At 46.7% G+C, this 71,448-nt stretch overlaps 3 protein-coding genes across 7 annotated transcripts; all 3 read right to left on the reverse strand.

The window, feature by feature from the left end:
• Positions 1–4,332: 4,332 nt before the first annotated feature.
• On the reverse strand, positions 4,333–12,694 carry LOC133904963 (protein MODIFIER OF SNC1 1-like). Of its 3 annotated transcripts, XM_062346629.1 has the most exons (9): positions 12,239–12,694; positions 11,068–11,145; positions 10,934–10,978; positions 10,605–10,825; positions 10,462–10,511; positions 10,299–10,380; positions 9,363–9,443; positions 7,700–9,261; positions 4,333–7,070 (listed from the first exon to the last, which is right to left on the reverse strand). In XM_062346629.1, the coding sequence occupies exons 1-9, from the start codon at positions 12,268–12,270 to the stop codon at positions 4,725–4,727; spliced, it is 4,497 nt and encodes a 1,498-aa protein (XP_062202613.1). In that variant the 5' UTR covers positions 12,271–12,694; the 3' UTR covers positions 4,333–4,724. The 3 variants fall into 3 exon arrangements, with proteins under 3 accessions (XP_062202613.1, XP_062202611.1, XP_062202612.1); XM_062346627.1 differs by having other exon boundaries at positions 10,462–10,825; XM_062346628.1 differs by lacking the exon at positions 12,239–12,694 and adding an exon at positions 11,758–12,141 and having other exon boundaries at positions 10,462–10,825.
• A 1,325-nt stretch (positions 12,695–14,019) lies between these two features.
• Positions 14,020–25,143, reverse strand: LOC133904379 (uncharacterized). 3 transcript variants are annotated; one of them, XR_009907477.1, is made up of 2 exons: positions 24,821–25,143; positions 14,020–14,311 (listed from the first exon to the last, which is right to left on the reverse strand). XR_009907477.1 is itself a non-coding variant. In XM_062345845.1 (2 exons), the coding sequence occupies exons 1-2, from the start codon at positions 25,047–25,049 to the stop codon at positions 19,376–19,378; spliced, it is 360 nt and encodes a 119-aa protein (XP_062201829.1). In that variant the 5' UTR covers positions 25,050–25,143; the 3' UTR covers positions 19,308–19,375. The 3 variants fall into 3 exon arrangements, 1 of the variants encoding a protein (XP_062201829.1); XM_062345845.1 differs by lacking the exon at positions 14,020–14,311 and adding an exon at positions 19,308–19,506; XR_009907476.1 differs by lacking the exon at positions 14,020–14,311 and adding an exon at positions 22,730–23,541.
• Positions 25,144–63,565: 38,422 nt separating this feature from the next.
• Positions 63,566–67,651, reverse strand: LOC133905316 (probable boron transporter 2). The gene is made up of 12 exons (XM_062347079.1): positions 67,270–67,651; positions 67,039–67,121; positions 66,747–66,939; positions 66,520–66,658; positions 65,880–66,045; positions 65,578–65,744; positions 65,305–65,478; positions 65,126–65,221; positions 64,904–65,041; positions 64,482–64,801; positions 64,015–64,282; positions 63,566–63,887 (listed from the first exon to the last, which is right to left on the reverse strand). The coding sequence occupies exons 1-12, from the start codon at positions 67,371–67,373 to the stop codon at positions 63,645–63,647; spliced, it is 2,091 nt and encodes a 696-aa protein (XP_062203063.1). The 5' UTR covers positions 67,374–67,651; the 3' UTR covers positions 63,566–63,644.
• Between the last annotated feature and the right edge of the window lie 3,797 nt (positions 67,652–71,448).

The raw sequence follows: 71,448 nt of genomic DNA on the forward strand, positions 1-71,448 counted from the left end.
ACTATATATAGAAGCTATAATTTTTACTGTAGAGAGGAGTAAATGTATCAATTTCTATAATCCAATCTTGAAGACAAATAAGAGCCTATATTGTCTTGCTGGCCAACCTGCTTCTATAGTCATTGATTACCGTCTCTCCGATAAAAAGGTAGATTCCTAAGCCACTGTTGATACTAAGGACTGCTAACAAATCTTATGTCATATGTGTAAGTATAAGATACTTAGTTGAGTACATCTTCCAAAACTGTAGAATATCAAAATCAACTCCTATGTGCACATTTTATTCTTCCAAATACTTGTCTAGCTCACTAACTTTTTTCATTTGCTCATGCTGGCTCCAATCTGCCTAAGGGCCACTTTCATCAACATTTAACTCACCATTATTGTTTGTTTGTGCATTCTCAGTGATTGAGTTACCCATTTGTGAGGAATATTCATCAAAGAGCTTTTTAGTTGTCTTCTCAATTATAAAAAACAACTAGATTTTATATCCTCAGAGCCTTGCCTCAAGCGAAACTCAAGAAACTTCAACTTAAACCGAGGGTCAACAACAACATGAATGCAAATTTTCAACAATGACATATTCTAATATTTCTTAAGTCTTTACTTCATCTCATGTAGCATAGTTGCAATAATCAAGTCTAGATTTGATGACTCTCTTTCTAGTATATTCTTCGCCTCCAAAACCTGATGGAAGTAGCAGCTCATAGTGGGATATTTTGAGCCCAAGACTATTTTAGTGGCATCATAGAATACTTCCAACAAGTCACAAAGCTTATTGGCCATATTCCATTTCTCATCGAAGGCTCATATACGTACTGAGCATCCTCTCGATTCAAAGCTTCAAATGCCCTTCTTTACAATAAAAAAGTTTGGTGCATGTCATATGTTAAATTCCAGTGGGTGGCTACATCAAGAGAGGGGCGCTTCTCAAATATGCCCACTTACTCAACCATTTTCTCAAATCTTTTCTTACGATCTCTCAACCTATTTTACTCTTTCTTTGATGTTGTAGGTATCACCACTGACGATCTTTAAACCCTCTTGAGCGATGGTATTAAAGACATTGTCGAGGGTAAATCTCTGACAGTGATTCCGTGGTATGTCAGACGGTGGGTGCGTGAACGGCGTTTTCAGGGAGTGAGTGTGTCTATGTGTGTAGATGAAGGATTCAGGGACACCGGGGGTTATACAGGTTCGGGTCTCCCGGAGAATAACAGCCCTACATCTTGTGTTTTGTGTTATAGTAGATCTCACTTGGTTACAATGGTGTTCTAGCAGTTTGCCAGAATTGATCTATCTTGGTTACAACGGGATCCTCATCCCTTTATATAGTAGGGAGATGGAGAACTAATATGCAAGCTCTATATAGATGGCCTCTGCTTATTATAATATCTAATTCAAATCATCATTACGGAGTACCAGACATGCAACTTGCTCTGATAGCATTGTATATCGTGCTGCTGCGCGTCGTCTTTGCTTAGCCCGTAGAGCCTTATCCTGTTGCATTTAATGCAATGGGACGGAATGGTGCCCTTCTGCACCGTCCTCGTCTGCTTGCCTCTCTGTGCCGTCCCCGTCCACTTACCCCTGCGCGTCGTCCCCGTCCACTTGCCTCTGCGCCGTTCCCGTCCACTTGCCTCTTTACGTCATCTCCGTCCACTTGCCCTGCCGGATGGCTGACAACATCCTATCTGTCGTGCGGCGCTGCGCTGGCCTGTAGAGTCTCACTCCGTAGTCTTTAATGCTACGGGATGGGACAACACCCCCTGCACCACCCACGACCTTATCCGTCAGGGCCAGTGCCTATGAAGAGAAACGTTCGGGCAAGTGTCCAATCTAGTCCCCCGACCAGGGGGCTGGTCGTGGGTTTGTGTGAAGGTGTAGAGAGATTGGTCGTTGGAGGCTTTGCACATTCGGGGTAGCTTATCGACCAATTAGATTATTTAGGAGATGTTCCCTTGGTTGTTTGCACCTTTCGTGGGGCCTGTTAGCTGGGGTACCCCTTTACTTGATACACCGACAGACATGTACATCACACCGATAATGAAATAATTCTCCTTTCCAAACTAGCAATTGCTTAGCTACATAATTTTCTTGCAAAGACCCCACAAAGATTCATTTAATGTTACATTGTCTAATGTTATTGCAAAGACTTTATCTTCTATATTCCAATCCTGGAGACTCCTAAACATTCATTGAACATGATTCTACCATTATGAGGTGTCTCTGCGAGGGTAAATTTTATGATTCTTTTATGAATTCTCCAGTTATCATCTATATAGTGACATGTGACATATAAATAGCCTAAAGTTTGATTTAAAGTCCACATGTCAGCCGTGAGAGGAACTTTAGATGTTGATTTCTTTAATATCTCTTGTAGGGTTGCCTTCTCTCGTCATATGTGCTAATACAATCAGCCTTGATGGTAGTTTAAAAACTAGTGTGAACTAATGATTTAGACTAGCAACAAAAGCTTCTAAATTTTAGGTAATTAACTAAGCTAAAAGACAATTTATGTATAACAACCACCTTAACCAATTCTTGTAAAGATACTTCTTGGCCAAATTTCTAATATTTCAAAGAAGCATAATTATTAAAGTTCATTTGGGCAAGCATGTGATCCGGTGCAAATTTTCCATCACAACTTTCTAAGTGCCTACGACAAGCACCTGTGCCAACTGCCAACGTCTCGACTTGTTTTGAATAATCTCTTGCAATGCTTGCACTAAGCTTGCACAAGAGTATGACTGTCATATATAAGCTCAAAATCGATCCGTATATTCAATGTAAGTTTGCGCCTTCTATTTTTACGTGAAGATCCTAACCACATGCATGAAAAGTATATTTCAAGACAATGGCACGGAATGATATTGTACAAAAGATATACCTTTCATTACAATACTTACCCCCAATAAACTCCTTTGATTCGGGGTGGCGGCGGAGGAGGAGCCGATATGGGCTTGCGACGCCGCTGGGACCTGCGGGCTACCCACTTACACCTCCTCCAGCGAAGCAGGTAGAAATGCGATATTTTGTGGGCTTGTGGTGCAGGTCACCCCAGCGAGTTAGCGGCCCGACCAGCACCACTTGCAAGCCGATCTGTTGCAACTTCCAGCGTCTCTGCTTCCTGCCATGCGTGGTGCTCCTGCAATTCCTACATGAGATCAAGGGGAGAAGAGGACGAAAAGAAGAGGGCAATAGAAGATAATCTAATCTTGTTACTGCTCTACATGGGCAAGGAGAAGGATTGGGTTGCAGCTTCATGTTCCAAGGAAGAAGGACGCGGAGAAGCGATGAAAATAACCCGTACGTTGCCCCAAATTTCTTTCACATCTTTCCAATCAATAGGTACAACACATAAATTCTAAAGCAAATTAAATCCTCACCTGATCTAGCATGGCCTCAGCAACCATATCCTTAAACCCCAATAAACTCCTTTGATTCGGGGTGACGACGAAACAAGGAGCCCAACGTTTTGTTTTCACTGCTCTCTCTGTCTTCCATATCGATCAAAATCCAACGTCGCCTAGGTACAGGTACCTGACCTGCCACTGTTGGAGCTGCCTCCCTACCGCTGCCACTTGCAAATATCGCTGGACAACAAGGGTCACTGGATCTGGCATGTTGATGCAAATGTCGCTGGACATGCATACTCATGGGGCATTTAACTTTTTATCACACTTACGGAGTGAGTAGTTATAAATTTATCACCCTGATCCATATTCAGTAACTGAAGTAGTCTTATATGTTAATGAGAGATCAAATTAACACACGGTAAAAATGATAAATAATTAATAATCACATACTTGTCGGTTGAATCATGACTGCTCGATGGGCTACAGGAAGGGATTGGGATTGGCACATTTGACTCGTGACAGTCGGCCCCGTGTCCCAGGCATGGCACGTCCACACTCAACACCGGTCGCCTCGCTGTCGTCTTCGTAAGCGGATGGTCGCATTTCCTTTGCAGGAGTGGACCACCAGGTGCTGGTGACCGATGGGCGTTGGGAATGATGTGATGTAATGCGATGTCGGATGGATGGAAATCAGTTGCTCGCTGGGCCTTTCGTTCTTTTCCGCATAAGCAAGCAAAGATCTCTTCGCCCCTTTTACCGGCCGGTGTCCTCTTCCTGTACGACTTGACACGGCACCTCTCTTTTCTCAACCTCTGCTCGCTACACTGTCACCTTCACGTGTAAATGCAAGTTGCTAGCTGCATTTGTATTCAAATCCTGGTCCTACCATCTTACATGGGATAAAAACAGGTGTTACTGGTCTAGACCTTAATGGAGTGTTTGTCAGCAGAATCCACTCATTCAGCCAAGTATGGGCAAAAACGAACACTTCCCGTTCCCATTAGCACATACTAACAACATTGAAACCTAGATATTAAAAACAACTCTGTCAGCACACATTCCAACATCGCATCTCACCGAAGCAAGGGATGTTCTTCATAACAATTAACATACACACGTGAGGGCCCAACGGCCCTGGGGAACAAAGATCATTATCGCTACATCCCACTACTCACCACCATAGACGACGGGTACCCGCCGCCCGAGCGCGTCCAACGTGCTAACCCCAGAACATGTCAGCCATGAGGGGGCTGAGATCGAGCATGCTCCATGTACATGCCAGAAAGACGCATTCACCTACCTGTTGTGAAATATCGGACAAAAGCCGAGTTTTTGTAGCTCAGCAGTCGTGGGGGCCATGGAAAATTATTCGTCTTGGTAAGAATTAGTAGTTGACGCCGAGGCAGGGTTTCGCCTGACAAAGTGACCTGCTGGGCGTGGCCCCCTGTTGTGGCCGTGCTCCCTGAACGCGGGTCCTGAAGCGGGAGGCCCCTCGGTCCGTTCATCAACGCTTGGATTCTGCTGGAAGTCTGCGGGTTTGTAGGATCCAACTGGCTGGTACTCAAGATGACTGCCACCCTTCTGCCTTTCTGCATTTGTGCCATGGCCTGACCTCCCAGCATCATAACCCCTTCCCCTGTGCATACCACCTCTGTTGTACCTCCCGTTGTGGTGGCCCTGCCGACGTAGTGGAGGATTAACCTGCTGCTGTTCTGCATGGTTACCATCTTCCCGTGTCAAGTTCTCCTGTTCGTTGTGCGCATCCTTTTCGTCAATGCCATCACTCCTTTTAATTGGTTTACCACTGCTGTCTTGACGGGTAGTATTATCAGATCCTTTGGAGCTGTTCATCTCAAACCTACCTCCATGGGAATCCACTTGCCCTTCAACACCACTATTGCCATCTGAGCTGTTCTGAGGATGGGAGTTGGATTTAGGTTTCCAGTGCCCTCTAGAATGTGAAACTACCCCGCTGCTTTTCACATCAGTTCTTGAAATGTTCCTATGATCGGATGAGTTTGAATCCATGGCCGTTGTTGCTGATTGATGGACAAAGTCATTCCTGCCCTCTCTATCTTTGCTCTCATTTGAGTAGTTACTTGCCTTAACATGCTGTCGCCTTTGCCTGTTAGCTGCATTATGTTCTTTTGCAGCACTAACAGGTAATGAAACTGTTTGCGCTGAAGCTGAACTGTTCTCAGCAGAAGTATCAACCTTGGATTTTAACTGCTTATCTTCTTGCTTGTTGGGTTCAATTGGCTGGTTCTGATCAGCAGACTTCTGAACTTCCTTTGATTCATGAGAGTTGTCTGCTTGCTCAATAGGATTCGGTACCACCGAAGCTGATTCATCTGTATTCCTTCTGCGCCAAGATGGATGAGATTTTCCATGTCCCTTACTAGTTTTCTTGTCCTCCCATTTCCTGGGTTCGGTTGTGGCATCGAATTTAGCAGCACTGGACTTCTCAATTGCTTCCTTATCATGACTCTTGTTGTCCCCGCATGTTTTTTCTGACTGTAAAGTTGGCCCCAGATTCTGCTGTTGCAGCTCTTTGGACAGAAGCTTAGGTACATATCTTTCCATTTCAGCCCTCTTTGTTCTTGTAACATTCTCCCCATCATTGGAGAGCTTCCCAGCTGGTTGAGTGGAATCAGCTACTGCTGTGTTCAGCATGGCTCCGTCAGATTGTTCATTCTGTCCTGATGGCTTAACTGGTGCCCACAAGACACCTTCATTCCCACGTGGCTTCTCAACAGGACGAACAGCATGCTGATGTTTTCCTGATCTTGTTGCTTGCTCAGATCTTGATCGGCTGTTTTCTGTATTCTGTGCTCCATCTGGTGATTTAACACGCTCTTGATTCAAAGATGCAAGCGAAATTCCACCCACAGTTATACTTCCCACAGTGACAATAGTACCTTCAGTGGAAACTATAGAGCTATTGATGATAACACCACCAGTATGTGTCTTTGGCTCACTAGAGACTTTCACTGTATTCTGCTCATTAAACACCACAGGTGGATGTTTAGAAGTAACTGAAGCATCATCCACCTTTTTCTTACTTCTCAAATGTCGGGCACCCTTCTTGTTCTGGACTGGGGGATCATGTGATGTAACAACAGCCGTTGTTGTGTCAAAAGAAACCTCAATATTTTTCTTAGCATTTCCAGTGCTTACTGGAACGCTTGGCTTCTTGCCAGGAATTTCCTCCTCTGAAACATGTCTTCTTCTGTAGCCTTGCCTAGGCTTTGTAACACTGATGTCATGTGATTGTGAGATATTTTTCTGCACAACATGCTCCGTGTTGCTCTGTGTGTTCCTAGCTGAGGATGAAGTGGCATGAGCAACAGGGTCTTCGCCATCACCTGCAGAATGTGATAGTGTAGTAGACGGAGAGTGTACAAGAACCACACTATACATGGGATCGGTAGGAGGCTGAAGAGCAGTAAGACTAGCAGGTGGAGTAATATCAGGTAGTTCAGCAGTTGAAGTGGCAAGTTTAGCAGTCACATCAAGTACAGCCTTTTCCTTAATATGCGCATCATCAGTTTCTACTTTCGCATCATTTGATTTCTTCTGAAGTACTGATGACCGTCTGTTCAGTTCTTCCAATTTCGCAAGAGCTTTTGCTTTTTGGTTCTTTATTCGCTCCTCCTCCTCGGCTTGCAACTTTTTTGCACGTTGTGCAGCCAACTCTCTCATTTTTGCACGCTGAAATTGGAAAAAAAAAATAGTAATCAGTCATCAACATTGTTCGAGTCCCTAAGCAGCATGTTAACCTCACACTACTTGACTGCTGAGCATTTGATGCCGTATGCTACTTTCTTGTTCTATATATTGTACAAATCCCACAGACAATTAAAGCAGATCAATACAATAAGGGAAATCTGAACCAAATTAGTGGCTAGTAAAACTTGCCATCGAAACTAAAACAACCAATTATGGGCATGGGCAAGGACCTCGTTGCAAAGATGAGCTAGTCTGCCTAGACAATTAAGAACTCAGCTAAGCAAGGATCCAACCATCCCTATGTCTTAATTTAGCAAAAACTGGTCATTATTTGATGATGATGCAACTACTGTACCGTGAAATGAATTCCAACAGAATCTCAGATAAGAGAATCTATCATAACTTCAAACAATGGCAACGCTGCAACAGATAATATACTTTTCTAATTGGCTGTTTTTGATGGACGCATAATGATTGAGGTTTCAGAGTATTAAAATGTTCAGAGATTACTGGTCAATGCCCCCTAAAGATAATTATAATAAGGAACTTTCAAAATATTAGAATGGTAGCCAGACAATTAGTAAAAATATCATAAATCTACAACTATATACCTGAGACTCATAGTCGAGTGAAGCTGGTATATCATCAGTTACTGTCACAGGTTGCAGCTGTGAAGCAGTGTCAGGTGGTTGGCCATGCTGACTATTATTCCTCAAATCAACTACCGGTAAAGAATCAGTTGTGGAACTTTCACCCCGTCCATGACCAGCAAACTTATTAGGTGACCTGTCTTTAGCAGGACCATGGTGATTGTTTCTTGACGAATCGTCTCTCCTATGCGCATGATCATTAATTGAATTGCCAAGCTTTCCAGTTTTGCTGAATTCAGCTAACTGTGAGTGTGACGGTCCAACAATTGTACCATCAGTAGGCACATTTGGTAGTCTCTGCAGCACAGGAGAAATATGAGAAACAGAAGCCACCTGATCAGAAGCAGAAACAATACCAGCAATGACAGTGGACGAAACATCTTTAATCACTTGATCTGCCTTTGAATCAGTGCTTTTTTGCTGCCTCTTGAACTCCTTGGATGAAGATGGTTCTGGGACATTAGGTGCATCAACATTTCTAGCCTTATTGTTCAAACTCTCAATTTTCTCTATTAAAGCTGCATTCTTCTTAATGACAGGTTGCTGATCACGTGTAACTGAGTTATCCTCCTTGAATTTCTTGCACAGAGTGACATCACCAGTTTCCCTGGGCTGGGAATGTGCATTTTCAAAAACAGATGAATGGTCTGCACCGTCTGGACCTCTCTGGTCAGGCACCGACTTTGTAAGTACCCTGTTTCTTTCAAAGGTATCCCTTATATCTGTCCTCATGTTCACATCAGTCCGGTCTCCATCAGGATGTGGAAGAAGTGGTGGTGTTGGTTGCACATTCCTTTCAACTTCATGGGTACCTCCTAGGCGATCAGGGTTATCATGCAAAATCCTAGGCTGTCCTCGACGATACACATGTACTTTATCAGATTCTAGCTGCTCCCTAGGAACTGTTTCATGTTTGGCTGGTCTGCTCTGAGAATGTCCAGGGTGGAACCTGTCATTCTGATTTGGGAATTGATTCAATATTCCTGGTTGATGAGGACCTCCAACGAAATGTGGATCTCTCACATTGGCATTATTGAAATTTGCTCGAGGAGCATAATATCCATCATAAGCCTCTGGACCCTGATAAATTGGTCTCACTGGAATAACAGGTTGATTCATAATATAGGAATTAGGAGGCATAGGATGATAAGTGTCTCCATTTTTAGAGTGATATCCACCACGCCCCGAGCCCTGCCTTGCTGCTGCTTCAGAATTGGGTGGGAACTGACCATAATAACCAAATGCTTCAACAGGGAAACTGCCAGGGGAGCCTACAGGTCTGTATGGGCCACCTGGTGCTGCTCCTCTATGCCACATTCCCTCAGGTGGGTGACCAGGAGGTGCATGCCATGAATCAAACTGTGGAGGAGGCATACGGAAATTAGGAGGGTATGGCTGTGGTTGCAGGCCTTCATTTGGCAGACTTGTGGCGGGGGCAGGAGCACCTCCAGTTTGTGCATGATGCTCTGTCTTCATGATATCAACAGGATGATTATTGGATGGCGAAATTACCTCATCAGATCCTAGCACACAAGATATATCCGGTTACAAAGTAAGGCAATTATATGTATCCAACAGCAATGGATATTATCAACCTATGACATAATGGTGAAATTAATCATACCAGCTGTTAGGCTCTTCCCTTGTTCAGTTTGCGATGCCTCTTTACCCGAACTAGAAGTTGGGCGCCCTTTCGAACTATGACCTAGAACAAAAAGGCGTGTAAGGAGAACTCTTCTTTATACATAAGCTAAGTAGATGAAACTGCATTTGTAGCCTAAAAGAAGTCTGAACAAAAAAACATTTTTTTCCCCAAATAGTTGAACAATGACAGCATTTATCTAGTACATATGTACATGTTCAATACAGTTAAGAATTTGACACGATAAGTTACTGGGCAGGAGCAGGAAACTCAGCCTCAAACATAAAGGGTGCGTTTGGTTGGAGGGCAAGGATGGATGGGATATGTCCGTCCCTATTTTTTGGGATATGTCCATCCAAATTGTATGTTTGGTTGGGTGGATGGGATGAGCCAGTTTTCTGTTTGGTTAGAGGGATGAGGGCGGATAGGATGAGAGTAATTAACTAAATTATATGTCTTAATTTTAAATAATAATAGTTAACCATACACTAATCAACACACACTAACACTTATCAATGCTAATCTTATCGTGGTAATTACTAATTAACAGAAAAATATGCTAATTATCACTAACCATAATCTAATCGACACACCAATAGTGCACTAATAAACACACTAACACTTAACAACCATAATCTCATAGTAATAAATACTAGTTAGCAATACAACATGCTAATTATCACTAATTATTTTACTACGATCGTGATTAGCCAAGGTGGATGGCCTCATCCAGGCAAAATGAATGGATCACTCCATCCAGCATATTTGAGGAATATTCCCAAAAGTCGGATGGTCTCATCCACCCACCCTCCAACCAAACGCCTCAACAATATGGATGGTCATCCCCCATCCAACCTCATCCTACCAACCGAACACACCAAAAATTCATAGAGCATATATTATGTTGCACATAGTTACCTCGTTGACTGTTTACTTCAGAGCCAAGTGTTGGGAAATCAACGGTACTTAGAGTGAACCCATGCCCATGTGATGAAGATCCCTACATAGTTAAAACCAAAAATATGAATTGAAAGATGTATTGAATCCCAATCCGGATTGAGTTCTAGGTCTGAAGCATTACCGATCTGTCAATAGTCCTTATCAATGCTTTCACATTCTCAAAAGCGTTATCTGCGAAACGAGAAAGCTGTGAACTTCCTGGTCTTGTTTCCGCGCTTCGAGGACGATTTGTGGCCATTGGTAAATGAGGTGATGGAAATGTGCCTGATGCTGAAGATGGACGAGAATTCGGACCCCATGCATTGGTTGAACCAAGCGATTCACTTCCAGCTGTTGATGGCCTTGAGCCTCCCCCAGAAGAGGGCCGACCATTGAAGTGGCTGGATGAACTGGAGCTTCCATCATTCTTGGTTGACAGAATTGACGAGGAACCCCATGCATTTGGTGTTGTAGGTGTTGGTTTGCTGCCCCAAGTGAGGGTGCCCCTAACATCAAAGACATTGTAATTATGGGAAAACATCAAGATCATCCTAATAATAAAAAACCATTGAATCTGAAGAACAATTAGGAAGCATAACACAAGGGTTACTTACTTTGGAACAATTTCCAGATTGGGATCAAGACCATTGTTTTCCAATCTTCATAAACAATAACCAAATCAATCCACAGATAAAGAAGTCTATAGAATTAAGCATTTGCTTCCAATAGCCAATAGGAAAACTGTTACCTCTGACTTGGTAAATTAATCGGTTTTGGGACTTTTCCTAGAACAGTCATACCAGATTTCCTTGTAGGAGCAGCCCATCTGAAGGAAGCCACACGGAAGAGTGAAATTAGCAGATAATACATTATCTGCAGAAATGCTAATGTAACTCATGTAATCATGTTACAATTCAGGCCAGTTAATTGATTATGCAAGTACAAAGACAAAGTGTTGACAGTCAAACGAATAAAAAAAATCTAGCCACACAAATTACAAATATCCCAACAAATGACATTACAAGGCAAGGCAGTTCATAATGTGGACACAACATTTAATTCGCAGGTGCAAAGGGAGAATTTTACATGGGACACAACATTTTTTTATAAAATGCTTATGTACAGAAACCTTTGAGACACCTCGCACATGGCTAGCTATGGATGGGCCAAAATGTAATGTCTTATCACCTCAATTGTGACCATTGTACATGGATTTGTGCAACAAGCTTATATCTGCATCGTACAATCATTAATTAGGAACCCTCAACTGAATAGATATAAACTAGAGCACCATAGCCTTCGATAATAGTTAATCCCTGTTATTACTTTAAAATTTCAATAACTCCACTCATAAAATCACAAATAGGTTACATGAAACAGTTAAGCAAAAAAAAAAAAGAAGAGGTGATTCAAATATGGAAAAAGGCAAGCACACTACCGAGAGAGGCGGTTCAACTGCGCAAAATGTTAAGCAGAACACCAGATTATCCAGGACGGCAGCTCTTCATTCACAAGACAGGGTATATAATCACCAATCCTTTGACAACCTGTGGTGTTCTCCACACAAACCAGAAAGTCCAACGTCCAAAAAAAACTGACAAAACCTCCAAACAATCCGAACCATCCAAAAGCTAACCACACCCGATGAACTTTGCAACTCCATTGGCCCAAACGACGGTTCCATACCAAACCGAACCATCCAAAAGCTACCATCGACAGCCCCAACATCAATTGAAACAGAAGCTGCATACTGCTTCAACACACCACACCAAACCGATGCTAGATGATCCAATTTTTTTCAGAAACTGACACACGTAACAATGCACAGGCTCCCTACGCATACAACCAGAATTGCAATAGGACAATTTGAGGGGGGAAAGAGTTGTATCGTGCGCGAGTGTGGGATAGAGATCGCGAACCTCTTGTCCGTGGAGAGCAGGCTCGAGGCCATGGCCCCTCCTCTCTGCGAGCTAGCTCCTGCGCCGGGACACGCCACTAATTCCTCGAGCCAAATCGAGTGGAAACAACCAACGGAGCGGGAGCGAGGGCCTGAGACCGGGGAGATCGAGATCTCTGGGGCCGCCTCCTTGGAGCCGCGAGGAGCGAGGAGAGGGGCGAAACCCTAGGAGGAGGAGGCGGAGGCGGAGTAGGCGATCGGCGCGGGGAGGCGGAGCGGGAGCAGCCGGCTCGGATCAACGGTGGACGACGCGGAGGCGGATGCCGGAGCGGGAGGAGGTAACGGGGCCGTCGACGCCCTGCCGTCCGGCGAGCGGCGGCAGGCAGAGGAGAGGGAGAGGATGACAGGTGGGGCCCGCTTGTCAGAGGCGAGGTAGGGACTAGGGACACAGGGAGGCGACGGAGGGGGTTGGGGAAGGCGTTCGTGAGAGCGATATAAAGGGGCGAAGGGAGGGACGCGTGGCGGGACGGGAATGGCTGGGGGAAGGTGAGCCCGTGAGCGCTGGGGACCCACATGTCAGGGTGTGTACGGACGCGTGGAGGGAAGCGAGTGGAGGGACGTGGTCGCGCGTGTGGCTGCACGGCGCAGAGGATCCGGTGGGGGCCTTGAGAAAGGCGAAGCGCTGTTGCGTGCTTGGATTTGGCTCGCCACGTCGGACGCCGCGATTTGGAGGTTTCGTGCGATGCAGGCAGCAACCGCAAACGTTTCATCTCGAGCTTCTGTTAATGACGTCACCTTTCACCGATTCTCCCATTTTTAAGAGAATGCACCATCGCAAACGAAATTTTAATATGAATACGAATACAAATCTAAATATCCTCGAATGCGAATACAAATTGGATTGTTCGAATCCGAATCCGCATTCGGATATTTACAGTCGAATTCAAATTTGACTAAAACTTTTTTCCAATTTGATTGGACTAGAATATATAAATTTCGTTCACCTCTGAAATTTCTAAAACTTTAGCAAAATTTAATTCCCTAATTGACAAATACGGATATTATCCATTTTCACAGTCGAATTCAAATCAATTCGGATATCCACATTTGAATCTAAATTTTAAAAACAAATTCATATACATCTATTTTAGTATCCATTTCAGAAATAAATACGGATATGAATATCCATATCCATATTTTAATATATACGAATATTAGATAATTCGAATACCTGCTATCTATTTTTCATGCCTACCCTCTTTTGCGTAGGAGCTAAAGTGTCAAAAAAAATCTACACATGTAAGCATTCATATGCTCTGGAGTCCGAAAAGTAGACAAAACAGAAGGTTCCCTGGTTTATGCGACGAAAAGTTCGCAGTAATCCACGAGCTACCAAGAGGGGCAGAGTGGTAAAAAAACATCTGAGTGATGTGTCAAGCCGCAACTCTCTTCCCTTCCTCATCAACAAACAAGCATCGTTTGATCCGACCCCTAATCTTGGGATTTCATCCTAACTCATACAGAACAAAACTGGTTCTAGCAAGATTCCTACGAATTTCATTAAAATGCTTTTATTCGAGCTATGTCTAACTCATTTCATATAGGCTAACTTGGCTTCACCTCTGATCATCTTTATGAAATAGGTCAAACCATTTTTCTTTTAGGACCTGTTTGGAGCACATGAATAAAAAACATAGGAATATAGAAAAAAACACAAGAACATGATTGCGCGTAGAGTGAAAACCTACGAAAATTCAGAACGGAGTAACAAGAAAATGGTGATGTTTGGATCACAAGAAAGCTTTGAATCTTCACAATCTCCCATGGAAGAAAAAAAAAAAGGCATTCCATTCTCATGTATCATTGCATTCTGATGTAGCCCGTCGCATTCTAATTTACATGCTAGACTGCTAGTGCGAGATGCTAAAATCTAGCCTTTTCTAGTAGATGAGAGCAAAATTTCACAACTTCCTGGATTGTCTTCGAAGATGTCCACTGCTTTTAGCACATCTCCGTTACTGTTGTAATGCACTACGGATCCTCCGTTTTCTTCTCCTATCTCTCCCATTTGAGCACCATTGCTACTCTGAGGTGCCTAACATGGTCAAGAACTACAGACATTAGTATCAGAAATAACATAGAGGAAATGACGAATCCGGAAATAGAGTTTTTTTTTTCGAACTACTTTACCAGCCTTGCCCATTAACGATCTGGCAATGAAATCTTGAGAAGGGGAACATTGGATAAAAGCACACTTTTTTAGATTTAATTTAATTCTTAGATAAATCATGAACATGAATTGATATATCATCACTATTATGAATCCAGAGTATAATCTAGACATGTATTTAACATATTGACACATATATAATATACTATGTAACATAAACGACAGATTACCGCCTAGCATGATTAAAAGAAGACTAATCATAGCGAATATACCAATTAGCAGTGACCGACACCAAAGACAATGACAGACCCAGAACAAAAATGACCGAGTGTCTCATATATATCACTATACACAACAAAATATCTAAATACTCTAATTAGCAGGTAATATTGTATTTGAAAATAATATGTAGCGATAAAAGTGTTTACGTGAACAAAAATTTTCCGCAAGTAATAATTGTAGTAAAGTGAACGGAATGATAGATAAAGTTCGAAAATACATACAATAGATGATCTCTATTAGCATAAAAATAACATCCAGCCATAACATCCTAAAAAAATGAATAAATTAGTTAGTAAACATTCCATGTCTATAACAAGTAATTCCAGTTAGTAAAACATTACATTTTAGTTTTCGATTCTAGGCTTTTGTAATTTTGGAAGCGTATGATTAGAATATCATTGATAATTTTCTCTAATTTTTGTTTCTCCACATAGCAAATAAGGCTTTCACTCAAGTATTTGCCACCAATGCGATAGCGCAAATTTGGTTTCACAATTTTCATAGCTGAAAAACATATCTCTACTATAGCAGTTACCACAGGTAAAACTAATGCAAGCTTCAATAGCCAATAAACCAATTGATAGCAAATATATTTCCTTGTTTCCACTATTTTTTGAGAAAGCACACCAATAGACTCTATGCGAGAGAATCTTGCATTGGCTCGCACATCAGCAATGTAGAGGTGAAGATGATGCTGAAGGCCCCTCAATTCTCCATTATTAAAATCATTGGGATAAAGTTTAACAAGACTCATAAAATATTCCAAATTAAATTCACTAAATGATGCTCTTGGACTCAAAGCAGCAACGTAGACAATAATTTAGATGTTTTCTCATTAAAGCAAGTATCGAGCTCTTGTAGTAGCCAATCAAGGACATTATTGAAACAATTCACTTCATAATGATATTGGTTAGTAATTCCAGTTTTTTAACGTGGCTTATTGGGATTCACATAATCATATCTCATTTCCAATTTGGAAAGGTCAAGCTTGTCACAGAAGGCATAAGCTTCACCTAACATAGATTCCCAACCATCCCTCCTAAGCTCACCCAAAAGACTTTTGGTTGAGTTGACACATGCAATGACATTTGCAATATCTTGATATTTCCATTGTAGAATTCAACAAGGAGTTTGTGATTGTTAAAACTATCAATATAAGATGCAAATAGAAGATAAAATCAAATGACCGGAAATAAACTAGCAAACCAAATGCTTGCCTTTTATTTTTGTCATTCATTCTTCTTTTTCCACATATTCTAGCACCTTGATAATTGATGAGAACAAATGAATCAAGCTCTTAAGAGTCTTGTAGTGCAAACTCTAACGATAGAGTCCAAAAATAGAGTCCAATATTTCCATTGCAAAACAATGAACTATGTCTTTTTGAATCTTTGGAGAAAACATCATATTATTACCTAGAGCATTGTGAGCCACAACCTTGTCTAGCGCTGGATTTTATTGTGTTGTATATGCAACACATTCCTTGAAATTTCCTTTATTTAAGGAATCCTCAGACTCATCATGACCCATAAAAGCCAACCTTTCCTTCAATAACACTCTGGCAGTATCAACTGATCCATTTAGACGAGTACAATAAGTAATCTTTTTAGCATCACTTTGTCTATTAAGTGCAATATAAATGTGTTGTTCTCGATTCAACAAGGCATCAAAATCTCTCTTTACTTGGTTATGAACACACTATTGACATCCCCTATATGCTCCTTTAATATGAAGTTTTTGTTCCAACTAGACTAACCTATTTATAACAAATGTGTCATACCCAACTCCCTTGTTGTTTGGATCCCTAAACATGAAACAACAAAACAATATACTTTGTCTTTGGACTTACTATACTCGAGCCAGCTACCAAACTCATCAAACCATTTAACATTAAACTTTCTACCTTTACCACTAATAACTGTAATTGGAAAATAAGAAGTGCAAGGTTGGCTAGACCCTTTGTCTAAATACTTTATTCTTACCAATTCTTTTTCATTAGGAGGATACTCCTCTATTCTTCTCCTTTTCCCAGGATCAAACTCAATCTCCTCTTCTTGAGGGCGTCTCTCGGCGAGGGTGCGCGCAACCGTCTGTGGCCTGTCGACTCGTCGAGGGCACCGTCTACGTTCGCCGATGGTCCGTTGAGGTGCCGAGGGTGGCGCTACGCCAATTTTCCAATACACCGCCGAGAGCACTGCAACGTTGAGTCACTGACGTGGGCATTCATTCGGTCACCACTTGCCAGGGCCAAGAGAATTGATGTATTGGCTATTAAGCAAGGTAGAGAGATAGAGGGCGGCTGGGACCATTGGGCTAGAGGTTTTGTGGGCTGCTGCGGCCTGGTACATATGATGGGTCCGGGTGTCCTATTTGTTGAGGTATGTGGTGTCATATGGACCTCATATACATAATGGATCCTTGAAAAATGAAAGCTATCCAATGTATTGTGTATCCTCTACCACATGTGGGTTCGTCCCTGACCTACGCCCCTATGATGACAATGCAAAAGGCGACATCAGACCGGAAGCAGATCGCATGCAGTTGATGGCGAAGATGAAGCACATCATTAGCAGTTGTGCGGAGCGCTTACTAAAAATCTTATTCAACCTCTCCCGGTGTAGGATTGAAATGACAATGGGTTACGGAGAACTGCTCTCCTGATCACCAGTGCACGCAGACAGAGAATATGTGTGGCGGTGCAGCAGAGAGAGAGAGAGAGAGAGAGAGAGAGAGAGAGAGAGAGAGAGAGAGAGAATCCAAGTTTGTTATATTCTTTTTGGTGGTGCTTCGTGTGTGTGTATATATATATTTTATATATATATATATAGACAATCAGACTCGGTTACGTGCCACGATCAGACTCTTAACCGACACGATTTTCGTATACAGCTGCGTTGGCTATTTTTCCATGCAGCAAAGGATTAAAACTGCAAGCAACTAAACCTGATTTCAATGGACCATTCACGCGAGTGTCGTGCACCCACACCCTTCGCCCCGGCCATGGCCCGAAGAGGCGAGCGCGCACGCGTGTGTTCTTCTATAACTCTCATCCACATGTGCTAGTTAGTATTGTGTAGATACTGTAGCATATCCGATAATATGCCAATATTCGGTAGTATGCCGTGATTGATTATGATTGATTCTACCTTCTTGTAAAACCGATTTCTTAATATATACTTATGCCAATATCCGGTAGTATGCCGTGATTGATTGTGATTGATTCTACCTTCTTGTAAAACCGATTTATTGATATATACTTATCTGGTCATCAATATATATAAAGCACCAATGCTGGTGACTGCCGAGTTAGTTGGAGATCATCGAGCAATCGAGCTTGACTTCTCTGCCAACTCTACAAGGCGACAGAGCTTTAGTTGTTGTCCAAGTAAGTCTTTCCTACTCGGAAAATGTTTTCCAAAAACTCTTTCTTTAGCCTAACATACTATCTTTGTTTCGTAGGCTACACTTGGCTACACAACATCTTTGAAAATGTTGTATGGTCAGTGTGTTGAACTTGATACTAATGCCTCACTTTCTTCTACCAGCGAAATGCAAAGACTTCAACTTGAGCTGGTGGAGGAAAAAGCCAAAACCGTGCACCTCGAGAAGGAACACACGAAGATCATCACCGAAAGGGATGTTGTCCACTCAGTCGAGGTGGCTGCATTGAAGAGAGACCGATCACGACGTCGGTGTAGGTGTTCACTACCGGATAGTCGTCATGCTGAGGACGACGGCCACGATCGCAACACACTATGTCGTCTCAATCATCATGACACCCATCACGCCAAGCGTCCTCTGTCGCTCTATCTGCGACGCTCCAGTCATTGCGTGGTGGAGTAGTATGCTAGGGTGCCCTAGCTGTAAGTACAAAAATGTTCCTTATCATTGGAGAGGAGCAAAAGAGCCCCTACATGAAACTATATGAAACCTATTTGTGCGTAATTCTAACCCTGTAAAAACAAATAGAGAATTACTTGTGTCGGAGGTTAATCTCTGACAATGATTCTGAGGTATACCTGACAACTGACGCGTGATTTGCGGCATGTGGTCGTATGTCCTAACCGCGTGCGTGTGATGAACTTAAGAACACCGAGGGTTATCCAAGTTCAAGCTTGCCTAAAGATAATAGTCCTACATCCTATATATAGGTCTGAATAAATTGGATACACTTACTTTCTTCTCCGTATCTCCCTCCCTTTATATATCCGAGGAAGAGAGGACTTACATAGGGACCCAAGATAGATCCATACTTAGCTAATCCTTCTAATGTATGCCCATCATTACGATGAGAGGTCGTATTTCACTTGCCCTATCGCTCTGTAGGATCTATGCCATCGCTCTCACACCCACATCATCCTTACCGCCTGGTCTGCTAGGTCCTATCCCCACGCGCCGTCTGCGCTCCTGCAAAACCTACTACCATGTCTTGTCAGACCGTCTTGTAGTGTTTAATGCTACGGGATGGGACACGATAAGCCTGTGCCGGTCCTGCGACTAGAGAAAATTGGTTACGAGGTTTCCTTCTGAGACCTGACGACTGATCGGAGAAACTAGTCACGTGGTGATTGGCTAAACGTGCCGTGGGACCATGCTGCTGCCTAATCATAACGTGTAGAAAAAACAGATATTTAACCGCTGTAGATCCCCATGTCAGAGGATACTATTATTCTTTACACCGACTTGTCCCTCAAAATATGACAGTCTTTATATGAGCGTTTTATCCCTTACTGTTACACATCTCTGCTGCATGCAGGCAGTGGAAAGAGCACCTTGCTGAAGGTACTTGCTGGAAGGGCCGATCCAGGAAAAGATTCTGAACTGACATGCATGGTCATCTACAATGAAAAAACAGCATCTGAGGTTCAAAAGAGTCGACTAATTACCTATGTTTCAGCAAAACTAAGGTAGATTCCATGGTCGTAAAACCCGAGGTTTCAGCAAAACCTGCCGTATGTAAATGATACGAAAATTTTAAGTTAGCACTAGAGCAAATAATACATGGACTGAAATCCAACTATCTAGTGGCACACTGTTCCTTCCATTTGGGCAAAAATCAGAGAAGATGTGCAAAACGAAAGCTTATAACAATATTTAGTGATGAAAGTGCACAAAGAAAGCACTCATCAAATAGTACTTGAGGGCTTGTGATGAAAGTACACAAAGAAAGCTTATGACAGCAACACCTAGACCAAGTTTTTTCCACTATACGTCATGCCCGTGGCCATATCCGCCTTCAACTTGAACGATCTTTGACAATAAGGCAGGTTTCTTTTCAGAAATTGTAATTCTTATCAATGGTAAAATGTAAATTTAATGGCTCTGAAATTTTGTCATAAGACTCGAGGGCTTGTTCAAACAATCTAATTCTGAACTGTTTGCATTGATAACCAATAAATATGGCACAGAAAAATGAGAATGAACTGCAATGGGAGCACATCGACATGAACCCTAATCCAAAGGCACTTTATAATCTTGAAACAGCTTCATGTATTGAGCACACTTGGACTCATCCAGGTTTGCCAATTATTAAAAACATGACAGTTGTAAAAGAATCAATTGCTCGCTTTGTCATGATAGGAAAAGGTGTATTAAAATGCCCTTTGCAGGTATGCATTTTTAGTATCTTTGCTGGGGCACTGTTCTACAAACTTGGTGGGTAGTATAGTCTTCAAGATATGATCTCTGTGAGAGCTCTTGGCTTTGTAACGATAATGAGCATTTTGCTCATAAACACGCCTCAGCTCCCACTATAAATGCTTCAGAGACCAATATTTTACAAACATAGGGACCAAAGAATTTTCAGGACATCCTCCTATGTTGTTGCTCATTGTGTCACTAATCTACCTCAGGCTTTTGCTGAGGTAATTTCATTCTTTGATCGTTTGTCATCAATAGTTAACATCTGCACATACTCTAGAATTCTTGCTGGTTATTAATTTAGTGCTATGTGGTACTTGATCCTAAACAAAACCTCCACGGTACTTGCTAGCTTCATCATCATGGCAACACTTACAGTTATCTAAACAGTGTCATGTATAATGCAGGCATTCCTTTATTCACTCTGCGTATATTTCCTAGCTGGGCTCACAATGGAAAACAACGGAGTTGTGTTCTTCGACACCTAATTCTGATGTTTCTCGTAGCCTACTTGGATCATCAATGTTCTTTTTTCTGAGTAAAGTATCATCCATTCCTGAAGTAGCAAATGCTTTGGCAGGTAATTAGTGTTTTCCCAACTTTATTAACTCTTAACTATGAGAATTTGATCTTAAAAGAATTTGGTTAGCCTTGTTTTAATCTAGTCAAACCTACTATCAAAGTTAACATTTATGACCCCATCACTGCTATTCAGAGAGATCTATGGCGATTTAATATGACATACTACTGTTTTGGATTGCTACCTACCTGCAGGTCTTGCAGTCTCCATTTTCATTCTCTTCAGTGGGTTTGTGATTTTTTTAACAGTGTGACCCCAGCACGGTCTTCATTAGAGACCTGATGCAAAGGCGAAACGGGGATCGAACCCCCACTCGGCTCGGCTCCACCGTGAAGCGTTGCCCCCACGTTCTATGCGTGACCGTGTGGGAGCCCCGAAATTCATTCGCCCAGGGATCGAATCCGGAGCTCCCGAGTGCTACTTTAGCCAGCTGACCACTCAGGCCGTTGCTCGTTCGCGGGTTTGTGATTTACCCATCTAATACCCCTCAATACTGGAAGTGGCTAATGCACATCAATCCAATCCGTTGGGCCAATCTCTCTTTCTGTGATCAACAGTTCTTAGGTGGCTACAAAGACCCCTGCGATAAATATCTAAATCAACTTACTTTCTGCAAAGGGAATCCAGAGATGACTTCTGGAAAGGCCTACTTAATCTATGCTCAACTGCTGACAAGTGTTTCAGGAAAGCCTTGGGTGACTTTACATTATTCTTATTGGATGGACAATACTTGTTCAGTTAATGGCACTCATGTCCCTAAATAAGATAGAGTTTTCACAAACGAGCCAATCTGCGCCACAGATTAATGAAAGGAAGCCGTGAAAAAACTATTTGTAGGGATGAAAACGGGACGGATATTTTCTGCCCGCCTGACCGACCGAAGGCTTGCGAAGCAAATATGTGATGCAACAATGGATATCCGACGTTATCCACGTCCGACTCCAGATCCGAGAAAAAAAGATATGTGATGCAACAATGGATATCCGACGCTATCCGCGTCCGACTCCGGATCCGAGAAAAAAAGATAGGATACATGATAACTGGTATCATCTAAAATATCCGAATATCAGGTGTTACGAGAAAGACTATTATGATTTGACTTTAAAACATGATAATATATAGGTAGATTGTCACGCATTCGTAGACATATAATATTGAATGCTCTTGTTTTCACATCTCAACGATTACTCTCTCTGTGCTCATTTCGATTACATTCATATACTGTTTAATATGTTGTGTGAGGATGTAAATGAAGTAATTTTTTTTCATCTATCTGACTAACCGAAAGCTTCCGACTCCGTCTCCGACTCCGAGAAAGAAAAAAAGACATGATACATGATGAAGAAATAACTATCTGGCACTATTCGTGTCCGACTTTGACTCCGAGAAAAAAATATAGGATAGGATACATGATGAGCTATATCCGTATCTGATCCAATTACACCTCTAACTATTTGTATGATGTGGAGTGTTATTCAGACTCACTTGATGGCAGCATGGAAGGTTCTATGGAGTCAGGCAGATATAAGTATCTGGAGATACCAAAATTAGTACCCAATTCAACCAAAGGAATTTCTGAGGATGAGAATGGGAGTGTTGGGAGCTAGATGGAAGAATCCAGAGTTGAAATCGAATCAGAACACTTGACAATACCAGCCATGCCAATTACTTTAACATTCTTGGATCTATCATTTGTCAGGTAATTCTCCTATTCATTGGATTCAGAATTCTATGCTAGTGTATTTTTCATAAAATATTCTTTCGAAAATTGACATTCAAAGTAGAATCTTTTATGAAATTGACACACATGGTAACAATACATTATAAAAATTATACCTAGATAAATGCAACTTCACGAAGGTAGATATAACATCAATAAAGTTTCGAAGAAGAAAATACACTTCAATTGGTTGATTCCATATCACATGACGTATAAAACAAAGCTTTCTTATAACAGGTGCGGGAAAGCTAAACAGGAAGAAGCCTTATATTTTAAGGATATCATTGGATATGCAAAACCAGGAACTATGCTAGCTCTTGTAGGGGGTGCTAATGGAAGCGCAACCACTCTTCTCAAGTGCCTTGCAGGAAGGATGCCTCCCGGTGGCAGTCTTACTGGATATCTCCGAGTCAATAGCACCAAACCCTCTGCTGATTTCTCAAAAAGTGTAGGCTACGCAGAGCGGCTTGATGCTCATCAGCCATACCTCACCATACGTGAGTCACTTCAATTTAGTGCCATCTCTCAGGGACCCAACCAATTGGTTGACATAGTGCTGCAAGCCAAGCTGGTCAAGAACTAACTCAACATGTATGTGCCTTCTTGTTTTGCGGTTTCCCGGGAAATCGGTCATTGCAACAGTTAGCCACCCCAACACCCGGGCACTTTCATACTTCCATCAAGTCATCATCCTAACTCAAGAAGGTTGTCAAGCATACTTCGGCCCAGTAGGACTCAACTTCCATGAAATACTTGGATACTTCACTGCAATCCCAAGGGGGCCTCAGTACATCCAGACACAAAATCCTATCAGTTTCATCATGGGTATTATTGGACTTGGAATCCGAAGAAGAAGGGTTGCAGTGACAGACTTTGCACAAGAGTTTCAGAACAGCCATTTGTGTGAGGTGGCCAAGAAGTCTGTCAACCCTACTGTCAAGAGCAACAAATTTGGAAAAGAAAATGTCAGTAACATGATAACCGGAAATTACAGGTACCCAGTGTCACCAATTAGGCAAGTAGGGTTGGTATTGTTGAGCACACAGAGGTTCTTATGGAGGAATGTGCACTACATCTACAGCAGATTTACTGGTTGTGTGATGATTGGATTACTGATGGGCTCACACTATTTCAAGATCAAGTATGAAGACGCATATGGGGTGACCTCGAGGTCACTGTACATCTACATGCAAACTATACTCATCGAGGTTATATCTGCTAACGATGTGATTCCTCAGATTGGCACAGACAGGCTTGCCTACTTCAGAGAAATGAGGTCCAAGATGTAGCTCCCCATGTTTTACCCAGTGTCATGGGTGATAAGTGAAATCCCTTACTTCCTCATCGCAACACTCGCGTTTGTCAGCATTGGCAATGGCATGGCAGGGATCGCCACCCAAACGGCCACCAATTTCCTGGCCTACTGACCAGTTATCTTCCTCTTCACCCTCTGCATGACCTACTTTGGCATGATGGTCACATTCCTTGCTCCGAGCCTGGTCCTTGCCGCGTTCTTGGTCTTGGTCATAACATCGGTGTGGGTCTCTGCTTCCGGGGTGGTGGTTGTCTTCTCGGACATCAGGTTCTGCAAGTGGATGTACTGGACAAATCAGTTCCAGTATGCGATGAGCATGCTTACGACGATAAGCTTCTACTGTGACACACACCAATGCCAGAGACAGTGCACATGCCCACGGCTCCCTGATGGCTCGTATGTGTGGGAAAGGATAGAGAGCGTTTGGTCCTTAAGTCAAGCGAGGATATGCGGGATGTGGGGACCTTAGCTGGATTGTGCACTGCATTTGCTGTGTTCACTTTCCTCTTCTTCACCGTTCTGAAGCACAACTCAGCACATGCCCATTGAGAGGCACACAAATCGGCTTTGTATTTCGCTATTGCAAGTATTCTGGTTCATCGCGTTGTGTAGAATATTGTAATTTATAAGTGGTATTGAATTGTTAATATTTGAAACGTGCTATTTTTGTTGTTAACATATATACGCCGAGATGTTACTGAATGTTATACTCTACATGGCAAGAACTCAATGATGTGTAGAAGATTACTCCCATCCTTTCCTGAGCACAAGTCATGCCATATTATTCTACAGCAGTGTCAAGCTATTCTACCCTATACATGCAAGCGCATACAGCACGCTGCTGAAATCATACAGCAAATCACTACGCGACGATGGAAGGATAAGAGATGAACTTACATGCTGCAGTTGCAGTTGCAGGCTGCGGCGTGCCGGCGTTCCCTTCGCTCGGTTCTCCTGTCGGTGGCATTCCCTCGAACACGTGGTGAGAAAGCGCCGCCAGCCCACATAGCCACATAGGTAGGTAGCCAGGGCAAACGCGCGGCGGACCAGGCACGACGAACAAGGCACCGGACGCCGTGGCGCCGGAGCCGGCGTGCCTTCCCGAGATCGGCGCTCGATCGCGCATGCTCTCCCACCAGCACGCGTGTGGGTCGGTTTCGCCCTTCGCTTCCCGACCCGAGACGGCGAATGAGACACGGGAGTACAAAGTACGCCAACCGGCGACCAAGGCGGTGTTTTGGTCACTCTTCCAATCATACCCTCCATTTTTTTTTTCTTAAACCTAACATACCCCTTGAACGCGCCCATCGCCATCTCCACCCGCCGTCGCGAGATCGCCAGGTACCCGTACGTCGAATCCTCTCCCTCCGGCACCTAACAGGCATTAATGGTTCGATTCTGCTTCTGCTTCCCTCTTCTTGTTTGTTTGGGCTCCGTTGGCGTTAGCGAGGTTCTTGGCAGTTCGCGTTCGGGCGAGCTCTGTTATCTTGTGGCGCGGTATGATCTAGGGTGCCGTTTGTGCCTGCTGCAGCAGTGGTTCGTCGCTTCTTGCTTTGGGTTCGGGAGTGGAGGGGAGGGATGTGGCGCTGCCCGCGAGGTGTTCGTGGAAATGTCACAGCCAGCCAGGGTCGGCCCTGAGGGGGTCGAGCAGGGCGGCCGCCCTGGGCCCCAAAATCGAGAGGCCTCTCTTCATGTATTTGTGTATAATATACATACCTAATAATCCGTACGACAACAGATAAAACTAGGTCTAAAGTAGCAGTTAGACTTAGTAGTCCGTACGGTAGGACGCAAGTAGCCTAGTTCCTCCGGTCCATAAAAATTCAAATAACCTGTCTGTCTAGCCTATTTGGCTGTTTAACTGTTTCATGTTTTCTTGCGTACAAACAGTCTAATTTCTTACTGGTTTTTCTGCTCTATAGTTTCTACTTCATCTCAAATGGATCCGACCCTTGTTGAGATCGCACGTTTAAAATATGGAAAGGTTCCCACTTGCTCTGGCGATTAATGGGTCCAGCGTTTGTACTGCGGTGCTGGCACCTACGAGCAGATAGCTCCAAAGCTACTATGGTTACAAACTAACTGCTGCATGTATCGATGAGTAACTAGAGCTGCACGCAACAAGTTGTATATAGGCATATGAGTATTTTTACCTAGCTAGCATGCATTAATGCAAGCATATGTGCATATACTCTGATCCCTCATAATTTTGTTCAGCATTTACGATAATTTTGTTTCAGCTTACCGTAACGGATGCATTCTAAGTTGTTCAAATTTATCGTAAATGCTTGTAAACTTTACCTATAATATTATCTTTGTAATTAATATATAAATATTTTGAGACCTGTCCTGCAGCCAGCTAGTGCCAGGATGGATTGCAGTCCTGACTCTAGGACCGCGGGTCACTTGCAATGGAACTGTTCGTGTTGATCTCAGATTCTCTTGGGATGAGTTGCAATAGAATAATACTAGTGATGATCTTTTACCTGTACAAATGGAGAGAAAATTAGAAATAGCCAATGTGCCATGGTATTGTCTCTGGTCCTAGACTGGTTATTTTGAAGAGTGTGCATCAAACCAGTAATGGCCGCCACTGGTTGCTTATCCAGTCCCGGTCTCGAAACACTGTTAAAGTGTTAAATGGCCTGCTCTCCCTCTCTTTCCCTTTTCTCTTGAAATTTTGGTTCAGTAGTAAAGATGGCCAAATGGGCCAATCGGGCCGGCCTGGCACGGGCCCATCTCGGCACGGCCCGATTGGCCCATTTACTGTTACGGGCCGTGCCGTGCCGGCCCGCGTGCCGAGCCGTTGGCCCACGGCACGGCCCAACTGTCACCGTGCCGTGCCGGGCCGGCCCACGGCACGGTCGGCACGATGGGTCCGGCCGGCACGATGGGCCCGTTCGGCACGATGGGCCCGTTCGGCACGGTGGAGGCACGATAGGCCTGTTTGGCACGACGGGCCCGACCGGCACGGTGGAGGCACGACGGGCCAGGTCGGCACGGGAAGGCACGACGGGCCCGGCCGGCACGGTGGAGGCACGTTGGGCCCGTCAGCACTCAAAAAAATAGGAAAAAATAAAAAATAATAGCTAAAAAAATCCAAAAAACAATAAAAAAATATGGAAAATAAATACATAACATCTTTATTGATTGGTTGCCTCGTTAAAAACCTTTCTACTAGAAGGAAAAAAGAGTACAACCAATGATTATGCTCCGAAAATTACATGGTTTCATTAGAAACCCCAGAATTTTGCTTGCAATTTTTAATATGCTTCCTCAAGTGTCCCGTTCCATGTGAAGATCTGGCACCTATTTCTATACTGCATATATTACACTTAGCAAATCTTACCTGTTCCCCGTTAATTTCTTTGAAAACCTTTTCAAAATGTTGCCACACTTGGGACCATGCACCTGAGTTCTCGGCGTCTTGATCCATGAATTGAAATATGGAATTAGTTTCTTGATGTGAAGTGAATACTGGCTACTTGGCTAGCAAATAGGAAAAGAGAGATGGGTGGGCAGGGTGGGCAATGAGAATACATGGAGTTTGAGATGGAGTAGATGGTATTTATAGGCCACGATGAGAGGAGAGGTAGGTGGGGGTGGGGCCGCGGGGGTATTTTAAAAAAATAAACAAAAAACATGAATAAAAAAACTTAGAAATAATAGGGGCACATGATTAATTCTAAAAATGAGCTTTATTGATAGGTTGCCTCATTAAAAACCTTTCTAGCAAAGGAAAAAAGAGTACAACCTAGCTCAGAAAATTTAAAATTACACGTTCTCATCAGCATCTAGATACAAATTTTGGAATGATTCTTCAAGCTCAGTATTTTCTGCAGTGTGTTGCATTCGTGCTTCAGCTTGTTCCCAATCCTTTAACATGGTGAGTATTTCAACCATCTCACTTGACAGATTTGTTCTTCTCTCTTCGATTATCCTTCCTGTAAGACTGAAGGCAGCCTCAGAAGAAACTGTAGATACAGGAACCGTTAACAAATCTCGCGCTAACAGTGAAAGGACTGGATAATTCGTCTTGTGCTCATGCCACCATTGCAGTATGTTGAAGTTTTCTTGTTCGTGGCTGATAACGTCACTGTCGATGAAGGTAGTTAGCTCCCCTCCGGATGTTGGAATTCCGGTGCCCGTAGACGATCGTGACGAAGAGTCTGAACTTCTTGATGAAGAACCTGCACCAAATATTTTCCCCCACGTTGTCGTCTTCTTACTTGTTGTGGGTGCTAGTGGAGGTCGTTGCAAGCGAACTCCGCCATACTTTGTTTCATATTTACTATAAACTTCGAATAACTTAGAACGAACATTAGTATAATAATTAGAATAATCATGGCCAAGAGCATCACCTAGAATTGCGAGAACTCTACAGAAAGCTGCAATTTTAGCTCTAGGATCTAAAATAAAGGCAAAAGCGTATAACAAAGGAATTTCTTTCCAATACTTTAAGAATTTAGATTTCATAGGAACTACACAATCTCTTAAAAGATTGTCATTTTCATAGTTGTTTAAATGAGTAGCAATTTTAACAATATTATGCACTACTAAACAAGATGTTGGATAATAAACTCCTGATAAACTCATAGTTGAATCATAAAAAAATTCAAGAAACTCCAGTATCCTTTCAGCAACATACCAATGCGCTTCCGTGAGTAAAGTTTGACCCCCATGCTGATGGTAATGTGTATGAATAAACACACCAAATGTGCTCTTATATGGTATAATATTTTTAAGCATCAAGAAAGTAGAGTTCCATCTCACCGGCATGTCCAGAGCAAACTTACGTGGACGCACACCCATTGCAACACAATACTGTTTATATGCTGCAATTCGTTGGTTAGAGGAGTTCATAAAAGATATTGCAGTACGAAAATCTTCTAAGTATCGCGATAACCTCTTCAAACCGGATTTTACTATAAGATTGATAATATGACAAGCACAACGTTGATGTAACAAGAAAGATTCAGCATAAGTACTAAACAACGGAGTAAGAATATCCATTGCTCTAGAATTTACACCGGCATTATCTAAAGTGATAGAAAATATTTTATTCGTGAGGCCAAAGTCTGCAACTACTTGAGATATTTTTTCAGCAATATTTTCACCGGTATGCGCGTTGTCAATCAAGCTAAAACCTATTATTCTCTTTTCTAATTCCCAATCATTATTAACAAAATGAGCAACCACACTAAGATAATCCTCTCTAGCCCTACCTGCCCATATGTCCGAGGTCAAAGCAACTGAAAATGTACATGTTTACAACATTTCTTTAAGTTTGCTACGACACGTATTGTAGTATTTTACCATATCCCTACTAGTTGTCTGTCTAGAAACATGCGTGAACCTAGGATTATGAGCTTGCTTAATGTAATCTTCAAATGCAGCAGACTCACCGATATTGAGTGGTAGATTCGCTCTTGCAATGAAGCGACATAGCTCTTTTCAAGCATTGGCAGAGTCGTACTCCCAATGATGAACAGAGCCGTCGGGGTTGTACTGCAACACCGTCTGCTTCATGGCTGCTCCACTCTTTCGCTTGCAACTTATGGCGTGCCTCTTCAAGTGCCCCGTTCCACCCGAGGGCTTTGCAGATAATTCATTTTTACAAATATAACACTTAGCATACCTGACACTTACCCCATCTTCCTCTTTGTAGATCCTTTCAAAGTCTTGCCAAACTTCGGAAGTACCGGCTCTTGATCTTTTAGACCCGCTGCTTGCTAATGTGTGCGCACTTGTAGAGCCTGACGATGGCACTCCTGCTGCATCACCTGGATCTGGATGTGAACCAACCGGAGGTTCACCGTCGGGTCCATCATCACCTGCAGCACTAGTATCAAAGGGGCCGTAGTCCCCTGTGAGTCCTTGGAGAAAAAAAATCATGATCTATGGATGTATCATGATCACCGGCATCCATGATCAATGTCAAATGACACTACAAAAATTGCAAATATTCAGAGTTAGAAATAATCAAATAATAAAACTAATAATAAAATAAGACTCAACAACGATGCAAAAAAATCACCAAGATTTCTTCAACTTCAAGATAGCAAATCAGCAGGATGACGATTTTGGAATTGCTCGGATTTTTTTGCAACAATTCAAACTAATTTTGCCAAATTATCGCTAATTCTCACAAACTTTGAGACAAGAATGAGAGGAGGAAACAAGAGAGAAAATGGTGTTGCTGGTGTGGAATGGAAGGGCAAGGTGCTCCTCTATTTATAGGTGAAAAATGGTGATTTTTGTAATTTTTTTCGAATTTTTTGAAGCTCAAACGGTCACAAAACGGCTATAAAATTCAAAAATATCGGGTTAACGGGTTAAACGGGCCGGGCCCCCGCCGGCCCATCGTGCCCCACGTGCCGGCCGGGCCGTGCCCCCCGCGGTGGGCCGTGCCGTGCCGTGCCGGCCCGGCCGTGCCGTGATGGGCCGGCCGTGCCGTGATGGGCCGCCGCGTGCCGTGCCGGCCCGACCCGGCCGTGCCTCCTGGGCCACCCGTGCCTGAGCCGGGCCGTGCCGTGCCGGCCCGCCGTGCCGCGCGCTCGGCCCAGGCACGGCCCGTGGCCTCGTGCTGTGCCGGCCCGGCCCATCTCGGCTCGGGCCGGACCGTGCCTGGGCCGTGCCTACAGTTCCGTGCCTCGGGCCGGCCCAGTAAGCACGGCCTATTTGGCCATCTTTATTCAGTAGTCATGTTTGCTGCGCATTTTCAGTGTTAACAGTTCGACACATTAAACAAGGAAGAGAGGCATCTTCTCGAATAAGTGAAATGATGCTTTCTATTGGGCTGCCTATTTTTCTTTCAGTAGTTGCCTGACCCGAATCCTAGGTGACTTTATGGATGCTGAGATATGGCAGTCTATAATACTTGCATCGATCAATAGAGGGGCACTGAAGGCCCATTTATTGGTTGGATGGATCCTTAACTATCTCTTGGAACGATCATAATTTGACACAATCCATTACTTGATTCTATGGGCCTTTGATGCAACTTTGTATAGCATTTAGGGCAAGTTTTCTTCACTTGTTTTTTCATGATCTTAATAACTAGGTGCTGTGTGCTCATCAACAAGTTGAGTTTTATATTCTTTCCTGTCATCCTGTGGTAATATGTTTTAGTGTTTTACTGGTGTGCTTTAATCATTCTTGCGCAGAGAAAAAAATCAACTACTTTTTTTTTATTGTTTTAGGCCACAGACACATATGAGTTAGAACTTTTGATGTTGATCTGTTTTCTTGTTCTAATCTATCCTCCAAGTGAGTATTGGTGATGACAGCAATTTCTAATACTTTTTCAGTGACTACCCCAGCATAAAAGAAGATGCCTTCACTTCAGAAAGCCTTGCCTCCTGAACTTGCTGATAATGTGCTCAGAGTAAGGCTCCGTTAGCACCTTTTATTGTGTTCTCCTTGGTGCTATGGGCAATGACCAACCCTCAAATCAACTTGTACTGTTGTATGGTAATGAGTAGTCAGTCATCGGACCTCGTTTATTTGGAACAGTTAGCTTAAGTTCTAGCGTCAGCTTATTCAGAAAAAACACATCTAGCATGCCTCTCGCAGCCATACTTTAAATTTGAGGATGCTCCAATCTTTCCTAAAACAGGTATATGGCTGACTGATAGCCTTTTTTGGGTGGTGATTTATGAGATTACACACAGCTTTGAATTTGAGGATTGATAAAAACTGTACCTACTGGGGCATTTTCATCATGCTTCTTGGTTCCGTCACTGTGGAACCGAACCACAGCCACAAATTTACAAAAGTGCAAACTGCAAAAATTTGTGGCAATGGCCTTCTCCCTCGTTATGTTAGAATAATGGAAAGTTTGGACTTCTCCATTACCAGAAGCATTTGAGGCCTTTTGGGTATCCCCTTTGATGGTCTGCAGTATGGAAACAGTTTACACAGAAAAAGCTTGCAGCTATGAAAACCCCCTATTTGTCAGAAATATGGTATGCTTGCTTGCATTGTGCTTAACACTGAAGGGAGCTACTGCCTTTCGTTCTTTCACAGAATTGCTGTCCAGTTCTGCAGTTCTCATAAGTGTTTCAGTCGTTCTTTTTCGCCATATAAACCGGGAAAGTCCGTCCAAGGTTCAGTGGAGTAACACATTGCATTCCAATTATTCATGGTCACATCTGTAGGTGCTGGATGATCTATGTGCATGGATCTTATGTCTCTACTTTTAACTGACACAATCTACGTCCCTATAAAATTGTCACATTGCTCTTTAGAATCTGGGAAAGCGAGACGAAACAAATGGCATTGCATCAAAGGGGTGTAGGATTGGAACAGGTGAGGTTGATGGATTCAGAGACCCTTGAGTGGAGAGAATGAGACGTGGCCTGGGAGCTGGGGCCATTTCAGGAATTGTGTGCAGAGCATGACATGCTACTTGCTGTCTGCACGTCAAATGATGGGGAAAGAATACCCCTTCTTCGAGGACAAAAAATTAAAAATAGTATGTAAATATATTCGGCATTTTAAACATCAAAAAATTGATTTTGATATTTGAGGTATCGAAAACTCCAGTATTCGACACTTGAGGTATCAAATACGGCACTGTTCATCGTATTCGGCACCTTAAGTGCCGAAAATACTAAATATAATGAACAATACCGTATTTGATACCTTAGGTACCGAATACATGCCAACCCAAAGTGATGGTCGCGTCGTTTCGCTTTTGTCCTTCTTTTAACCCAAGTGCTGCCATGTTTCGCTATAAAATGCGAGCAAGTTGGTTTTACAGTATAATTTAGTTTTATTAGGGCACGAGTAAATAAATAAAGAAAGGAACCGAATGAGTGAGTGTTTCATAATTTTGTTGATATTTTATTATTCATTTAATGTATTTGTGTAGGTAATTTTTTAGGAAAGTAACGTTGGAAGAATACAAAATCTAATTTACCGAACAATACTAGTTGTGAAGTATGATTATTATATAATCCGGTATAGATGTTACATACGCTAATAAATATTACATGTGATATGAGATTTTTCATCGCTGCGTGAATGGATCTTAACCATAAAGAGATAATGATAATAAATATTAGTATGTATGGTACGTCTAAAGACTAACTTAATAGCGTATCGCAGCTAAACCAAACATATCTTAGGGAATGAAAATAGATTGGGTTATAATATATGCTCTCTATCGAGTGCACTTAGAATATTTGCCCTTTCGTATAGCATCGGGACCCTCCACTTTAGCGCGATGGGTTCTCTCCCGCTTCCTTTCCCTCTCTACTTCGCGTGCCTCAGCTGCGGCATGCTCCTTGAATGACTTCCTCATACGCTTCTTCTTCTGACGCTTGAGCTATAGTTTTTCATGCTATTGCTTGTACTCCCGGTGTTCATTGACTCACTAACCATACAATATGGGGGATGACATAATCGTCTATCGTGTTGCAGAACATGATGCCTCCCAACAGGACGTACAAGTACACCTCATAGTGTTATAAAACTGTAGCCTCGTCTGCATCCGGTGGGTATGGACTGAACTGTGGCAGCCTATGAATCTAGGACATGGAGAAACCTATATCTTTCTTGTCATATTACACATCAAACCTATAAGATGCAGATGGTCAATGAAGCTTGAATAACACTATAATATTTAAAGTGCATTACATAACAAATAATTATCTGCCTCAACGTAACCCTTTCACCTTGTCAGCATGGTCGCGAAACTACTAATGAGGCACTCCTGATTGGCAGCCTGGTCAGCATGGCCACATCACTCAATGTACGACCATCTCGTCAAAAGGAAAGTAGAACGTGTGCGTCTCAGAACGCCACCGATCGATGAGACCTATGAGCAGTGGCTCCTCAATTGACAGGAGAGATGTCCTACCATTACCCGCCATGGGAGCTCCGGCCATCATAAGAGCGAAAGGTAATAGTCCTGCCCGTACGAGTGGCTCATAGAATCGAGGGTCTAACTCCTTAATCGTGTGAACACTCTAGGCTCGCAACGGAAACAACTGAAAAATGTATCCAATACATGTACTAAGTTAGTAGCAACTTATCGTGACAATTACAAATCACATATAATTATGGTACCTGCTGCCCTATGAAAATCATCTATTCCCTATGGTTCTCGGCGTACCGCTGCTGAAGAAGCTCGGGAAGACTAACATAAGCCATGACAATTATTTCAATAAGTAGGTGAATAACAAATTAGAATATATTATAAGTTTCATGGTTCAATAAGTACGTGAATAACAAATAAGAATATATTACAAGCTTCATGATTCAATAAAATAGGTGAATAACAAGCTTTATGATTCAATAAAAAAACATTGCATGTGATGCTAATACCAAACGATATATTACAAAATAAATAGTACAATTGATAGGTGAATAATAATTTAGAATGCAAACCATGATTGCGAATAACTTCAAACAACAAACTAAAATGCAACAACTCTAATACACTATAGTTCGATAGTGGTCTGATAGTTTACTGTCGGGTTGGACATATCCTCCTATCATAGCCAGGTTGTTTATAAAGTTTACACTTACGTAGGCCGTCAACAACATCTGCTTCATCCATGTCACCTTGCAGCCTAATGACTCTAGGTCTTCTAGGATCTATACTTCGTGCTCAAGGATAAGGTACCAATTTAGGCCTCCAGATCGCTTTGTAGGTTCTTTCAATATTGAAGGACCACATCTTTGGAAGCCATGTGTTCCTTAATGCATCGATCGTGAAGTACAGTGATATGTACTGTGATACATCATTACCACCTATGTCCCTACAAGCGGCTAAGACATGCGAGCATGTGATATAATACAATTTTGGCTTATTGCATATGCACTTCACCTCGTGAGGCCCAAGTTGACATTACTGCACGATGTCCCTTGAGTTATACCCTGAGGCATACCTATGGAGGTATATGACCTTGAATTCATTGTTGGCCAGGTCATAGATCCTCGTCCGATGAAAACGTGTCTTGTTCCTTCTTTTGGATATGATTTCCTCCACCTTAGGTGCAAACCGCGTGCTGCAATTCATAGCAGCATTACCATGGTCTCTTCTTTTGGATATAATTTCCTCCACCTTAGGTGCAAACCGCGTGCTGCAATTCATAGCAGCATTACCACGGTCTCGAAAGTAGTCCTCTATTCTATAGAATGTGAGCTCAATGATGGCACACAATGTGAGGCCCCGTACTCCCTTTAGAACATTGTTGAATGTCTCCGCTATGTTAGTTGTCATGATGATGTACCTAACCGTACTCCCTTTAGAACATTATTGAATGTCTCCGCTATGTTCGTTGTCATGATGATGTATCTAACATGAGATATAATAATTTCAGAAGGCATATTTGCATAAGAAAGGGTATAGTATGATCATTTAAATTCTATATGCTAACCTAGCACTATGAGTGTCATGGATTAGGGCCCAATGCTCCATCGACTTCCCCACTATCCACTAGCTGAACGTAGCAAATGAACGGCTAACGATAGTTTGTCCCCTAATTATTTGCATTCGTATATAGTCCTCCTGTGTTTGTTGATCTGCCATCATCTTGCAAGTGATCTACCTCAGAAGGGTCCACTCTAGCTCCATCTCTACCAGAACTACTCTCCCCGACATACCCTCTATCCTCTTCATGCATCACCTGCTGGCCGGATCCTTTCACGATAGTCACTGCATCACCTTGCGCCAGTCGTGGTATTATATTTACGTACACCCCCATATCAAAGTTCTCCTCCAATACTTTGCATGAGTACAAAACTCATGTGTTATTCCTTCTCATCTCGAACAACGTATGGACAACGACCGAGCTGTTTGGAACAAGTCGTGGTTACACACCCTCCAAGACAACAGTATAGAATTGCTAGTTTACACGTAAAAGTCTCATAACATGTGATTTCAGGCTATCCAGGTCATTAGGTACTTCAACCGAACTCTCTATGTGCTGGCAGTTCTGAATTGTTATGAGCATTCTATATAAAACTGTGGGACGTTCTTCGTAATAAGTATGGAAAGACATACCATATCTGCTAAACAAAATACATCTAATAAAATAACTACTTAAATGCATGTACGATACACAACTAAATAATAAATAAATTAACAATGCAAATTAAATAGTACTATAATTAACAATGCTAAATACTTAAGTAATTAACAATGCTAATTAAATCATCAATATTGAATTCAAATAAAACAATTAATATTTAATATTGAATTAAAATATTAATTAAACTAACATGAAATTTATATTGACTAAATATTCAATCTCATTATAATTTGACTTCAAAACTATTTTGAAAGCTACTTTTGCTAGCTTTCTTTACACTACATTTACACCTCCATAAGTAAGAAGCATCAGCATGCCGCTCTCAACCCGAATGATCTCCTTTTTGCGGTGAATACTACTATGTCTATAGTTTCTAGAAAAATTTCAGTGCTCATATTTAACAATACACTATTAACCTATTCATAGATTTCTTTATGCTGAGTTAGCTAAAGGGAGAAAATGACTGGTCTACGGTGAGTAAAAGACACTGTAAATATTGCTCTATTTAACTTCACAGCTACTTCTTTTCTTAACTAAGAGCAGAAGTTCTTATACACACAACTATTTTAATATATTAAATTAAAATACTAATTAAACAGGCGCACACCACTATTAATTAAAAAAATTAATTTGATAATTTTTTGGTGCATTGTAATTTTTATCAAATCTTTCTATCCAACACAAGTTTTTTGAATCTTCCTGAAAATTATTTTTATTCTTTAGCATTTCTTTTTCCCTCTTTCCTCTCATTGCACTGACACTCTATTTCCACCTATAGAGAGCATATATGCACTAGGCTACCACCTTACGCCACCACTAACACAAAGTGCCACCACTAGTTCATCATATTATCAATCTAATTAAATAATTTAATTACACTGACTAATCAAATTCACACTAATTACTATTGTACAATCTACTTACTCTAACTTAGCAAATAATTATTATTATACAAATTCACGTTAATTATTATTATACAAATTCACACTAATTACTATTACATTGACTAAGCAAATAATCAAATTAAGCAAATAATTATACAAATGTAATTGAACGAATTAAACAATCTACTTACTCTAATTATTATTATTGTTGTAAGTATAATTAAATACGTAATTTAAGTATTTACTGTAACTCGCGCTACTGCTCCTCCCCGTCTCCAGCTGATTCTCCTCACCTCGCGCTGCTTCTCGTCTCCACGCGCTGCGCTGCTGCTTCTCCTCTCCTCTCCTTCCTTGCTCGCGTTGCTTGACAGCTCTCTGGTCGCGCTGCGGCTCCTTATAGCAAAACACAGCAGCACACTCGCATTTGTAGCGAAACAAGATAGCACGTGTGTTAAAAAAGGTGGCAAAAATGAAACAACACGACACGACATGACCTACCGTGCTTGTCGGTGTATCAGGAACCAGGGGTCCCTGAGTCCCGAGACCGGGCCGGCCGTCCGCCACGCGTCACCATCCCGCGAGGTCCACCCTGCGAGATAAGAAAAAGCTAAGTCCCGGGAGAAGGTGCTCGGGGCCGCCGCCTCTGGTTCCCGAGCACCCCAATTCCCCGATGATCCCCAGAGTCCAAGTGCCGGGAACGACGTGCAGCCCCCGAGGACTCGGTTCCCCGAAGGTCTCCCCCAAGTACTCGGGAGAGAGTGCTCGGGGCTGCACGTGGCGGCCCCCGAGGACTCGGTTCCCCGAAGGTCTCCCCCAAGTGCTCGGGAGAGAGTGCTCGGGGCTGCACGTGGCAGCCCCCGAGGACTCGGTTCCCCGAAGGTCTCCCCGAAGTGCTCGGGAGAGAGTGCTCGGGGCTGCACGTGGCAGCCCCCGAGGACTCGGTTCCCCGAAGGTCTCCCCGAAGTGCTCGGGAGAGAGTGCTCGGGGCTGCACGTGGCAGCCCCCGAGGACTCGGTTCCCCGAAGGTCTCCCCCAAGTGCTCGGGAGAGAGTGCTCGGGGCTGCACGTGGCAGCCCCCGAGGACTCGGTTCCCCGAAGGTCTCCCCGAAGTGCTCGGGAGAGAGTGCTCGGGGCTGCACGTGGCGGCCCCCGAGGACTCGGTTCCCCGAAGGTCTCCCCCAAGTGCTCGGGAGAGAGTGCTCGGGGCTGCACGTGGCGGCCCCCGAGGACTCGGTTCCCCGAAGGTCTCCCCGAAGTGCTCGGGAGAGAGTGCTCGGGGCTGCACGTGGCGGCCCCCGAGGACTCGGTTCCCCGAAGGTCTCCCCCAAGTGCTCGGGAGAGAGTGCTCGGGGCTGGCTGCACGTGGCAGCCCCCGAGGACTCGGTTCCCCGAAGGTTCGCGCAAGATCGTCCGACGACCCAAGGGATCCCATCGTCGAGGTGTCAGCCAGTCAAAGGCCCAATACCGCATTTAATAGGCACGCGCGGCCTGACATCCTGATATCCTGACATTCTCAGCTGCCCACGCCCTAGTGTCAGATCCTGCCATGCTCTGGCAGGGGGGCGTGGGTCCATTAAATGCACAGGTCCCGTCCGGTTTCACCTGGGTGCCTCGGGATAGCGCTGCCAAAATCGAAGCGCTCCGCCTGCCACCCCGCCCTGACAGAAGAACAAGACAGGGTGGGCGCACCGAGCACCTCTGTGGCTACCCGGTGAGCCCTCTTAATGACGCCGGAGGACATCCGCAGTGGCGGATGGACAGATGCAAGCCGTATTTTTCCACCGCCCCTGTCACTTCGCCAAAACGGAATGATGACGCCTTTCTCTGCGGCGCCTTGGCGTTCGTGCCCCCTCTTTCCCATTCTGGATAAGTCGAGGTCGGCGCGCCTATAAAAGGAAAGAGAGCGAAGCCAAGAGACAGACGAAGCTAGACAGAACGAGATCAAGAGAAGAGACCGAAAAATCAAGGTGAACAAGGCAAGAAAGCCCCGACAACCCTCAAGAAGCATACGAGAGCCTCAAGCTCTCTGTAGACGGCTCACCCCTGTAACCAGATACATCCTTGGAGAATTCCCTTCAAGGAGAGATATAACACTTACACAGGAGTAGGGTGTTACGCCCCCGCGCGGCCCGAACCTGTCTAAATCCCAGTGCACCCATTTTTCTTGCACTAGGTCGATCATCTCCCACCACCAGCCATTGCATTTTATTTCCGTTCCCATTTATTTCCCAGACAAGCTCGTTCAGGATCATCCCCCCGGCCGAATCTTTAAAAAGGGGTCTCTCGGGATCCCTGCGACAGGAGTTCATCCTCCGACAGCTGGCGCGCCAGGTAGGGGGGAATATCCCTGGATTTGTTCGTTTGCTTTTTTCCACAGGAAAAGATGACTGGTGGGCACCGTCTCCAGCGTTCCGGCTCCACTTCCAGTGACGAAGTGCTGCCCGACGCTCGGGAGAGCCCAGTCGCTGCTGCGTTCCATCAGCAGCCGCTATCCACGTGCGCGGTTTTTCCCGCTCCAGGGAATCAAGGCGCTGGGCCCAGTAGGGCCGCCGCCGCCGCTGCTGATGCACTTTCCGACCCCCAGCAAGAGGTCGGGACCCCGGCCGCCAGGTTCGCCTCTGGACCACGTCGGGTGCCATCCCGACGCAGGCTCGCTTTCAGCGAGGCCGGCCCGGGGAGCGCGCTGCTTGCAGCGCATGCTCTCCTCAGGCACCCGCCCGTTCAAGCCATGCCGAATACTCCGGAAGGCCGGTGGATACAAGATGTCGTCGCTTTGGTTGGCACTGCTCGCCGACCGGCGAGTGTGCTGCACTCGCCGAATGTTCTCAAGATGCCTCGTGGATGTCTGACATCCGAGGGTACTTGAAAGAAAAGTTCCTACCCGGGGATGAGGCGTCTGCCGAAAGAGTTGCTCGGCAGTCCAGACGCTATGCCATAGTAGATGGGGATCTCTACCGGCGTGGCGCAGGAGGTGTCCTCCTAAAATGCATCTCCCGGGCAGAAGGCGGCGATCTTCTCGCTGAGGTCCACGAGGGCGAGTGCGGTGGCCATTCATCGTTCCGCACGCTGGTCGGGAAGGCCTTCCGGCAAGGTTTCTACTGGCCTACAGCTCTCCAGGATGCTTCCGAGCTGGTTCGGTGCTGCAGGGCGTGCCAGTTCCACGCAAAGCAAATTCACCAGCCAGCTCAGGCTCTTCATACCATTCCCCTGTCATGGCCTTTCGCGGTCTGGGGTTTGGACATTCTGGGTCCATTCCCCCGAGCAATCGGGGGCTATGCATACCTATATGTCGCCATCGACAAGTTCACCAAGTGGCCGGAGGCGGCCCCAGTCATCAAGGTGACCAAAAACACGGCGCTCCAGTTTATCCGCGGTATCACCAGCCGCTTTGGCGTCCCGAACCGGATCATCACCGACAACGGCACCCAATTCACAAGTGCCCTGTTCGGGGACTATTGTGAAGACCTTGGCATCAAGCTCTGCTTCGCCTCCGTCGCTCATCCTCAGAGTAATGGGCAGGTCGAGCGCGCCAACGCGGAGATACTGAAGGGCCTCAAAACCCGGACCTATAACGTGCTCGCCAAGCACGGGAAGGGATGGGTGGACGAGCTGCCAACCGTGCTATGGGCTAACCGGACTACGCCAAGCCGCGCCACCGGGGAGACTCCGTTCTTCCTCGTTTATGGCGCCGAGGCAGTCCTCCCCTCCGAGCTCACTCTGGGCTCCCCTCGAGTGCATGCATACTCTGAGGGTGAGCAGGAGCAGCAAAGGCGCGACGACGTGGACTACCTGGAAGAGCGCCGGTGGCGTGCCGCCGTCCGGGCGGCTCGATACCAGCAGAATCTGCAGCGTTATCATCTGCGCCATGTCCGGGCCCGGTCTCTCGAGGTGGGGGACCTAGTTCTCCGACGCGTCCAGTCGCGCGAAGGAATGAATAAGCTGTCCCCTGTGTGGGAAGGTCCCTTCACCGTGATCGCGGTCCCGCGGGCAGGTTCTTTCAGGTTGGCGACGGAGGAAGGACAGCCACTCCCGAATCCGTGGAACATCGAGCATCTCCGACGCTTCTACCCATAGATGGTTGTGCTCGCGGATCAGGTCAGCAAGGCCGGGGGCTTCTCCCCGCCCAGAACAGTCCGAGGGCTCCGTCCCTTGGGTAAGCCGCTGTCACCCAACTTTGTAATATTACACATTCAATAAGCAATCTCTATGTCGAAATATTTTCCTGGATTCCGTATGTTTAATCTGTCTGGTGAGGTGCTCGGTTGTGCGAGGAAAAGTTCGCTCTCTCATTTTCCCCGCTGATAAAAGAGTCCCAATCGGTATGCGTGCGAGCAGTCGCCGCTGACTTACGTCCGGCATGGTAGGCTGTGGTGTTCGGTGTCGTGGCAGGCTCCCGGGCACTACCGAGCCTCGGGGTGCTCTGGGTAATCCCATCGCTTGAGCTGCTCGAGTAGTCTGGAGCTCAGGCCCCCCGGAGCGGGCTGTCGGTGCTCGGTCTGGTCTGTCATACCCGGGCGCCATCGAACCATAGGACCTCTGGGTTATGCCTCTGACCGCTCTTGTCCACCGGTTTGGGTGTTCAAGAGGTCTCGGGTCGAAAACGAGAGCAGTCTATAGCAAGTACCGCACTAACAGAGCGCACCAGACAAAGAAATTCTATATTTTCTCTTAAGTCACAGGCTAGCAATCGCGGGCAGTTCGGCCGCGAGGGCTTCAATGCCCCGGTCTCTGGTCGGCCCCAAGGGTCCTCGGGTGGTCCTACCACTTAGGCATGGGTGGTCGAGATCACCCGACCCCGGGAGCCTCGTATGCCTCTGGGCACTCGGGTGCTCCGTTGAAAGAACCAAGTCCCCGGGCACCCGAGCTCGGAAGCACACCCCTCCTGGATCGGTTGGCCAGAAGGCCGACAGCTGTCCGGTGAGTGGTTATGTTCAGACAAGTCTGTTTTCAGTAAGTTTATGTTCCCGAGTCATTCTCGGGGGCTCTCGCGTTTTAATCTGTTCGGCGAGGTGGTCTCCTCGCACGCAAAACCCTGCCGCGTGTCTACTCTTTCCCAGAACGATAGAGCGGTTTGTAGAAGGGAGTACCGCGTGTGCGGTAATGTCTGATCGAAGCCCTTCGTGGTGGTCGTGGTGTTCGGTCCGCTTTTAAGGACCCCGAGCACTACCGAGTCCTCGGGTGCCCTGGGTAATCCTATCGCTCGAGCTGCTCGAGTAGTCCGGAGCCCAGGCCTCGGGGGCGGGCTGTCAGTGCTCGGTCCGGCCCGTTTTAAGCCCGGGCACCACCGGACCACGAGGACTCTTGGTCACATTCTCGCCCGCACGCGTCTCCCGTCTACTAACTGAGTGGTCGCAAAGTGAAAAAATGTTCACCGGGCACGGCGTGTTCCGTGTTGGATCGATCTATCTCCCAAGCAAGGAAGTCTATGTTTTTGTTTCTTGACTTAGACAGTACGGACTCGCGAGAGCTCGAGGGCCGACTACGCCAGCAACAGCGATCGGGACAATTTCGTTCTCGGGGATGGGAAGGTTGGGGCCGGCCCGACTGAGTACTCCCCGGAGCCTCCAGGCAAAATATTAGAAGAAACATCAAACACACAGAGGAATTGGAGTTGCGAGCCCAAGGAAAAGCTGCCATTATATTCACAAGGCGTGTACAAGGCATTTTCTAAGGGTTCACTCCTATCCTTACAATCATCAAGACGACCAAAGAAAAAAAAAAGCTACAAAGGATTTTGTCAGCGGCGGAGGCGTCGGCTGAATCCTCCGAGTCATCCCCAGGGGCTGGCGGCGGCGGCACCTCTCGCCTGAAGCCAGCCGCCACCACGGCGGCGGTGCTCCGGACCGCTTCCCGGGCGGCCTCTCCCTCAGCCTCGACCACTCCCTCCCGCGCCGGCTCCAGCGGGAAGTTCGGGTCCCTGCTTCGGTAACAGGCCAGGACGTGCTCGGCCACTGCATGTGCCAAGCCACGTCCCTCCCGGGCGGCGAGTTCCTGGACCGCCCAAGGCAAGGCCTCAAGGCGCTCGCAGACCTGCTGTAGCCCCAACACTTGTCACGCGGGGCTGTCGCTCTTCTGATCTTCAACGAGCCGCCCAAGGCCACCCTTCTCTACGGCCCGCCGCATCCGCCGGAGTATGTCTTCCAGCATAAGCTGCAGGTTGACCCGCGAGACAAAAGCGGTCTCAACCTTCTCCTTGGCGGCCCGCAGCTGCGCCTCAAGTCCCTGGTCCCCGGCCTGCTTCGCCTTGGCCACCATCTCGGATAAAGCGCGTTCACGGGTGGTCAGTTCCGCCTCGTGCTTCGTGTTCTGCTCCGCCCTGGTAGCCGCGGCCGCCGCCGCCGCAGCAGCCTCACCCTCTTGGCGACTCAGCTCGCCCTCCCGCCGGGCCAGCACATCCTCCTGCTGGGCCACCGAATCCTCCCGAGCACCGAGATCCGACGCCGACAACTCATTGTCCACCTCCCGGATGGAGACGTCCTCCTCCCAGCGGCGGATCTCTTCTCTGATCTTCCAGAGGTCGTCTTCCCAGCGCTGGAGGTCGGCACGCGTCTTCTCGGCCGCGCCCTCCGGCGGGTCAGCTCGGCTTGCCGCTCCTCCGCCGCCTGCTCCCGAGCTGCAACTGCCACCTCCCTCTCCTGCACCTGCCCCATCCTGGCAAGGGCCTCGGCAGCTTGCTGCTTCGACGCCTCGGCCAGGCGGGCGGTGTCTTCTCGTTCCCGCGCGGCTTCTGCCCGCACGGTCTTCAAAATTTCTTGTTCCCGCGCGGCTTCCGCACGGATGTCTTCTAGGAGTTTTTGCTCCCGCGTGGCCGCCGCACGGGCCTCATCCTGGGTGCCCGCCAGCTGCGCCTTCTCCAATGCCAGGCGGGCGCGCTCGGCCTCGAGCTCCCTCTCCTTAGCGTCCACCGCTGTGCCCAGCCGCCCAACCGCTACCTGGAAGCCTTCGATGGCGGCCAGGAAGGGATCGGCGGGCTGGCCGGGTGCCGGTGGGGCCCAGGCCTCTCCGCAGAGTGCCTCCGGGGGGTCCGAGCTCTCTACAAGGCCCTGTCCCGTCATCCGCCTCGGGCTCTCCGCGCCCGGGGTAGGTTCCGCCGGCGCCGAAGACTCGGACGGCGGCCGCGTTCCCGCATCGGCCGCCCTGTCCGCCGGCCCCGGCAAAACATCCATTTCCACCGTCCTCCGCCCTGGGCTCTCCACGCCCGGGGTAGGTTCCGCCGGTGCCAAGGATTCGGACAGTTGCTCCGTCCTCCTTTCGGCCGTCGCCTCCGCCTCTCTCCCAGTGGCCGCCACGACAATAGGCGCCTCCGCCGTTCCTGTGCCCGTCTCCGTCGACACAGCCGGCGGGATCGGCCCTGGCCTTGGCACCCGCGCCTTCTCCGTCGCAGGGGCGCCCGCGGCCGGCCTACGGGAGACAGATGAAAAATGTCAAAGCTTAGTTCGGGCTAGAAATGCCCAGGAAAAAGCAAGAAAGGAGACTCACCGAAATTGCCACTTGGCCGCTGGGAGCCTGAAGTCCGGGTCCGGCGCTGTTGGTCCGGATTCCTCCCGCTGCCTCTTCCGCTGGGGGCTCAGCGGGGTCGCTGCACGGGCCTCGGGTGCAGCTGCGCGGGTCTCAGGTACCGCCACGCGGGTCGCGGGCACCGGCCCCGGCCCCATCCGCTCCAGCCGCGGCTCCAGCACCGGGAATGCCGCCGCCGCCGTTGGTGACGGCGGAGAGTCCGGCACTAGAATCAGGGCCCGGAGACGCTTTCCCCGGTCTCCCGGCGCCACCTCCACGGTAATTTCGGAGGCGCCCTCCTCTCTGGCACGGCGGCTGCTGCATGCGACGGCCCCGTCGCCAGCCCCCGCCGAGCTGTTTGTTGCCTCCTCGCCGAGCAGCTCCTCCAATCCGGGGAGTTCGGAGGCTTCGGGACTCCGGCTCCTCGGCTGGTCCACGGGCCCCTGGGCGTCGAACTCCGGCAGCCTCGCCATGATGGCCACCCGGTCGGGGTTGGCGCAGAGTGCCATCTCCGGCCACGGGAGTTCCGCCCGGCCCATGTCCTCCGTTCCGGTGATCACCCTTGTCATCCCCCGCAGTTCCGCCAGCCCCAGATCCCAGCTCGCGCCGATCTGGGTCCTGGTGATGTCCTCTGGCCCGGTGTAGAACCAACTCGGCCGGGCCCGCTCCCGCAGAGGCGCCAGGCGACGGCGCAGGAAATCCACCACCACCATAACGGAAGTCAGCCCGGAGTCGCGCAGAAACCGGATGCGCTCCAACACCGGCTCCAGCCTCACGTCTTCTGGCGGCGGTGCCTCCCACGTCGATCGCCGAGGTTCCGCCGCCACCGCTGGCAGTTCAAGGCGCTCATGGGGGTCGACGTCGACGAAGAACCAGTCCCGTCGCCACTCCTCCCACTTGCTGCGCAACACCTGGGGAATGTAATGATCCCCCAGGCTGTCCTGGAGCCGAAGGTTGCAGCACCCCGCAACGTCCGCCGTGGAGTGCCCCCTCTTCTTCCCCACCGGCCGAAGGACGAAGAAATGGCGAAGCAGCGTCGTCGAAGGCGCCACCCCCACGAACATTTCGCAGAAATGCGCGAAGACCGCCAACGCCACCACGGAGTTGGGGCTTAGGTGCACCAGTTGAATGCCGTACGTCTCCAGCACTTGCAGGAAGAAGGTGGAGAACGGCGGCACCAACCCCGCCGCCACGAAAGAGGTGAAGAGGACGATCCGCCCGGGGACGGTCGTCGCCGGCGTCAGGCTCGCCGGCGTCACCACCACAGCACCTGTTTGCCCCTCCGGCACCAGCAGCTTTCTGATCTTATCCGCCGCCTCCTCGTTCCTCAGACGAGACTCTGGCAAGATGCTGTCCGTAGCCTTGTCCCGGCGTCCTCCTCCAGCCCTCGTCATCTCGACAAGAATGAAAGGTGTTTTAACGGTGAAAAGAGAGAGAGAAGGAAGAATGCTCCGGTCGCCTGAGAATTTCCTAAGGGCTTCAAAGCACAGAGAGCGCAAGAGCAAGAAAGCGCAAAGAGGGGGACGGACCGATCCTATCCCCCTTTTTATATCTCGAAAGTTCAAAAACCGCCGCCCAAACGGTTCGCTCGGCGAAGCGTCGCCTCGATCGGCGCAACCGCCAGGCAAATCTCCTGCCAATCACGCAATGTCAGCGGCTGCCAGGCGTATTTTCCTCAATCTGCGCGGCGACCGCGCGTGCCGCCCGTACGGTCATCCTACCCTTCGGAAGTTGTGTGGACACGCATCCACTCATTTTTCCTGTTGGGGCGTACTTGAGGTCTGGGTCCGCAAGGGCCACCTCTCGAAAGCCTGCCGCTTGGCGTCTGTGCCAGCCTCGGCCTCGGCCGCGACGAAGGGCCCATCCGCAGTCTCCGTGCCATCGCCTAACCAATGGGCCCGGGGGCTACTGTCGGTGTATCAGGAACCAGGGGTCCCTGAGTCCCGAGACCGGGCCGGCCGTCCGCCACGCGTCACCATCCCGCGAGGTCCACCCTGCGAGATAAGAAAAAGCTAAGTCCCGGGAGAAGGTGCTCGGGGCCGCCGCCTCTGGTTCCCGAGCACCCCAGTTCCCCGATGATCCCCAGAGTCCAAGTGCCGGGAACGAAGTGCAGCCCCCGAGGACTCGGTTCCCCGAAGGTCTCCCCCAAGTGCTCGGGAGAGAGTGCTCGGGGCTGCACGTGGCAGCCCCCGAGGACTCGGTTCCCCGAAGGTCTCCCCGAAGTGCTCGGGAGAGAGTGCTCGGGGCTGCACGTGACAGCCCCCGAGGACTCGGTTCCCCGAAGGTCTCCCCGAAGTGCTCGGGAGAGAGTGCTCGGGGCTGCACGTGGCAGCCCCCGAGGACTCGGTTCCCCAAAGGTCTCCCCCAAGTGCTCGGGAGAGAGTGCTCGGGGCTGCACGTGGCAGCCCCCGAGGACTCGGTTCCCCGAAGGTCTCCCCGAAGTGCTCGGGAGAGAGTGCTCGGGGCTGCACGTGGCAGCCCCCGAGGACTCGGTTCCCCGAAGGTCTCCCCCAAGTGCTCGGGAGAGAGTGCTCGGGGCTGCACGTGGCAGCCCCCGAGGACTCGGTTCCCCGAAGGTCTCCCCCAAGTGCTAGGGAGAGAGTGCTCGGGGCTGCACGTGGCAGCCCCCGAGGACTCGGTTCCCCGAAGGTCTCCCCCAAGTACTCGGGAGAGAGTGCTCGGGGCTGCACGTGGCGGCCCCCGAGGACTCGGTTCCCCGAAGGTCTCCCCCAAGTGCTCGGGAGAGAGTGCTCAGGGCTGGCTGCACGTGGCAGCCCCCGAGGACTCGGTTCCCCGAAGGTCTCCCCCAAGTGCTAGGGAGAGAGTGCTCGGGGCTGCACGTGGCAGCCCCCGAGGACTCGGTTCCCCGAAGGTCTCCCCCAAGTACTCGGGAGAGAGTGCTCGGGGCTGCACGTGGCGGCCCCCGAGGACTCGGTTCCCCGAAGGTCTCCCCCAAGTGCTCGGGAGAGAGTGCTCGGGGCTGGCTGCACGTGGCAGCCCCCGAGGACTCGGTTCCCCGAAGGTTCGCGCAAAATCGTCCGACGACCCAAGGGATCCCATCGTCGAGGTGTCAGCCAGTCAAAGGCCCAATACCGCATTTAATAGGCACGCGCGGCCTGACATCCTGATATCCTGACATTCTCAGCTGCCCACGCCCTAGTGTCAGATCCTGCCATGCTCTGGCAGGGGGGCGTGGGTCCATTAAATGCACAGGTCCCGTCCGGTTTCACCTGGGTGCCTCGGGATAGCGCTGCCAAAATCGAAGCGCTCCGCCTGCCACCCCGCCCTGACAGAAGAACAAGACAGGGTGGGCGCATCGAGCACCTCTGTGGCTACCCGGTGAGCCCTCTTAATGACGCCGGAGGACATCCGCAGTGGCGGATGGACAGATGCACGCCGCATTTTTCCACCGCCCCTGTCACTTCGCCAAAACGGAATGATGACGCCTTTCTCCGTGGCGCCTTGGCGTTCGTGCCCCCTCTTTCCCATTCTGGATAAGTCGAGGTCGGCGCGCCTATAAAAGGAAAGAGAGCGAAGCCAAGAGACAGATGAAGCTAGACAGAATGAGATCAAGAGAAGAGACCGAAAAATCAAGGTGAACAAGGCAAGAAAGCCCCGACAACCCTCAAGAAGCATACGAGAGCCTCAAGCTCTCTGTAGACGGCTCACCCCTGTAACCAGATACATCCTTGGAGAATTCCCTTCAAGGAGAGATATAACACTTACACAGGAGTAGGGTGTTACGCCCCCGCGCGGCCCGAACCTATCTAAATCCCAGTGCACCCATTTTTCTTGCACTAGGTCGATCATCTCCCACCACCAGCCATTGCATTTTATTTCCGTTCCCATTTGTTTCCCAGACAAGCTCGTTCAGGATCATCCCCCCGGCCGAATCTTTAAAAAGGGGTCTCTCGGGATCCCTGCGACAGGAGTTCATCCTCCGACAGTGCTGAAAACACCAGAACCGACGCGACCGTCGCTTTGGACTGGCCTGTATTCGGTCCATAAGGTGCTGAATACAAGAGTTTTCGGTATATCAAGTACCGAAATTGATTTTTCTGTGTTTAGAGTGCTGAATACAAGTGCTAGATTTATAAATACGCTGATATATTATTTATTTTAGTAAATACGGATACGTCTGTTGCCTATTGTTAATTTTTCCCCTACCCGAAGCACTTAATTCACTGAATTCTCATCCAGGCATCACCAATAGACCTGCAGAAGAGGATGGATCCTTGCGCCTTTAGTCCGCGCTGTGCCGATGAATTCCAGCCACTGTTTTCTCTCGAGCCCTCGCGTGATTCTGTTCATTCTTGTGGTTGAGATCACCCTTGATCATCTTTCCAGAACAGTTTCATCACCTGTAAAAGCCATTTGATCAGTAGTCCTAACCCAGGGGTTGTCGAGGAAATCATCGATCGTGAAAAAAGGCGAATGAGGATGATTGCCGACAATGGGCGTGTTGTTTAGCCCAGCGGCATGACAAGGAGTACCTGCTCCTATGAGATGAGCCTGTGACCTGCATCCATAGGAATTTTATGATGGTTATGATATGTTGGTTTCAGTAGGTCAATGCTTCAGGGCCAATGCAGTGGTGTCTTCTAAAGTTGGAATCATGGCTGCGGTTGAAAGAGGAGGAATGTGGCTGTGGTGTGGTGCCACCCTTCTCCCTTTCTACCTACTGCAGGCATGTGTTGAGGCTCTCTTTGTTTCTTTCATCACATAAAACTCCACCACAAAGTACCTTTCCCTCTGTAGTAACGTGAGCAAGTACAATTAAGAGGCTGTATTCAGTAGCTGTACTTGGCATTATATTCAGTAGCTGTACAATCTGCATGGCATGCTCTACAGGTAGACTCAGACAATTAGTATCTACTTATGCAATCATCTTTCTGTGTTTTTCACATGCACATCTCTTAATGAAATTCTCGGGTCAAAAAGTTTGCCAGATTAGCTATAGATATCGTTTCCCCATTTCTAAACTTTCAGTTCACTGAATTTCTCGCGGTTGGCATCAGCTCAGGGCACTTCAGATGAACTTTACATTCTGAATTGAACCACACATTCAGTATGCATCTGAAAAACTCACGAGCATGAGATGACAAGCGTTTGAAGTGAACCAGAAGTAATATCTAAATCGCATCATTGTCACAATTCAAGCAACATTTTCCTCTACCAACTTGTTACATCAATATCTTGAGCTATTGTAGCACGGTTTCATACATTGGTCATAAGGCACAATTCAATCAAAAAAGAAAGAACGTATATTTGTAACATATAAAATACGTGCAAATTCAGAAAGGATGTAGGGTCTGTTGAGGTTCATGTTCCAACTAGTATGCAACACTCATGCTTCAGCACTATCTTTTGTACAAGAGTATGAGTATCCAGCACAGACACATGCTTCAGCTGAATGAAGATGCAAGCGGAAAGAATGCACAATATTCAGCAATTTCATATACAAATTAATGAATATAAACAATGAGCGAATGATAATATGCTAGTCAAACTCAGGATTTTCTAAGTAATTTTTTTCTCGAATACGTAGGAGAGCTACGTATCTTTGTATTAAGTAGGAGAGTCGAGTGTGCTTAGTAATACACAATGCCTCTCGCAGGGCACCGCATCAACAACTAAATACTAAGGGATTACGTAGCAAAAATAACCTTATTAGATCATGATTGTGATTTTGATGATTAATAACAAGATAGTTATTGAAACTAATATGTTTGTCAAGAATATATGTTAGTGGATCTCATAGATACAATACATCAAAAAGGCACTGTAGTCGAGACAAAGTTCGATTGAATTGGAAAAGTTCAGGAAGATTTGCCTCATCAGATGGTCCGGTGCAGAGAAGTTTGCACTCACCATAGCATTGTGTCTCAGAGGCTGATAGCCTCACTGGATAGTTCAGTGAATCTAACATAAACTCACCGAAGTATTTCTGACAAATAAGGAGAATGATGGGGACCTCACTAGATAGTCCGGTGATCTGTACTGGGTAACACCGAAGTATTTGCTGCAGAGAGGAATAAAAGTGCAAAAGACTGAAGATCAACCCACCGGACGGTTCGGTACTTGGTTTGTGCACACCGAATTATAGCACCAGAAATTTCTTACAGAGGCGATTGCAAGTGTTGAAGAATGAAAAACAACCCACCAGAAGGTCCGGTGCTCAGTGGATGAATGCATTAGAGCATTTTACACAGAGAGACTGCAAAGGCTCAGATAGCTCAAGATAACTCACCGGAAAGTCCGATGATAAATTTGAAGGTACACTGGAATATCCGGTGTTCACATATGCATTGAGTGGAGTTCTACCGGCTAGTTTATGAGGTTGTACTCACCAGATGATCTGGTGTTAGTACTACTGTTCTCACTGGATCATTCAGTGTTAATAACTTTTATGAGACAATACCCTTCCACTCAGTCATTTAAAAGTGTGTCATGCTGCTAGAGTCCAGAGAAACCCATATACACTTGAGAAGATATCCAAGCTACCAAACTGCTTAAAGTGATCATCAAAGGCAATTAAGCACAAGATTAATATGTGATTATGGCTTATAAGCCTAGAGAGAATGTTGCTAGGTGATGGCTGCCTAGAGAGTGGATCAAGGAGTGATCCTAACTTGAACCGAGAGATACGCCGGCACTTTAGAGTCTTGGTGACTCGCCGATATCTTGGGCCTTAGTGGTTCAAGCTTGTTGACCCTCTGACTTGGTGTGGAGCGACGACAAGACTCGTGTATGAAGACGCAAAGACCCTTACCTTAGTGGGTCAAGCTCCGAAGTGATCATAGCGGCAAGTGACTAGAAGAGAGGCTAGTAGCAAGATCTTACCTTGGTGGCTTAGTAGCATCATCCAGTTTGATTCCTTGTCTTGGTGGCTCAAGAGTTATGACCGGGTGCCGACCGGGAGCAGATCCTTGGTGGAGCTCCAACGTGGACCAGAGGTGGCATTAATGCCATCGATACCATATGATAAAAATCCCTTGTGCTGAGTTTGTCTATCTACCTTATTTATATTTTCGTATTTACATATTTGCAATTTACCTTGCTAGAGTAGATTGTAATTCTCTTGAGCTGTAGAGTAGACACACTAGATAAACCTAGAGCAAATTTAGGTAAAAATGGAGATAGATTTATATTGTGAAGTTTTTGGAGCTATTAGTTTCTAAATATCCTAATTCAGCTCCCTTTTAAGATGTCATAGTTCCTCACAATGGTATCATAGCCTCATGCTCTTGATAGGCTTAACATCCTAGTGTTATGACGTCTGGGATTGGGATGAATACCCATATCACTCTATATTTTGATGGCACTAATTTCCCCCGATGAAAATTCTTATGACTTATTATTTTCAAGCTAAATGTTTAGATGTTTGGAGAGTCATCGAAGAAGAGATGAGACCACCTGTCACCAACAAAGGGAGGCAATTAGATGCATTAGCAAAGAGTATTCTTTTATCATCTTTAAATGTTGATGCATTTAATTGTGTTTATTCTCTCACAATACACATGATATTTAGAATAGTTTTATTGAAATACATGAAGACATAAAGGATGTGAGCAATGAGAAATATCATGTGCTTTTGACTAAGCTTAATGACATTCAATAACTACCCCATTAAAATGTTAATGACATGTACTCACGTTTGAATATTCTTATCAATGAGATTAATGGGTTAGGTTTGACGCAAATTGATGATAATCAAGTGGTGAGAAGAATACTTCAAGATCTTCTTCCGAAGTACAAGTTGATAGTGTCCATCATCTACGACAACAATGATATCATGAAGATGCTCTAAGTCAAGTGCTCGGTAAGATCACCGCCCATGAGATAATCATGAACATAGGGGTGGAAGCCTCTTCTTCGTCCGATGCTAAGAACCTTGCTCTCACAAACAAGAAAATATCATGCCCACACATGAAGGCGAAGATGAGGAGGCAAGAGCGAGAGTCAAGCTTAATCGAAGATGATGAAGATATAGATGAAGATAGTAATGAAGATGATGAGTGAAGCACATTTTCCAAGCTTATCTCTCAAGTGGAGAAGAACATCAAGAAGATTAATACAAAGATTGATCATCGAATCTCTATGAAAGATTTGGTCAAAACTATCGATCACATCAAAAAGGAGAAAAAGACTAAGAGCAAAAGAGAGACAAGGGGAAGGGCCAAAGTATTTACAAGCATGGGAAGATGGGTGAGTTAAGATTAATATTCAAGCTCAAGTGATGAGAGCTTTGCCACCCACTCCTCCAAGAGAAGCTCTTCCTTAAGATCATTATTATGCAAGTTGTTATCGCATAAGTCATCACACAAGTGCCTTATGACCAAAGATATGGATAGCGATGTAAGTGATGATGAACCCGATGAGGATTCTCCCTTCTATGATGAACTCCTTCATTTAATCAATAAGCAACAAAAGGTCCTTAAGAAACAATCTAAAGAACTTAAGAAATTCAATGCACTCAATAACATTCATGCTACCTTTGTTTCTAATTATAAGAAATTATTGAGCAAATTCAATTTCCTAAACAAGAGTATGAAGAGCTTAAGGTAAAATTTGAGTGTATTTAATTGCAATCTAAGGCCCATTTGGAGCAATCTACCTATCTATTTAATTTCAATCCTAAGATAGATGATTGAACTTTTGTGATGATTTAATTGATTTATCTAGCTCACTCCTTTGTAATGAGATATATATTGAGAATATTCTTATAGAACCATCTAATGAACTCATTGCATAAGAAAATGATGAGCTCAAGCAATAAGTAGAAAAACTCAAGAATGACTTGGCAAGATTAAAGTGTAAGAACCATGTTCAATCTCATCAAGATAACCATGCTATCATGGTGAAGAAGTTTACGAAGGTGTCCATCATGATATGCTTCAAATGTCATTAAGAAGATCACAAGTCCTTCCAATGCAAACAAGTCAAGAAGTAGATAAGGGGAAGAAGAAGATTATGAACCTCTCCAATAAGATCTCAAATATCTAAAACAAGCCCAACTGCAAGATCAAAATCAAGAGCAACCACTATAAGCTCAAAAAGAAGAACAATGACAAGGTGGTTGCACATATGGTTGCGAGAAAGAACAGAGGGTGGAACCAACCTATTTGGGTGCCTAAGGAAGTTATCACCAACATGAAGAGGTCCCAATCAGTTTGGGTTTTAAAGAAGACCTGAAGCCTAATGCGGCTATGGGGTCATCCAGCTCCATTACCTTTTCTACCTTTTGATAGAGATTTGGGTATATGATGATCATGATCTTTATCAAAGCGTATAATCTTATACACTTGGCTTCTTTGCTTAACCTTCACTTCATTTTGTGAGCCAAGTCTCCAAATCAAATCTTTCAATTGTTGTAGCTCATTTGCCTTGTCTAAGATTGCATATGCTTATTTCAATTTATTGCAATGGCTAGTGTAGGTTTTAATATAGTAGGTTGCTTGTGTTTCTCTTTTTGTTATAAGCAACCTACATAGTTTATTAGTTGTAAGTTTCTTTCATGGTATTAGTTTCACATTTAGTATCTTTTATGTGCCATGAACCAATCTATATGGTACTATTTCTATTGTTATTAATAACAAGTGCATATGTCTCACAAGTATTCAACACTTCTATATACATATTTAGGAGGAGTATATCTTATGGGTTATGATTTTGAGACTAGCATATGTTGCTAGATGTATTTTTTATAGTCTTATGGAGAAATCAATATGTCTCTAGAGGTATGCAATGCTAAAGGCTTCAATTGATATCATTGTAAATTTATTTCTATATTTAAGCTACCTCTATGTATGATATGACTTAAACTTTCTACCTTTACTTATTGTCTAGATGTGCATATATTGCTACATTCCTATAAGTGGTATTTACAAGTAGGTCTCATTATATGTATGCACACATAAAGGGAGGTTTAGATTATATCATGTGAGTTTCATGAATTATGATCCTTATTTATCTTTTTTCAATTGATATCAATGCTTCATATCATTACAATTGGTATATATTTTCAATTGGTATTATTTCATTAGATCATGATTTATGAAGCTTTGTCCCATATGCTGTAATGCTTTTCCTCGAGTTCATCATATGTTTGTAGCCCTTTTGAGATTGTTAACAAATAAGGAGAAGTTTGATGACCAAAGTAAGAAGCAAGATATAAGATGTCTAGAAATGCCAAAGTTGATAAAGGGGAAAAGAAGATACAAGAAGCAACATGAGCACCTAGGTTGACAAAGGGGTAGAAGTTCTTGTATGGGCCGATCAAGGGAGATAGTGGCAATAGAGAAAGAGAGAGCCATAACAAGGGGGACTAAATGGTAAGAATATGCATCCAATAAATGTGGTAATGCTTTGTTCTCTTTATTATTGTTATCATTTATTATTTACCACTTGCTTTGGTTGTGTTATCATCAATCACCAAAAATAGAGAGATTGTAGCGAAAATGGCCCTATTAGGTCATATTTGTGATTTTAGTGATTAATGATAACATAATCATTGAGACTAATATGTTTATCAAGAATATATATTAGTAGGTCTTATGGATGCAATACATCAAGAAGCCGCCACAGCCGGATAAAGTTTGATTGAATTGGAAAAGTCCTAGGAAGATTTGTATCACCAGATGGTCCGGTGCAGAGAAGTTTTCACTCACCGACGCATTGTGTCTAGAGGCTGATAGCCTCATTAGATAGTCTAGTGAATAGGACATGAACTCACCGGAGTATTTCTAACAAATGGGGAGAAGACTGAGGACCTCATCGCATTGTCAGGCACTGGGTAACACCGAAGTATTTACTATAGAGAAGAATGCAAGTGTAGAAGACTGGAGATTAACCCACAGGATGGTCAGGTGCTTGGTTTGTGCACACCGAATTATAGCACCAGAACATTTCTTGCAGATGCGACTGCAAGTGTTGAAGAATGAAGAACAATCCACCGAAAGGTCCGGTGCTCTGAGGATGAATGCAATAGAGTATTTTACACAGAGAGGCTGCAAAGGCTCGGATAGGTCAAGATAACTCACCGGAAGGTTCGGTGGTAGATTTAAAGATATATTAGAGTTTTTGGTGTTCACAGAGACATTGAGTAGAGTTCTAACGGCTAGTTTTGAAGTTGTATTCATTGGATGATTTGGTGTTAGTACTACTGTTCTCACCAGATTATCCGATATTAATAGCTTTTTGTGAACCATTGGGAAAACAACTAGTTAGTGGGTTTGAGGTTATAAATACCCTTCCACTCAGTCATTTGAAGGTGTGACATACTACTGGAGTTCAGAGAAACCCATATACACTTGAGAAGATATCCAAGCTATCAAAGTGCTTAAAGTGATCATCCAAGTCAATTAAGCATAAGATTAGTGCTTATATGCTAAGAGAGAGTGTTGCTAGGTGATAACTACCTAGAGAGTGGATCAAGGAGTGATCCTAGCTTATACCGAGAGGTACACCGGCACCTTGAAGTCTTGCTGACTCGCCAGCATCTTGGGCCTTGGTGGCTCAAGCTTGTTGACCCTCCGACTTGGTGTGTCACAGTGGCAAGACAAGTGTACGGGGACACGAGAACCCTTGCCTTGGTGGATCAAGTTCCAAAGTGATCATGACAGCAAATGACTGAAAGAGAGATTAGTGGTGAGACCTTGCCTTGGTGGCTTGGTGACTCATCCGGTTTGAGGCGTTGCCTTGGTGGCTCAAGAGTCATGACTGGGTGACAACTGGGAGCATATCCTTGATAGAGCTCCAACGTGGGCTAGCGGTGACATTCATGATATTGATACCATGAGATAAAAATTTCTTGTGCCAAATTTGTCTCTCTACCTTATTTACATTTTTGCATTTACATATTTACAATTTACTTTGCTAGAGTAGGTTGCAATCGTCTTGAGTAGTAGAATAGGCACACTAGATAAATCTAGAACACATTTAGATAGAAATCGAGATAGGTTTATATTGTGAAGTTTTTGGAGCTATTAGTTTCTAAATGTCCTAATTCATCCCCCTCTTACGACGTCATCGTTTCTCACATATTACAAAGGAGAAGAAACAACAAGATGGACCAAAAACTTAATGAAACTAGATAATTGAACCGAAACTACGAAGCCGGTCCATAAGAATGGATAACTGCCTTGCCCCTACTTTGCACCATCAGCCAATATCCTCCCTGATGAGGGTCATCAAGGAATCTGAGTTTATATGATGGTTGTTGAAGATAATGTTGTTGCGTGACAGCCACAACCTTCAACAAGTGAGGAGGGCAAGGGAGCTAAGCCCTTTCTGATGCTCTTTGGCCATATGCCACCGCAGGTCTAGCCACCAATCGAGAAGACAAGTTGTCGATGTAAGAGCATGGATTCCCATACATTACCACTAGATCTCCCATGCCAAGGTGCAATGAAGGAGCAGATGATCAGTGGTTTCCGGTAGCTGTGCACAGTGCGAGCAGGAGTCATCTGTTTGTAGTCTATTCCATTTCCTTCGGTCCACTGTCCAAAGCCTCCCATGTAACACTAACCAACTAAAGAATTTCACCTTCGATGGAGCCCAAGAACTCTATATCAACTTAGTCCCCTCAAACCGGATGCAACCTTGGAACATGGCTTGATATGCTGATTTAGCTGAGTACTGTCCAGAAGGCATCCATTTCCAGACAACGCGATCTCCGACGCTATTCAAGCTGATGGATTCCAGTTGGCTCCATAACCTTAAGTATTGGTTTATGGCTGATATGCACAAGGGGCCGGTAATGTCTCTGATCCATCTCCGGTTGTGCAGTGCATCCCTCACTGATCTGCTCTTTGAAATATTAGGAACAACACATCCACAAATTTCAGGAGCCATAACTTTGATGGAACAACCACCGATCCAAGAATCTATCCAGAAGAATGTTGACTTGTCATTCCCCACTTCAAATTTAGTAGAAGCGTCAAAAAGAGCAGCAACCTCTGGTTCATGATATAAGGGAAGGGTGGCCCATGGTTTTGACGAATCACAGTGCTACCACCGCAACCATCAAATGTGCAGAGCCAACCTAGCCAAACAAAGGTCTTGGATGCCCAGTCCACCATATTCGACCGACTGACACACGCGAGTCCAGGAGAGAACACAACGATTCCCTGTCGTTGCCTTATCACCAGTCCACAGAAGGCCTTTCTGATCTTGTCGATATCCTTGATTACCCAGGGGCCACCTAATGGACATTAGCGTATGTAAGGGTGTAAAGGACACAACCGATTTCATCAGTGTTGCTCATCTTGACTTGGAGATCAACTTCGCCTGCCAAGGTGGCAGCTTGACGGCGATTTTGTCTACCAGCGGCTGCAACTGACCTGAGAGGGACTCCCAAATATTGGATAGGGAATGTAGAAGATCCGCATGGAAGATTGATAATACCAATGTGCTCCTCAGTACAGCTGATGGGGACGGCTACGCATTTGTCCAAGTTGGTGCTGAGTCCAGAAGCCATCCCAACGAACCAGATTATGTGTAGATGTGTTTGGATGTCCTGAGAGGTAGGCGACATAAAGAGTGCAACATCGTAGGCGTAGAGGGAGCAACGGTGCAGTATGAAGCCATGACCCGTGGAATCAGTGACGCCCTCCTCTCCGGCCAAGGTCAGAAGCCGAGCGAAGATGTACATGACCAACACAAACAAGAAGAGGAAGAGAGAATCCCTTCGTCACAGTCCTCTGGCATGGATGAGGGGTGGTCCTGGAATGGAATTAAGGAGGATCCGGGTTGAGGAGGAACCGTGGATGGCCTCTGTCCAGCTGCGCGTATGTGCTCCTTCAAAGTAGTTACTCTAATATTCCGCTAGTTCAGAGATTGCACATATGTGCTCCTTCAAATCAGGAAAAATCAAGAAAGATAAATAGGCTAGAGATATACATAACCAATCTCATCATACTTCATCAGAGGACATCTTCATATAATGATACTAATACCGAAACCACTCTTTTCTTGAAAAGCTTAATACTGAAATCACTCATATAGCTGATTTCCAGCACTCGCATAGCTTATATTGTTGGCTCGAAACCGGCAAGCCCCTGTCGCCGGCGAGCACCGGAACCACACTAGAACGCAAGGAACGCACACGAACACCTGGAACACGAACTCGTTTTTTCGCTGCAATGACTGGCAGCTTTTTTGGGTTTGTATTCGCAATTAAATAGAACAAATGACATCCTAAACTCGGCAGCTAATTGCCCTACATGCGCGGCATGAACGTCAAACTGATCGAGCCATTCCACGACCTCGCCATGCCGTGCACTCCTCCCTGAAGACTAGGACACGACGCGCTCCGCATGAACTGGCATGCGTCGAGCTTACTGACATGCCAGGCTTGAGCTATCTAGCCGGCTTATTGGAATCCAAAGCTAAGACACGAACAGCACAGGATTACAAGCAACAATCTCCTCCTAATCCTGATGCTGGAGTTTGATGTCGACGACGCCGATCCGATCGCGCAGCTCCTGGAACTTCACGCGGCCGAGTGACTTCGTCAGTATGTCCGCGAGCTGATCCTCTGTGGAAATCTACTCGAGAACGATCTTCCCGCCCTCCACACACTCTCTGATGTAGTGATATTTTGTATCAATGTGTTTGCTTCTATCGTGGTGGACGGGGTTCTTACTGAGATCGATGGCGGACTTGTTGTCCACCCGGAGAATTGGTGCTCCAGACCCTGAGCCGACGATGTCGCCCAGTAGCCGAGCTAGCCAGACGCCTTGGCAAGCACCGTTCGCCGCGGCGATGTACTCGGCCTCGCATGATGAAAGGGCCGTCACCTTCTGCTTGCTTGATTGCCAGGTGATGGGATTGTTTCCGAGGCAGTACAGAACGCCGCTGGTGCTCCTCCGGTCATCGACGTCGCCGGCATGATCGCTGTCGCTATAGCCAATCAGCCGGCTGGCCCCCTTGCCCTGCTTGCTGTAGAACACCCCGAGATCCCGCGTTCCCGAGATGTACCTGAGCAGATGTTTCACAGCAGCTCGATGATCTTCGCGCGGCTCCTCAAGAAACCGGCTCACGAATCCGACTGCGAACGCGATGTCCGGCCTGGTGTTCACCAGGTACCGAAGTCCTCCGACGATGCTCCGGTACTCCCTTGCATCCACCAAGGGACTGCTGCTTTTCTTGCTAAGCCTGAGCCGAGCCTCCAGTGGCACGGCGCATGCATTGCAACCTTCCATGCCGCTCCGCTCCACGAGCTTCGCGGCGTACGCGGCCTGGCATATGCTGATGCCCGCCACCGTCTGCTTCACCTCCAGGCCGAGATAGTAGGAGAGCAACCCCAAGTCGCTCATCTTGAACATCTTCTTCATCTCGCCCTTGAACTTGCTGATGTCGGCGTTCCCCGTGATCACCAGATCGTCGACGTACACGCCGACTACCAGGCGAACGCTCCCCTCGCCGCAAACGTACACGCCGTGCTCCGCTACGCTCTTCTGGAAACCAAGCGACATTAGACTGCCGTCGAGCTTGGCATTCCAGGCCCTGGGTGCTTGACGAAGACCGTACAGTGCCTTTCTCAGCCGCAGCACCTTGTGCTCGGCCTTGTGGATGACGTAGCCCGCCGGCTGGGCGACGTACACCTCCTCCTCGAGGTCCCCGTTGAGGAACGCGCTCTTCACGTCCATGTGATGGACTTCCCAACCTTCAGCGGCGGCGAGCGCGAGCAACATCTTCACCGACTCGATCCGCGCCACCGGCGCGAACACCTCCTCAAAGTCGATGCCAGCGCGCTAGACGTACCCCTTAGCCACCAGACGCGCCTTGTGTTTGACAATAGCCCCGTGTTCATCACGCTTCACCTTGAACACCCACTTGAGGCCAATGGGCTTGTGCTTCGCCGGGAGATCGACGAGCTCCCGGGTCTTGTTCTTCCGGATGGACTTCATCTCCTCGTCCATCGCGCGCCGCCAGCACTCCTCCCGCTCAGCCTCCTTGAACGACGTAGGCTCCTCCGCTGATGTGAACATCAGCTCGCCGCCGTCGAGTGTGCGCTCCGCGAGCCCAGGCGGAGAGCTTGGGCCTAGCAGGTTGTCGAGGGTGCGGAAATGTGCCAGAGCGTCGTCGTCGTGGTCTGCATCCAGTATGCCTCCCACTTCACCGGGCGGGGACACGAACTCGACCGGCACAGGCGACACGTGTGTCGCGCCAGGGGCTGGCGTTCCCGGCGTCGAGGGCGTGTTCCTTGCCGCCGGCGGGGACTGTGATACTACAGGGCTCCTCCCTGCAGCGTTTCCCGCCACGGTCGTGGGCCCCGTCCCCACGGTATACTCGATGATAAACGAGTCGCGCCCGCTCTCCCTGACGCGCGCTTCCTCTCCCCAATTCCACCGTGCGTCCTCGTCAAAGACGGCGTCGCGCGTCACATGCACGCGCCCGTCCGCCGGGTTGTACATCCTGTACGCCTTTGAGCCGGGCTCGTACCCGACGAAGATCATCGGCGTACTCCGCTCTTCCAATTTCTTCAAATGTGGCCGGGTGTTTCGCACATATGTAAGACAGCCAAAAATGCGAAAGAAGCTCACCGCCGGCCGTTCCCCGTACCAGGCTTCATATGGCGTTCTCCCGTCGAGGCTTCGCGTCGGCGATCGGTTGAGGATGAAGACCGCCGTGGACACCGCTTCGCCCCAGAACATGCCCGGGAGACCCTTCGCCATGAGCATAGACCGCGCCATGCCGACGACGGTCTGATTGCGGCGCTCAACGACGCCATTCTGTTGCGGCGAGTAGGGGGCCGTGAGTTGCCGCTGGACCCCCTCCTCCGCGCAGTAGGCCCCGAACTCCACCGACGTGAACTCCCCTCCGCGATCAGTACGGAGCACCTTCAGCTTGCGGCCGGACTCCACCTCTGCCGCGTTCTTGAAACGCCTGATCGCCGCCGGCGCCTGATCCTTCCTGGACAGAAGCCACAGCCACATGAAGCGGCTCATGTCATCCACCAGCAGTAGAAAGTACCAGTTCCCGCTCGGCGTTGTCGGTGAGATCGGCCCGCAGATGTCGCCGTGAACCAGGTCGAGGCCGCCCGTGGCTCGTCGTCGCGCCTGTTCCGGGAACGGGTTGCGTCGCTGCTTGCCCACCAAGCAGCTATCACACACTTGATCGACGTGATCAATGTGCGGCAGGCCCCGCACCATGTTCCCGGCCATGAGCTTGCGCAGCGCCCGGAAGTTGACGTGCCCGAAACGCTGGTGCCAGCGCCACGCTTCGTCCACGCGCCTCGCTGTCAGGCACACCGGGCGCGCGATCTGAAGCTGGATGGTGTAGAGTCGATTGCCGGAGCGCCGGATTCGCGCCATGAGACGCCGACGCTCGTCGCGGATACACATCACCCCGTCCGCGATGTGCACGTCGTAGCCGTCCTCGTCAAGCTGCCCGATGCTGATGAGGTTGGTGTCGAGGCGCGGGATGAGGTACACGCCGGTGAGTTGCCGATGCTCGCCGGTCTTGCAAGCGAAGAGCACCATGCCGCGCCCCTCGATGTTTACGACGGAGCCGTCTCCGAAGCGAACCGTGCCGATGATGTTCTCATCGAGCTCGGAGAAGACGTCGCGCGACCCGGTCATATGGTTTGTCGCGCCCGTGTCGAGGTACCACCGGGTGTCGTCGTCCCTCCTTTCGCCGCCGAACTGCGCGAACACTCGAGCCTCCTCCAAATGAACTGGCCGTACCTGCGATCCCGGCGTCGCGGCGATCTGGCGTGGTGGTGGTGAAGAACGGAGCTGCACTGAGCTCACCCTCGCCATGAGCAGGGTGCCCTCGATCTCCTCCTCTGCCTGGACCAGGTGTGCGGCCTCGTCCCGCTTCTTCTTGCGGCATTCGCGGGCCCAGTGGCCCTTGAACCCGCAGTACCGGCATTCATCCTTGGCGACGTCGCCACCGCCCGTGGCGTCGCCCTTCTTCTGCTTGGATCCGCCAGCGGCGCCATCCTTCTCGCGCGGGCGTCCGCGCCCGCGGCCTCGATTTCTTCCTCCGCCAGAGGAACTCTGGCCTTTCTCCGATGTGCCGCCGCTGGAGATCTGCAGACGTTTACTCACCCGCGCCACCAGCTCCTCCTCCGTGAGGTTGAGGCGTGCGATGTTGGTGCCGCCGCCGCTGAGATCGTGATGCTCCTCCGCTGCCTTCAAACGTCCGACCAGCTCCTCCACTGACAGCTCGTCCAGATCGAGCAATGTCTCGATCGACATCGCGATCTGGTGATAGCGCGGAGGCAGTGCCTGCAAGAATTTCCGCACGACCGTCGCCTCCTTGTAGTCGTCGCCGTCGCCGAGGGTCTTGAGCTGCTGCACCAGCCCGTTGAGGCGCACGGCAAACTCGCCGATGGTCTCCCCGTCCTTGAACGCGAGGGCGTCGAACTCCCTCCGCAGGGTGTGCGCCTTGGCCTTTCGCACGCCGAGGTTCGCCGTCCTGAGGTCGTCCCACGCCGCCTTGGCGCTCGGCTTGTTCGCAATCGTCTCGAGCATGTCAGCCGGCACCGCCTTGCAGATGGCCTCCAACGCCATCTGATCGTCGAGGTCGTCGGCGTCGTCGAAGTTCACCGCGTCCCACAGGCCCCGTGCCCGCAGCATGACGCGCATGAGCGCCGACCAGGCGCCGTAGTTGGTCTTCGTGAGGGTTGGCCAGCCCGCCGACCCGACATCCTTGACGACGCGGCGTTCCACCACGACTCTCCTCTCGCCATCGCGGAACCGTGGCCGCCGTGGCGGCGGCGACAAAGACTGCCTGCGTCCGCTACACGAAGGAGTCCGCGACGGCCTTGACTGCTGCGACATCCCGGCCCCAGTGCCGTAACCGCTCTGGTACCAATTGTTGGCTCGAACCCGGCGAGCCCCTGTCGCCGGCGAGCACCGGAACCACACTAGAACGCAAGGAACGCACACGAACACCTGGAACACGAACTCGTTTTTTCGCTGCAATGACTGGCAGCTTTTTTGGGTTTGTATTCGTAATTAAATAGAACAAATGACCTCCTAAACTCGGCAGCTAACTGCCCTACATGCGCGGCATGAACGTCAAACTGATCGAGCCATTCCACGACCTCGCCATGCCGCGCACTCCTCCCTGAAGACTAGGACACGACGTGCTCCGCATGAACTGGCATGCGTCGAGCTTACTGACATGCCAGGCTTGAGCTATCTAGCCGGCTTATTGGAATCCAAAGCTAAGACACGAACAGCACAGGATTACAAGCAACATATATGAGCAATGCAACATTATTTTTATCACTTCGGTGTTGAGCCTCCGCCCAACTTGGATGGACGGGTCTCACCAGTCCTAGGGCTGCTCCCTCCTACGTCCTAGAGGGCTGCGCTCATGCCTGAGCTCAGTGAGGCGAGGGCTGTACGCCTTTTCAGAAAGAGATGGGCTGCGGATGCCTTTCAGTTCTGCCACTGGTGTACCACCTGAGCTGGTGATCTTGGGGCTGTTCAGGCGCTTGATCTCACCACGGCTTCTTGTGACCAATTCGTCTAGGATCTCTGCACTCTGGGCCCGTCCCAATGCAACATCGATATCTTGCTGAAATACATGGCATCACGTGTCAGGAAAAACGCAGAATGACTGTAAGTGTTATAGTTAAAAAAATGCCATGCTCGTGAGCAAGACTCAAGTGTTTGTCAGGATAGATCAAGTCTTTTAAACTTACGGCAGCAAGGCTGAACGGTATAGCTGGCGATTCCTCGTACTCCGCTGCGTCCATATCAGTCAAATGTGCACCTTTGAAAAGCTTGGGGAGGATGTACTGCCTGACTGGAACCAGGAGCATGATCATGAGGGGGAAAAGAACCCCGGCTATCGGGATCCATGTGATCCCAAAGCAGGCCAACAGATACGCTGTCTGGAAGAGGGTAAACAAGGCTATAGTCTTGAATGGCACGGTCTCTACGAACGTGGTATGGTACTCTTCTAGAACCCTGCGAAGATTGGTACATGGTAAGAATTTCAGTCTGCCACAGTAGCCAGCTACAAGCTGTTAAAGAGTATTCGACATAACGGAATGCTTTCCTGCATCCATCTGATCATATCTTACTTTGTGCATTTGTGGATACATACAGATATGCAGGAACAGAATCAGATGTGTAACCAATACTTCTGAAGTGAAGTAAAACTTACTTGTATCTTCTACTGGGAGCAGTGAAGAGCAGCAAGATCCTCTCCCAGAACTGATTACCAGGCAAGCTCTCAATGGCCATGAAGGCAAAATAGCCCCAGAGGACAGATGTAGGGATCTTCTTGAGGAGCGGCATAGCAGCGACACAACCCCCCACCATGGCAGCCTGTAGCAAGTTGCTCACACGCTGCTCCTTGACCTCGATGGGCAGCAGATCATCAATTTCTTTCTCTATGTCAAAGACCGTCTCATCAACTGGCGCGTCAATGTTACCCATGCTTGAAGCTAGCTGGACCGTTGAGTCCTTGAGCTCATTTAAACCCTGAATTTTATTAGAAAAAATTACAGGGAAGTGTCATTGACAAGAACTATATTATCTTAATAAAGCACCTGAGGTACTAGTTTTGTCAGGTTTCATGCATACTTTGAGGGACTGTTGCTGATAAATCAGTGGTGTCTGCATCTGCTGATAAGCATCCTGCATGCTGCCATACAGTTGGCTTAAGCTCGCATTCTGGCTCATGCTCTTTCGTGCCGTGGCTACTAGTCGGTTACGGAGAAGCTGCATAGAATTTTTTGCCATGTGAATGATAAATCAGATATTTAGATGGTACTGTGGGGCCTATTCAAACCTTTGATAGCTTACCTGATGCTTGAGAGTAGCCAAGCTCTTTGTATGCATCGGCGACTGTGGAATGACACCATTTGATGGAGGGATACCAATAAGGCCGCACAATAAGGTCTGTGGAGATGACACTGCTGTAAGTAAAATATATAGCAAAAACCAAAAGTTAGTACTTAAAAATTATGCTCATCTGGGCATACCAGGAAGCCTAAGAGAAGCAAATCGTAGTGGAAAGATGGAGGCTTCCTCAAATTGAACTCTTTCTGCTGAGCAAGTTGAGATGCAACACTATGATCAAAGTAGTAGAGAACAGCAATCATCGTAGCCGGCATGAAGGCACCAATTATGTAGAGGGGCGGAACATTTGTCATGTCCTGCTCGTTTCATTGATATTGGAGAAACAGTTGATAAGCAATGATGTTTAACCTGAAACAAACTGAATGTTTCAGAATATCTGGTGAATGTTTGAGTACCTTGATGACTGTCCAATTGTCATATGCACCAGGGGACCATGGATTAGGGCTGAAAAGGCGTCTTGGAATTTCGTTTGGTACACTTCCATATGGAATGTACGAAACACCTGTCCATACTAGCACCATCAGTGGAACACCATAGTCGGCGATGAAGCCGCGGAGCCATCCTGGTTATAAGCAGTATATCAAGAACTAGTCCAAATAAAGTGCTCAATAGTTATAAGCAACAAAAAGTTTGGAGATTGGAGAAGTATAAACTTCTCATAGCATCTACAGGACCAGTTACAGTTCCTGATGCATACCTGCTCCATAGCGCCATGATCGCGCCTTCCTGCTCCTCAGGGCGGTAAGTAAAAGGCCAAACGACAAGACGATTGCAAACATTCCGTTGGCAAACTTCCATGATGGTATAAATTCTAGTGCCTTTCGGTTTTCTCTCTCAGGAATGCGGAACTCGTCAACAAGCCCCTGCATCCAACACACAGATTTGTGGTGAGTTACAGTGAACTCAGCTTGAAAATTACTTCAGTATTCATGAATTTTCAGTACTGTTGTTTTGCATATAAGCATTCTTGCTTTTATGCACTTCAATTGTTTTAAACTCAGAACGAAGGAAGATTCAGTTGCAGTAATGACCAATCAGCACAAGAAATGCAACTGAAAGCAGGAGACATCTCCATTGGTTTCCATGTGCTTTTCAGTTTCTGCACATGCCATTGACTAATCTACTAGATTCTCCCACTAGTTGGTTGATTCAGATTGACTAGAGAAGTATATAACTTAAAGGGGCAACTGGTGTTTCGCACAAAGTTCATAGAGCATCCACAAAGAAATCAAACTTCATTATCAACAGAATGCCTTAACAATTGTCTGCATCAGCACAGGGTTTCAAGCCTGGAAAGCAGCAATGGCACCAAAAGGGCTGGCTGAGTTGTCACCAACCTTGATAGCCTGCTGCATGAAGAGCATAGCAATCAGAAGCCCAAACAGCTCGCCAGCGACACGGGTGAACCGGTTGATGAATGAGCACGCACCAAATATCGCCAGAAAGAACAGCAGGATCGCAGTCCATACACAGACCCTGCACACATGACATCAAAATCAGCTGAAGCGATGACACAATTGGACCAATCTGAAAAAGTTATGTCACCGCGACAAGCATGACCTACCAACCGGTCCAAGCAAGGAACAGATTTCGGCCAAGGTCGGGCCTGTCCTTGGCAAACTTGAACATGAATGTGTACATGAGCACCGTCGGCTCGGCGACGCCGAGGATCAGCAGAGGCTGTCCTCCCACAATGGAGTGGATTATGCCACACAGGGCAGTGGATGCCAACGTCTGCACTGCTGTGAGAACTCCATCTGCACATAACAAGTTTAACCCCTAAATAAGCTTCTCTCCTTACCCACTCACCAACTGTACTGAAACAAACACAAAGAACAAATTGACTCCCCCATTACCAGTGTTTCTCTCCAATTGCTCCCCGAACGATATCACCGGTATCGCGGATGCGAAGAATATGTAAGTGGTCGGCGCAAGGATCCTGAAACGTAGCAAAAATCACTTCTTTTCATGATCTTGCACCGGGCAAGAACACAGTTTCAAGATCTTGGGACCATAAGTGAGGCCGAATTCGTACTCCTAAACAACACAATGCCAAGACTGCAAATAAAGATAGGATTAGTTCATACCTGATACCAGCACGGAACCCTCCAGTCCAATCCTGCTTGTAGCACGCGAGCCTCCCATAGAGGTCGTTCTTGATGCCCCGCAAGGGCACGAAGCTCTCCTCCATTGCTCGGACCAAAAAGGGCTTCGCTTTTCTCAGACAAGAAGATCTGAGGGTATATTCTGAATGGCCACCTGGTGTCAAGTGAGACCCTGCTTACATCTTGCCGCAGATGGAACAGGAGCAAATGCTACAAAATTGCAATCTCGCGATGCATTTAGCGCGGATCCATGGAGGAAGGTGAAGGGCCAAGGCTATGAAGAGAAGACGGGCATAGAGAGCATAAGGAGGGAGACTGAGCGAGAGGGCAAGCTCGAGAGAGTTTCAGAGGCAGGAGAGGGAAGAGCTTCAGAGCAACTGAATGGGATAGTGGGCAGTTATATAGGCAGTGGCAGCGACATTAGAGCTTTGGAGAGAGGGCGTCACTTTGCCTCACTTTAGGCCATAGTTTTTTTTTACCGATAAATAAAATGTAATAGAGGTCAATCAGTAAATATGATTTATTAGATGTATTAAATAAAATTTAAATAAATTTAAACAAAATATTTGTAAATATGATAATTTTTTTCTACCGAGATCCATCGGTAAACCCAATAAACCGGATATATCAAGCCGATTTATTTCCATGCTTTCAAGTCCTAAAAGAATTCTTGATACAAAGAAAAGCTTAAAGTAGTATTCAATCATTTTTGGTTAAAAAATGCATTGCGCAAGAACTGATCAGGGAAGGCGTGCTGAGCACAAGTAAAGCAAAAGCACAAGAGAGTTGCTGGGTTTCAGTGGGGTGACACAGCAAGCAGGATGGCTGGTGTGACTTGAAGCCAATCCAGAAGGAAGCTGTGGGCCTGTAACTGCTGCAGCAAGTGTAACAGTCTACTAGTGCTATTTTTATTTATTTACCGGTGTATTGTCCGGTGAAAAATGATCAGGAAAAAAACAAGAGGAAAATAGAAAAAAAATGGTTTGTTTGGTTGTGTTGCCTTGGGATTTGGGAGGGCAGTGCCAGTCCAGCTCGAGCTGTCTGTTGTCTTGGGGAAGGACCCAACCAGCTTCCTCTGACCATTTTACTAATCTCTTCATGTGCTTTCTCCTATGCGTTTTGGGTTTCCTCTGAAAAATTTATAATTGTTGCTTCTATGTCCATTACAGATGTTCAGGGATGTTTTTCTTTACCGAAATTAAGGTGGAAAGGCAGCAACTTTTGGAAGAAATGTTCATGTGCGGTTGGCAACTTTAATCAACGATTTTTTGTGTGAAGGTAAGCTCCAGAGTATCGTAATTGCATGAGATAAGCATGAACAACCATTGCAAATCGTGTGAGGTGGTGTGTGCCCATCAGGGTTCACAAATTCAAAAGATATTTGCGAATATCGACCGATTCGAGCTCAGTCGCATTACGAAAACCGACACTTATCGGTCAAATTTGAATTTAAATTAAAAAATTATGAATTTTGTCCAAATTCTCACCAAATTCTTTGAATTTCAATAGATATTTACGATATTCGAAGACTGCGCTGGGAACGCATTACAATGATCAAACGCATTTGTGAACTCCGGTGTGCATGCACGACTTTCATGTAATGGAATTCCGCAAACTGTGGCGCCTTTCACGAACTGTCAGTCAATGTGAACTACAGCTTTTGATAGCATGCCATTTCATCTCGTGTACTAGTATCCCAAAGAAGTAACCCTTCCTCGATTTTTGGTTGGTGCAGTGAGCTTAGTTGCATATTTGATTATTGGAATTTCTAGGGTTGGCCAAGTGGCACATTTCACCTTAAAAAAGGTCATTTAAATTTATCATTAAAAATTTCCCAAATCTTAGATATGCCATCGCAAAACGTCTAATCCGGTGTATGCCACTGCTACTGCAAGGTTTAACCTTATTTGCCATCGCGATCAACACCGTTAATTTTTCCTGTTAATTTTCTATTAAAATGTCCATTATGCCCCTGTCTTCAACCTCAGTCCCTCGCCCTTTCTACAGATGGACATGCATCCCAAACAAATGAAGCACGGCGGGCACAAGCACGAGTCAACGAGGAGGGCCGCTTTTCTTGGCCACTACGACGCGCTGCGTACGGCGGGCACAGGCACGGGTCAACGAGGAGGGCTGCTTTCCTCGGCCACTGCGACGCCGCGCTTGGACATAAGAGTGGCGACATGCGGGAGGAGAAGCGCGCCGAGTCGGGCGGCGCGACCCGCTCATCCTTGCCGCCCTGCGCCGGATCCGTATCGGCACCTACCCCTCTCCGGCTCTTCCATACCCGCGCCAAGTACGACCTCGCGCGTCGACGGCGGTGAGGACACTGTCGTGATGCCGCCGCCGCCGCCGCCGCTCGCGTCGTGCAGCTTGATCGATCTCCGTGAAGGCACCACAGCCGCGGCCAACGCCCCGCGTCTCGCTGTCCTGCCGAGCCTTCGGAGTTGGGTTGGATTGCTACGTGATTTTCGAACTTTGTATTACAACAGCGCACGATTATGGAGGAAGACGAATTCGCAAAAAAAAATGGAGGAATAAGTAGAGGGGTAAAGAGGACTTTGCACGCCTCCATCTCCATCACGGCTTGACTAGTCAACCGTGGCAAATAAGGGTAGGATTTGCACAAACAACGCATACACGAGATTAGTCGTTTTGCGATGACAGATCCGAGATTAGAGCTATTTGCAATGGCATAGAAAAAATTGTAAGTAAAAAAAAAAAACAAGTGGCGAATGTTCTCACCAACATTCTTTAGCACAGTTAATGTAAACTGCAATTACAGTATTAAGTTTTTGCTGTACCTCTCTGCAAGTGCCAGGCCAGCAGCAGTTCTTAACTGCATGCAACAGCCAAAAAGAAAATTGTTTTTACCTGACACTATGACCACATGGCCTCAGTATCCAGGCACAAACAAAATAAAGTGGGAGCTAGTATACAACTCCTTCAGGTCAAAAAAATATTTAACTTTTTGGATATGATACATTTTTTAATATATATCTTTGATCACTATTTTTTAATATAATATATTTATAGAATCTAATATATTTACGAGTTACGAAAGTAGTTTTGAACCAAATCTACGGATATGGTTTTCATATTTTCAAATCAAATATTTTAAAGTTTATTAATAGACAAAGTTTGAAAATTTTGGTCAGATCTTATACCTTCCATCTGCTACATGATAAGTCACAAGCTACAACTTGCCATCAGCATATGCACATGCATTACTTTTTTTCTTCTGGTCCAGTACTAACAGCTCATAGAATAATGTGCATAAGGTGGAGGAGTTCCTTGAGACCAGCATCCTGTTCATGTGCGTGTGGAATCTTCCAAATAAGAAATCGCGTTTTCCAGGAACCCAAAAAACTGAAGCTTGCTCCAGCCTGAACTCAGGCTGCTGTGGTTCACAAGAGTTGACCTTACCTTTGTCCCAGCACGCATGATTGTCTTGACAGAAATTTTTAACAAAGGTACTCCAAGATCTTACTGTTGTTTTTTCTGCTGTTATCTGAGACAGGGCGGACTCAGACTGGCTGTCAGATCAGATCTGCCTTGAATCCGCCCCTGAGATTCTGAAGAATGTTTATTTAAGCATGTTAGTTCTGCTTCCCCACATCAAATGAAACTTTTTTCTTATCGTTTGTCTTGAAGAGGAGTTATATCCAAGATAGTTTGGAAGCATGGTACCTTGTATTTCTTGAAAAACAAGGTCATGGCTTTGATGTGGCTAACTTGAAGATTGTCTCATTTGGACAGTGGGGGTACCGTACGTGACTGGTTAGAGACTGTGGTAACAAGTGCTACAACTGAGGCTCTTGGGGCCTGCATTTTCAGTGTGAGCTAACTACTCGATCAGGAAAACTGTCACGGTTGGGTTTATGTAAGCATGGTGGCCTTAATAGCAGCTAATAGTGGCTGGTAACAAAAGTATACCCGCTACTCCGGGTTCTATTCTCACCGAATTTTAACAGTAAATAAAGAGCCTGTTTGGTAGAGTTTTCACTAATTTAAATTTTTTGCGGAGAGTGATTCTCTGGGAGAAATAATTTTATGACTAAAAACGATTCTCTAGTAATTCTCTAAAATAAACTATATAGAGAAAATGATTCTATACGGGAAATAAATCACAGGAAGTTGTTTTTTTCAGCTCCCCGATTT

Source organism: Phragmites australis, chromosome 22, assembly GCF_958298935.1.
Source record: "Phragmites australis chromosome 22, lpPhrAust1.1, whole genome shotgun sequence".
In the NCBI taxonomy this organism is placed as follows: Eukaryota; Viridiplantae; Streptophyta; class Magnoliopsida; order Poales; family Poaceae; genus Phragmites; species Phragmites australis.

Excerpts from the sequence above, each read along its gene's own strand:
- LOC133904963 (XM_062346627.1), bottom strand. The coding sequence starts at position 12,270 with ATGGCCTCGAGCCTGCTCTCCACGGACAAGAG. Across the intron at positions 9,444-10,298 it reads TGAAGTAAACAGTCAACGAG|GTCATAGTTCGAAAGGGCGC; the intron begins GTAACTATGTGC and ends TTTTTGTTCTAG. Across the intron at positions 9,262-9,362 it reads AGGGAAGAGCCTAACAGCTG|GATCTGATGAGGTAATTTCG; the intron begins GTATGATTAATT and ends CTTGTGTGCTAG.
- LOC133904379 (XM_062345845.1), bottom strand. The coding sequence starts at position 25,049 with ATGCGCGATCGAGCGCCGATCTCGGGAAGGCACGCCGGCTCCGGCGCC. Across the intron at positions 19,507-24,820 it reads TGCAACTGCAACTGCAGCAT|ATGACCATGCATGTCAGTTC; the intron begins GTAAGTTCATCT and ends TTTTCATTGTAG.
- LOC133905316 (XM_062347079.1), bottom strand. The coding sequence starts at position 67,373 with ATGGAGGAGAGCTTCGTGCCCTTGCGGGGCATCAAGAACGACCTCTAT. Across the intron at positions 67,122-67,269 it reads GGGTTCCGTGCTGGTATCAG|GATCCTTGCGCCGACCACTT; the intron begins GTATGAACTAAT and ends GCTACGTTTCAG. Across the intron at positions 64,802-64,903 it reads ATCAGCAACAGTCCCTCAAA|GGTTTAAATGAGCTCAAGGA; the intron begins GTATGCATGAAA and ends AATAAAATTCAG.